At 40.6% G+C, this 72,089-nt stretch overlaps 1 protein-coding gene and 1 pseudogene across 1 annotated transcript; one reads left to right on the top strand and one right to left on the bottom strand.

The window, feature by feature from the left end:
• The first annotated feature begins 38,013 nt into the window (after window positions 1-38,013).
• LOC118653583 (sperm acrosome membrane-associated protein 4-like) lies at window positions 38,014-38,379 on the top strand. Its single transcript, XM_036304222.1, has one exon. It carries the CDS (start codon window positions 38,035-38,037, stop codon window positions 38,377-38,379), a length of 345 nt encoding a protein of 114 aa, XP_036160115.1. The 5' UTR covers window positions 38,014-38,034.
• Window positions 38,380-44,368: 5,989 nt separating this feature from the next.
• LOC118653286 lies at window positions 44,369-45,700 on the bottom strand (annotated as a pseudogene).
• Window positions 45,701-72,089: the final 26,389 nt, after the last annotated feature.

Here is a 72,089-nt window from a genome sequence, read left to right as displayed (position 1 = left end):
TATAGTAATTTATAGTATTTTTATGATCCTTTTTATTTCTGTGGGGTCAATTGATACTTCACCTTTTTCATTTCTGATTTTGTTTATTTGGGTCCTCTTTTGTTTCTTGATTAGTCTGGCTAGAGGTTCATCAATCTTGTTTATCATTTCAAAAACCTGCTCTTGATTATGTTGCTCTTTTGTACATTTTTTTAGTCTATATATCATTTATTTCCACTCTGGTATTTATTATTTCCTTCCTTCTATGAATGCTGGGCTTTTCTTGTTTTTCTCTTTCTAATTCTTTAAGTTGTAGTGTTATATAACTTCTTAAAAGTTTTTCTTGTTTTTTGACGTAGGCCTGAAGTGCAATGAACTTCCTTCGCAGGACTGCTTTCACTGTGTCCCATAGATTTTGGTATATTTTATGTTCATTTCATTTGCTTTCAGGATTTTATTTTTTAATTTCCACCTTGATCTCTTTGGTAATCCATTATTTTTTAATAATAATAACATGCTATTTAGCCTCCATGTGTTTGAATGTTTTTGAGTGTTTTTATCATAGTGGATTTCTAATATCATTGCATTGTTATCTGAGAAGATGCTTAATATTATTGAAATCTTCTTGGTCTTGTAGAGACTTAGTTTGTATCCTAACATGTGGTCTATTTTTGAAAATATTCAATTTGCACTTGAGAAGAATGTATGTTCAATAGCTTTGTGGTGAAATGTTCTGAAAATGTAAATTAATCCCTTATGATCTAGTGGATCATTTAGGATCATTGTTTCCTTGTTGATTTTTTTGCCTAGAAGATTTATCCAATGATGTCAGTGGGGTGTTAAAGTCCCCTACTATGATTATATTGCTGTCAATATCTCTCTCTTGATATCCTCCAGAAGGTGTGTATATATATATATATATATATTTGGATGCTCCTGTATTGGGTACATATATATTAGCAGAGTTATATCCTATTGTTGTATCAATCCCTTTAGTATTATGATGTGGCCTTCATTATCTCTTGTTCTGGCTTTCACTTTGAAGTCTCCTTTGTGATATGAGTATTGCTACACCAGATTTTATTTCATTTCTATGTGCCTGGAGAAATTTTTTTTCCCATCTCTTTGTGGGAAAGCATGAGACTTGGTTGGAAAGTTTGTAAAGAGGAAATTCCAAGGAAAGGGAAGTATGTGGAAGGCCATCCACCTGAATTCTGACTTAGGGGAGTGCTGAAGGTGGCACCCTAATTATTCCTTGGCCTTTCCTAACAAGTCTGTGCATATGCAGACCCACGGGTGTTTCTGGAATCATTATGCTTACTCTTAGGGTGTCCTTGCTGAAAGTACACTACAAACACATATATCCTCCCAATATTACTTACCCTACTGATTTTATCTAAAAGATAAACTTTATCTCATACTGCTGCTACAATAAAAGCCTAATGAGGCAGACAATTGAGGCTGTCTGGTTCCTTTAGCCAGGCAGTCACTTAGCCCTCTCTTTCCCAGCAAACTTTGTGTCAGAGTAATCCATTCATCTGTTGCTCAGGGTCTGCTGGTCAGCCCCAACATCCCTTCATTTTCATTCTGCATGAGTCCTTTTTTCTAATGTGGGTCTCTAGGAGACAGCATATATATGGATCATGTTTTCTTATCCTTTCAACTACCCTATGTCTTCTCATTGGAATATTTAATCCATTTGCATTTAAGGTTATTATTGATAGGTACTTATTTATTGCCATTCTCATTCTTTGTTGTTCTCTTTCTATTTCTTCTTCTTACAACTTCCCCTTTAGCATTTCTTGCAGTGCTCGTTTGGTGGTAATAAACTCTTAGCCTTTTTTTTTTTTTGTCTGTGAAGCTATTTCATCTTTGATTTTGAATAATAGTGTTGCTGGATAGGGTAGTCCTGGGTTCAGTTTCTTGGTTCTTGGTTTTCATTACCTTTTATACTTCATGCCATCCTTCCTGGCCTAAAGTTTTTATATTAAGGAGAACGCTGACAGTCTAATACAGTGATGGCGAACATTTTGAGGTCAGCATTTTGAAAAACCCTAACTTAACTCTGGTGCTGTGTCACATATAGAAATTTTTTTGATATTTGCAACCACAGTAAAACAAAGACTTATATTTTTTATATTTATTTTATACATTTAAATGCCATTTAACAAAGAAAGATCAACCAAAAAAATGAATTTGCGTGTCACTTCTGACACGCGTGTCATAGGTTCACTATCACTGTTCTAATAGGAGCTCCCTTGTAGATAACTTTCTGTGTTTCTCTTGCAGCCTTTAAGGGTCTTTCTTCATCTTTACTGTTTGCCATTTAAATTATTATGTGCTTAGGTGTGGGTATTTTGGGGTTCATCTTGAGTGGACTCTGTGTTTGCTGAACTTGAGTGACTTTTCTCTTCACGTGGGTAGCAAAAAGTTCTTTCATTATTTTTCCAAACAGGTCCTCTATTCCTTGTTTGGATTCTCATTTTCTGGTACACTTATGATACGAATGTTATTATGTTTCATGTTGTAAATCTCCCTTAAACTATCCTCCTCCTTTAAATTTTTTTCCCATTTGCTGTTCTGAATGGGTCTTTTTTTCCTACCTTAACACATTGCGTACTGCATAGAAATCTCTAAGACAGACGCCAGGGACCGCACATTTTTGGGAAAACTGCATGTTATTTAAATCATCATAATGCACTTTAGGTGTTGTTTTTCAATAATTATAACATTTTTATTTACAAAAACAATTACACAATTAAAGTTCCTAGTACTTTTTTAACGTATGGTACTGCGTAAAACATTTTCCTCTATGAAGAGGGACCAAACAAAATTTACATAAGTATCTAGATTCGCTTTCCATAGGCATGAAAAACGAGAACACTCGTGAGCGGTCCTTAACAGATGGCGCGCAAAACACGAGAAAACTCCTGAGCGGTACGAAATGTGTTAAGTTCTAATTCGGTGGTTTGGTCCTCAGCTTCTTCTAGTCTACTGTTGAATCCTTCAGGGTGTTCTTTATTTCAGCTATGCCATTCCTGATTTACAATTTATTCTTATTTATTTTGTCAACCTCCCTTTTCGTGTTGGTGTAGACCTCATTAAGTCCCTTAATAGTCTCATTAATCAATTTATGAATGTCATTAATTTTTTTGTAGTTCGCAGTTATTTTTTGAGCACGCTTACCATTATGCTGAATTATTTAACTGGCTAATTGCTTGCCTCTATTTCATTTAGTTCCTCTTCTGGTGATTCCCTCCTTTTCTTTCATTTGGGGTTGGTTCTTTGTTTCCCTATATTTGCTGCCCCTTTGTATTTGTTTCTGTGTATTATATCGAAATGCTATGCCTCCCAGATTTTGTGGGGTGGTCTTTCGTAGTAGTTGTTTTGTGGAACCCAGTGTGCAGGCTCTCAGAACTCCTGAGCCAGGTGCTCTAGGAAAGTCCCTTACCTGAGTTATTTGGGTTCTCCTGTTGTAGTTGGATCTTTAATGTTTCTTTTCCCATTTTTGTATAAAGTCTCCTCTCAGGCTGGCTGACTATATGGCTCACCCTGACCACATCATGCAAGCTATTGTGGAGTGCTGACCAAACAAAACAAAATACAACAAAACAAAACACAAAGCAGAAGAAACAAAACAAACATGTACACAAGACCACTACAGCACCAACAAAAGTGACCACCATAGACAAGATAACTAGGCAAGAGAAAAGAGAGCAGGATGACAGGAAAAAATTAAAAAAAAAACTAGGAGAAATAAAATTTAAAAAAAAACAATGTACAAACAAAACAAAAACAAGAAAGGGGGGGCAGAATATGTAGATGCAGATCTGAAATAAAGAAAATAAGAATAAAGAATTAGAGGAATAGGAAAGGAACAAGATTTAAAATAAAGGAGGAATAAAAGAAATAAAAAGACAAGAAAAAATATTTGAAAAGGAAAATAGAGAATGCACATAGACTAAAAATAAGAAAAAGAAAAAAGATAAGAAATCAAGAGAAAAAGTAAAGAGAGAAAAAACATTGATTAGTGAAAAAAAGAAAAATGAAAAAAATGAGTAGGGAAAGGAAGAGGAAAATTAGGTATATGAACGAAACATCAGAAACTAGAATAATAAAAAAATAAAGAAGATAAATAAGATACATTTAAAAATGGGGAAAAAAGGAAAGAGTAAAATTAAAGAAAAGGCAAAAGGGAGGAAAAAAGAGTGAACAAGAAAAAGGAGAAAAAAGAAAAAAAAAGTAAAGAAAAAAAGTGGTGTTTGTTTCAGCTGAGTTTAATGCCCCATGGCAGCTTGCTTTGGATACCACTCTTCTGTTCTGTCTGACAATTCCGGGCTTCCTGTTAGGTACTTAGGAACTAATCACTGTTGGCACTGTCTTTTGGCCTTCAGCAACCTGCTTGAAGCTCCAAGTGATCCAATGATCCAATGCTTATGTCTGTCTCCAAAGGCCTTGGTCTCAAGCAGGAGGAGCCAATTTGCCGTATAAATTAGGTTAGTAGCACTGGGCCCAGGGCTGAGTAAGTAAACTTCCAGGTTTTCCTACTCCACCTCTGCCTGCCTTTTCCTGCTAGCCAGCTGTCAATCTTAGTCACTCAAAAGTCTTTTTCTGAAAAGGCTTTAGGCTGGGGAGGTGCTATTTATATTTCAGGGAATATGGTGGGTGTGTTTCCTTGTCTCAGAGCTACTCTGCCCTTGGCTGGACATAGATCCTTTTATGGAGACCAATGGGGTCAGCTGGAAATCTGGAGTTTTTATCAGTTCTCACATGCAGGGAAAATATTAGTCTCATTGCCAGAATAGTGGTACTTAAGGCCCCTCACCCAATCCAGTCACTGAGGGCTCCTCGAGACTGTTCAAACCCATAAGTTTGGCCTCTGCATTTGTTTCCTCTGAAAAGCTCAAAATACAGGGTGTGGCAGGCAGGACCCCTGAGGATGGGGAGGACTGTATGACCTAGGGTAGGGTGTTTTTCTTTACCTGCCCTCTGGCTGTTGGGAGCAGCTAGCTCCTCTCAGTTAAAATGACTGTTTCTGTTTTGGGTCCTAAGACCAAATGCTCCTGGCTTCTATTTTCCCAAGTCTCCCCAGAATGCTTCCCACCCCAGCCTCTCCTTAGGTACCTGGAGTCCACATCTCCCTCCCTGCACCAAAACCTTCGTGAGTAGTTACAAATGAAAACTCCTGGGCTCTGGGTTTAGAGAAAACAACAACAACAACAACAACAACAACAACAACAACACACACACACACACACACACACACACACACACACACACACACACACAAATGAAACTATGAAACTGCAGCTTTCTCTCCAACCAGCTTGGTCTAGGGCAGGCAGTGGTCGGCAAACTCATTAGTCAACAGAGCCAAATATCAACAGTAGAATGATTGAAATTTCTTTTGAGAGACAAATTTTTTAAACTTAAACTACATAGGTAGGTACATTGTTAACTTAATTAGGGTACGCCTAAGCCAGCCTTTGCTAAAAAGGTCTTCAATCTGAGGGGTCGACCTCAGCGAACATACCCCCCACTTCTTCTAACGCCACTTCTTCAAAATAGACATGCCCAGGCCGAAAACCGACTTCTGTGCATGGGCCACGAAGTTTCAATGACACTGTACATGCATGCCTGCACGTGGTATTTTGTGGAAGAGCCACACTCAAGGGGCCAAAGAGCCACATGTGGCTCGCGAGCCACGGTTTGCCGACCACTGGTCTAGGGGCTCCAGGCTGTGCTGCAGCCAGCAGCCCTGCCTTTGTCACAGCTGGGTGTTACAGGGCTGCAGGTCTGGTTTTGATGTTTGGGCTGGGTAGCCCAGCCTGGGTTATGGGCCTCTATCTTCTGAGGGGACATACTCTCCCTTAGCCCGGAGTTCCCTTCACATACTTGGCCTGCTGGCCTGCCACACCTGAACTGAGTCAGATCCTCTCTCGACCTCGCCCTTCCTACCAGTCTCCAGGTGTTTTCTGTCCTTCCTTGATACAGGTCTCCTCCTCAGCTGGACCTCAGTTAGTAATTCCAGTGAATTTATTCCAATTTAGTTGTAATTCCAGTCTGGCCCTGGGACAAGATGCATGACTGGTATGCTTATTCTGCCTCCAATTTTCTAAATGAAATTCAAGTTACACTTGCAGGCCATGGTAAAGCACTACCCACACTCTATATATTTATGTATATACATGAAAAATGACTATAGATAAATGAGAACTAAGTTCTCCAAACTTTAAGCCTAGTTCACTAGAATTCTTTTCATTTAACAGAAAACATGATTTAGTGACTAAAGACTAGTCTAAAATTTATCAAATCACATTGAGAATTGAGGCTAAGTGTTTTATATGTTCACTGAAGATAGTATAAAATGGACTAATGTCATTAGACGCATGCATTTAAAACCTTGGAGAATCCAAAATAACCAAATGGTGACTTCCATAAAAACTTCGAGGCAAGAATGTCTGACCATGCAGAATGTTAAGAGCTGAGGACACATGACAAAGATCTTAAGCTGTAGGGTGGTTTTGCTCCAAAGTTATTTCACACAACATACAATAATTCTATAAGTTCTGGATGTACAATGTACAGCATGGTAAATATAGTTAGTAATTGTCCTATACAATAAAAGGCTAATATGCAAATCAAACAAACGGCAGAACAACCAGTCACTTTGATGTGCACTGACCACCAGGGGTAGATGCTGAATGCAGGTGCTGCCCCCTGGTGGTCAGTGCGCTCCCACAGGGGGAGCACCACTCAGCCAAAAGCTGGGCTCACAGCTGGGAGCACAGTGGCTATGGTGGGAGCCTCTCCTACCTCTGCAGCAGCGCTAAGGACCCCTCGGGGGATGTCTACCTTCTGGCTATCCCCCAAGGGGTCCCGGACTGCAAGAGGGCACAGGCCAGGCTGAGAGACCCCCCCCCCCCCCCAGTCCACAAATGTTCTGCACTGGACCTCTAGTATACCTATAATTTGCTAAGACAGTTGATCTTATATGTTCTCACCACAAAAAATTGTGACTATATGAGGTGATAGATATATTAATTAGCTTGTTTGTGATGATCATTTCACTATAAATAACAAAGTATCATGCTGAACAACTTTAATATACATAATTTTTATTTGTCAGTTAAACCTCAATAGAAATAGGAAAAATAAACCTTTCTACCTCCTAAAAAATTAAACAATGCTACTCATTGCAGTAGAACACAGTGGGATTCGATTACAACCCTAATGAATAGGGGACATATTCATTATGAACCCCACTGGATTTACACTGTGGATATTGGAAACCTCATGGAACAATAACCTCACAAGAACAGGAAACTTGACTTTGCATTAGGATTATTTGGCATAAGATGGTGTTCAAAAGGTAAGATAGACTATCTTGATCACTATAGTAATGCATATTCACAGAATACCCAGAAGACAGGGACACAGACTCAATGGCACAGAAGTTTCTTTCTACATATGCAAGTTAAATTTCAAAAAAGAACAAAAATTCAGACAAACTCAGTTGATATATGAATTCCACAGCTGATATTCCTTTTTGGTCTTACTGTCTATTACTACTTCCTTTCACTGATACTATTTGCCATTCTCTCACCTAGACGTTCACGAGACTCCTCTATTATCCACTTACAAATATGGTCTCAAGACAGGTTCTCAACATATTTGGGGTCCATAACAGGAGGGAAAGAGGTAGCACAGGTGTTATGTTTAACCTGTTTATGGTCAACAGAAAGTGACCATCAAAATGTGGGCTCCCCTATAGCATGCTCATTTCTGATACTGTTTCCTAGCAAAAGAAAATGTTGGAGCACCTCTAGGACTCAAATGGTTTAGAAACTTCAGTTTCTTATGGAAGTTATCATACTTCAAAATAATTTTGGATTGCCTCTCTGAAAGAACTTTGAAAATTCTCCATAATATATCCAATTCCATATAAATAGCCTGCTCTGGAATTTTATATTATTTCAGCTTATCAGAACATTTTATATGGGGGATAGGTTTATATCAATACTTATATTTCATTATATACTTAAACTTTATTAATCGCCATTTACTGAACACATTCAGACCACTGTCCTTCCTCTGTTTCTCCACTTGTGTTTAATAATTGCATTATAGTATATTTTTAAAATCACTGGTCAATATTTAAAGGAATTTAAAGAAAAGAAAAAAGATTAACTGATTAACTTCTAAGGATCACATGGAGGTGAGATTATAAAAACACATTAAAAAGGATTAAAATATCCATTTTAGAAATGAGGAAACTTAGATTCAAACACCTTACATGCCAATATGCTGTTAGGCTACTTGTCCATGATCATACAATTAGAAAGCATTAGCATCAATATTTTGAAAAATTTTAGTTTTTATTGAGGTAATATTGGTTAATAACATTATAAAATTTCAGGTATAAAACATTATAATTTGATATCTGACTATAATATAGTGTCCTCACCAATAAAAACCTAGTTTCTATCCTTTGCCATACATTTGACCCCTTTTACCCATTTTTTTCCTCCTTCTAGTCCCTTCCCCACTAGTAATCACCAATCTGTTGTCTGTAGCTATGAGTTTTATTCTGTTTGTTTGTTTGTTTTGTGTATGTTCCACATATGATTGAAATCAAATAGATATAGTTTTTTGTTTTTTTTCTGACTTATTTCATTTAGTATAATACCTTCAAGGTCCACCCCTGTTGTCACAAATTGCAATATTTTATTTTTTTATCACCTCACACCTGATAGAACGTCTATTATCAAAAAAATATAAGAAATAACAAGTGTTGGAGAGGATGTGGAGAAAAGGAAACCCTTGTACATTGTCAGTGGGAATGTAAATTGGTGCTGCCACTATGGAAAACAGTACAGAGGCTCTTCAAAATATTAAGAATAGAACTACCATATTATCCAGCAATTCTATTTCTGGGTATTTACCCAAAGAATATGAAAATACTAATTTGAAAAGATACATGCATCACTATGTTCATTGTAGTATTATCACTATAGCCAAGATAAGTATTACATGATCTCACTCACATGTGGAATCTCATGAACAAAATAAATTGATGAAGAAAATAGATCTAGAGACATAGAAGCATGGAGGAATCTCAGGAGGAAGTCTGGGATAGGTGGGTGGGTCAGGAGTGATTAACCAAGGGAACTTATAAGCATACTAGAGGCCCAGCGCGTAAATTCATGCAAAGGTGGGGTCCGGTGGCCTAGCCTGCAATTGGGGCCGATTGGGGACATCTCACCCAGTCCCGAATGGGGCCAGCCGGCCAGGGGAAGGGACCACAGGAGGTTGGCTGGCTGCAGGAGGTTGGATGTGGGAGCGCACTGACCACCCAGCCGGCCAAGGGGAGGGACTGCAGGAAGTTGTCCAGCTGTGGAGGTTGGCTATGGGGGCACACTGACCACCAGGGGGCAGCTCTTGTGTTGAGCGTCTGCCCTGTTGTGCTCAGTGCGCGTCATAGCAACTGGTTGACTGATTGTTCATTCGTCCAGTCGTAATGGTCACTTAAGCTTTTATTTATATAGACTAGAGGCCTGGTGCATGAAGTTCGTGCAGGGGGTGTCCCTCACCCCAGCCTGCACACTCTCCAATCTGGGACCCCTCAGGGGATGTGCGATTGTTGGTTTAGGCCCGATCCCACAGCAGTCGGACACCCCTCTCATAATCCGGAACCACTGGCTCCTAACCACTCACATGCCTCCCTGTCTGATCACCCCTAACCACTCTACCTGCCTGCCTGATCGCCCCTAACTGCCTCTGCTTGCCAGCCTGTTTGCTCCCTAACTGCCCCCCTGCTGGCCTGGTCGCCCCCTAACTGTTGGAAGGTAGTCCAACATCCGGAAGATATCCAGTCGACCTGGTCTAATTAGCATATTACCCTTTTATTAGTATAGACTAGAGTCCCAATGCACGAAATTCATGCAAGGGGCTCACCCTTGCAGCCCTTCCTCATCTGGAAGGTCATCTGGAAGGACATTCAGAAGGTCGTTTAGCTGTCTGGTCTAATTAGCATATTATGCTTTTATTATTATAGATATACCTAGCCTATGGACACAGACAATAGAGTGGTGAAGGTCTGGGAGGGATTGATGTGGGGTGGAGGGAGACAATGAGAAAAATTAAGGGACATCTGTAATACTTTTAACAATAAAGATAAATTAAAAAAAAACATCTGTATATTGCACTCTGTGTCTACCACCCAAAGTTAAATCTTCTCCTGTCACCCCTTTTAGGATCCCTTTTATCTCCTACCCCCTTCCCTCTGGAAACCACCACATTGCTGTTTACATCCAAGAGTTTCAGTTTTATAACCCACATATGAGTGAAATCGTATAATTTTTAGCTTTTTCTGACTGAAAAAGCTTATTAATCTTGTGGATGAATAGTAATCCATTGTGTATCTGTACCCGTTCTTTTGAAAGGAGTAGGACAGGAGGTATTCAGAAATAACTCAATCTCTTTATATTCTCAATACCATATAGGCATCTATTTTGACATTCTTTGGAATACTGGAGTCATTTAGCCAATGGTTATCTGAAAATCCTCTAAAATCTACATTCCTCATGGGGGCAGGGGAAAGCAGGGAGAGAGGACATATTATTTCACTCTTCTTTCCACTGTTATAAAAATAATATAATTTGATTTCTTCTCAAGTTAAAGTGTGAAGGCAGCCTGAGCCCCCCAACCTGCATATGCTTGCTAGCCCCAATATTTGCCTCAGTTCAGGGACTTGCCATGCATGGAAGTCAAACTCAGACTGACTGACGCGTGAATGTGAGTGTGAGAGTCTGCGTGAAGTGAAAGTTACCTTGTATCTGTCCTATGTCTCCATTAAACTGGGAGGGACTACACACACAAATATGGGAAGTATTTCCTCTAAACCCGCTGTCTTAGAATGTATGCTAAAGAATTTTAAGAAGGGCCCAGACCACTGCCTTCAATGCAGGTGTCTTTCCGTGAAATCAGAAGCCCCCAGCTAAGGATGGGAAACAGAAACTTCAGGCCTACCTAGCCTTGCAAAACCTGGTATCTTGCTTGGTAGCCCTGAAAATGGATGGTGCTGGAACATCAGGCCCATACCCTGCCATTGCTGGTGGTTGGTCAGAGTGAAAGGAGAGCAGCAAGGGTGCCTCTGCATCCCTGCAGAACCCTTCCATGCACTCTAGGCCATGACGACTCGGAGGGCTGCTGAGGTGGGCCTTGAAGCCTAGGGCGTGAGCCCAGGTGGAGCTGCTGCAGGTAAAGATCTTGGTGAGGAATTGACCTAACCCTGAGATATTTCAGGCAGGAGTGATGGCACCTGGATGGCTTGGCTTCTCTGCCCTACAGGGCACATTGAGACTCAATCATGAAATTCCAGCAAAGGCAGTCAGTTACCATTCTTGTTGTGTTTATGCACATGATCAGACCAAATTAAAACTAGACTTAATGTGATAGATGAATTGGTCTTAATTTGGCTCTTTAATAAAAATAAGGGTGATTTTAAGGAGAAAAATTATATTTTAATAAGAAATTATTAGAACTGAAATGTTTTCTTTTCCCTTCCACCAGACCATTTGTTGTAATTCTTGCTGTTGTAATTGCTCAATAATACTAAATTTTATAATACAGTTTGTCTCTGCCAGGTCACAAGCCCACCTCATTCTGTGCCCAAGCCTCATCATCCCTCTGACAGGGAGCAAGGAACTCTTGGCTCTGAAAGAAAACTTCATCCCTCCTCAGCATTGAAGCAGTTAGAGGAGTCCACCGACGCCCATTTTGCCTGAAAGAATTCAGACCCAAGATCCTTGAGGGGATGTGTTAGGCAGTCAGACAGACATGAGCAGAGCAAGGAGGATGGGCCAACTGGAGGAGAAATAGATGGGACCCTGAGATGTGCTTCTCACCACTCCAACTGCTCTGAAGCCAGAAATGAAGAAACCTGTATAGACTCCCTCTTCCTTCCTCTAAGAAAGCCAACAGGTTTTAGAACAGCTAATGGAGATAGAATGAATGAGTAAGCCCCGAAGCTCCAGATGTTACTCCAGACCAGATCTCTGGACTGCCATTATAATCCCTTGGGTGATGAAGATGAAAAAGACTCGAGCTGCTGAACATCCTACTCCCTATCTTTGAGTCTTCTATTGACTCTCCAAGGCTAAAAATCAGCTTGAGGATCTTGTGGGGGGAAGGTGAAGGCAGCCTGAGCCCCTCCAACCTGCATTCCGATGCATATGCTTGCTAGCCCCAACCTCTTTTCCACTTGTGCCTAGCTAGCCTTGTAGAACCTGTTTATCAGGGGCAATAAAAAGGCCCCACAGAAGATTAACTTCTTGCACCAGCTAGCCTGAGCAGTTGGTCGTAATCTCACTTCCCCATTCCAACCCATAGGGGCTGCAAAGCCCATGAAAAGTCCAGAAGCCTGGTCCATATCTGGGAGACAAAGAAACTAAGGAGATAAAAAGGGAAAGCCCCCCCACCCGACATTCAGTGCTCAGGCTTTGGAGCCTGACTCCCCTGAGTCACTGCATTAGTGCATCTGCAAATAAAGGGTTTTTTTCCTGAATCTTCCAAGTGCCTGTTGTGTGTTTTTGAGTTGCCTGGTAATTTCTGCAACAAAGATACTGAATAACAAATAACAGTCAAGTAAATCGAATATGACTAGTTTTTCATTATCCTGTACTATAACAGAAATGTCTTATTATTTGCAAAGTCTATAAAAATTGGTCAGTAAATTAGATGATAAATTCTCAGAAAAAAAATCATCTAACTGACTTTAGATGGCAAGTTAACTCAATGCTGAAGTGACTTCTTATGGGTATTATAGCATACTCTTCCTAAATTATGTCACCAGCAAACTATATTCTACTATGTTTCTCTCACATAGAAGATAGTTCTTCATAGTCATGTTGGTAGTCACTATTACAAAAAACATGTGGCAGTTTAAAATGACACAATATATTTAATTTAATATATTTTCTCTTTTTCTCTTTTCTTGATTACTTTTCTGCCCTGCTATATTATTTATATGCTAGGAAGTTTAAATATAACCTCTAAAATTTTAAGAGGACACATTTTAGCAACAAGTGTATCCATCTCTATTACAAGGCATATAATGAATCTGAAACCATTAGAAGTTTTGTTCTTGTGAAGAAGTTCAATGAAATATAGTGTTGATAATTGATCCCAAAGGCCCTTAGAATTTTCATTTCATATGCTTCCATGTTAAAATACAGATGAAAAATTATTTTAGCCGTAGCACAAATGCCTTGTTCATGAAGCCTTCTCTGTAAGAGACAACTCTTGTGATAAAATATTCCATTTGCTCAAATACATTTCCTAGCTAGCTCTAGTTACATTGGGGTCATGTGACTAGTTCTGTCCAAGAGTCTGTGATGATTTTGGGACTAAGTGTAATAAATTGTGTAGCTAGAAGATGGAGGAGAGCCACCTAAACTATAATCAGAAAAATGATACTTGATTATAGTAACTCAATGAGCTTCTAGGTTTTATCTGTTTTGGCAATTGGCATTATTTATCTCAAATAATACCATTCCCTATTATTTCTTTTTTAAATTTATCTTTATTGTTGAAAGTATTACAGATGTCCCATTTTTCCCTCATTGACCCCCTCGACCTTGCCCCTGCCCCACTCCAGGCATACCACACTGTTGTCTGTGTCCAGTGGTTATGCATATATGCATACAAGTTCTTTGGTAAATCTCTTCTCATCCCCCACCCCCTTAGCTCTGAAATTCATCAGTCTGTTCTATTCTCCCATGTCTGTTTCTGTTTTGTTGGCCAATTTATTTTGTTCATTAGATTCCACATATAAGTGAGATCATGTGACACTTGTCTTTCTCTGACTGGCTTATTTCACTTAGCATAATACTCTCCAGGTTCTTCCATGCTGTCTCAAAGGGTAACAGACCCTTCTTCTTTTTTTACTGCTGCATGGTATTCCATGTGTAAATGTACCACATCTTTTTTTATCCACTCATCTGCTGATGGCCACTTTGGCTGTTACCTCCTCACTTTTCAGGCCATCTATCCTTCCTTCTTGCTTGATTGTATATACCAGGGGTCCTCAAACTACAGCCCACGGGCCACATGCAAATACAAATATTGTATTTGTTCATGTTTTGTTTTTTTACTTCAAAATAAGATATGTACAGTGTGCATAGGAATTTGTTCATAGTTTTTTTTAAAACTACAGTCTGGCCCTCCAATGGTCTGAGGGACAGTGAACTGGCCCCCTGTTTAAAAAGTTTGAGGACCCCTGGTCTATACAGCACTTATCACCATCTAACATACTATAAATATCACTTAATTTATTTTAAACTAGAGGCCCGGTGCACAAAATCTGCACACTATGGGGGGTGGGTGTCCCTCAGCCCAGCCTGCACCCTCTCCAATCTGGGACACCTTGGGGGATGTCCAACTGCCAGTTTAGGCCCAATCCCTGTGGGACATCCCTCTCACAATCCAGGACTGCTGGCTCCCAACCACTTGCCTGCCTGCCTGATTGTCCCTAACCACTCCCCTGCCAGCCTGATCGATGCCTAACTGTTCCTCTTCAGGCCAAATTGCCCCCAACTGCCCACCCCTGCCAGCCTGGTCACCCCCAACTGCCCTCCCCTGCCGGCCATCTTATGGCAGCCATTTTGTAATGACATGGGGGTTGGCCATCTTGTGACCACATTGGGGTGGCCATCTTGTGACAACTTGTGGGAGGCCATCTTGTGACCATATGGGGGTGGCCATCTTGTGTGAGGGCATGGCAGTCAATTTGCATATTAGCTCTTTATTGTATAGGATAACTTTAAATTTGATTCAAAGCTCCACAGAACAGAATGTATTTTTATTTCAGTTTAGTTTACTAATATATCCCTAGTGACTTGAACTTTACTTGGAATATAGTAGACATTCCATACTTTTGGCGCTTGAAAACGTTACATAATTTCTCAACCCTCAATTATACTTCCTGTTCTGCAGTTATGAAGATAAAATGAGAACATATGCAAAATGCCTAGTCTCACAAATTGTTTAAATTCAATAAAGTTAAAAAATTACACTTCCTATGAAAATTACAATGGCATTTTTTCATAGAAACAGAAAAACAATCTTAAATTTCATATGAAATAAAAAAACACCTCAAATTTCCAAAGCAATCCTGAGACTGAGGAGCAAAGCCAGAGGAATCAGACTTTCTGATTTCAAATCATACTACAACACTAAAGTTATCAATGAAGCCTGGTACTAGCAGAAAAATAAACACATGGACTAGTGGAACAGAATTGAGAGCCCAGAAATAAACTCATGAATTTACGGTCAATAGTATTTGATATGTGAACCAAGAATAATCTATGTGGAAAGGATATTGTCTTTAATAAATGGTGTCAGGAAAACTGGATATTTATCTGGGAGAATGAAGCTATAGCCCTATCTCATACCCCTCACAAAAAAATAAACTCATAATCAATTAAAGACTTAAATGTAAGAGAAGTAACATTAGAATTCCTAGAAGAAAACATAGGGGGGAAAACTTCTTGGCAGTGATCTTGACTTTTAGACACCATAAGCACAACTACAAAAGCAAAAATCAACAAGTGGGAACACATCAGGCATAAAAGCTTTTGCACAGCAAAAACAGATCAACAGAATTAGAAGGCAGTCTACATAACAGGTGAAAATAGACACAAACCACATATGAGATAAGAAGCTAATATCCAAAACATATAAGGAAACCATACAACACTACAGCCAAAAAAACCCAAACAAACAAAAAAGTGATTTCATTAAAAATGGGCAAAGGACTGAAGAGACATTTCCCCAAAGAAAATATTGCAATGGCCAATGGTACATGTAAAGGTGCTCTGATAGCCCTAATCACCAGGAAACTGTAAATTAAAACTATAATGAGATATCACCTTGCACCTACTAGAATAACATTATCAAAAATACAAGAGAAAAGTATTGGTCAGATAATGTGGAGAAACAAAACCCTTGTTTGTGGAAATGGATATTGGTATAGCCACTATGTAAAACAGTATGGTGGTTCAACCAAATAATAAAAAGAAAACTACCATATGATCCAGTAATTCTCACTTCTGCATATATATCTGAAGGAAATGAAATCACTCTCTTGAAGAGATATCTGCACTCTCATGCTCATTGAAGAATTATAGCATTATTTCCCATAGCCAAGACATGGAAGCAATCTAAATGTCTGTAAACAGATGAATGGAAAAAGAAAAAGGTATATTTTTCCAGCCATAGAATAAAGGAAACCTTGCCATTTGTGACAACATGGATTAAACTTGGGGGCATTATGCTAAGTGAAATAAGTCAGACAGAGAAAGACAAGTACTGTATGATCTCACTTATATATAAAATCTAAAAACATCAAACACATAGAAACTAAGAATAGACCAGGGGTTGCTAGAGGTGAGTTTGGGGAGGAGGGTAAAGGGTGAAGGGTTTCCCAGTGTACAAATTTCCACTTATAGGATGAAGAACTTCTGGGGGGGGGGGGTAGTATACAGCATGTTGACTATAGTTAACAATACTGTATCATATATTTGAAAGTTGCTAAGAGAGTAAATATTAAGTTTCATCACACACACACAAATGTAACTGTGAGGTTATGGATATGTTAACTAACCTTATTGTGCTAATCATTTTGCAATATATATACATATTAAATAATCAAATATTGTACACCTTAAATATATACAATGTTATATGTCAACTATATCTCAATGAAGCTGGGCAAAAAATAAGGACCTCTTTTTAAAATTTTTATTTTATTATTTAAAGTATTACAAATAATAGTACATATGTCTCCTTTTTGTCCCCATTGAACTTCCCCCGGCCTCCTCTACCAACCCCCTCACCCCCTCACCCCCCGCACATTCCCTCACCTGCCCCTCAAGGAACTCTTTTTTTTTAAGGAAACCTTAGCACCTAGCTATGAAATAAGTTCTATCATGAATTTTCTCGATTATCTGAGAAGAAATTTTGATCAATATATTACAGCAACCTAAGTCTGTCCAATAAATAGCACTACCACTTTATATTTGTAGCACTATCTTTTACATTTATTAAGATAAATACACTCATGTCCACACACACATATGTATGCACATATAAACACAAACATACATACATGTATAAGTGATGTATATATTTACACTAATAAAAGAGAAAAATGGTAATTGGCGTACGGCGATACCGTTTTCATTGGCTAATCAGGGCTATATGCAAATTAACTGCCAACTAAGATTGGCAGTTAACTGCCAACAAGATGGCGGCTAATTTGCATACGTAGGCACAATGCAGGGAGGCGAAAGGGAAAGCAGGAAGAAGCCCCCTGCCACTGACAGTGATCGGAAACCCAGGGGGGAGCTAAGAGCTGGGGGGCAGGGCAAAGGCGGCCCTGGGGCCGCCATTGCCCTGCCCCCCCAGCCATGATCAGAGAATCAGGCGCCTTTGCCGCCCTGGCCAGTGATAGCAGGAAGTAGGGGTGGAGCCAGCGATGGGAGCTGGGCACGGTCGAAGCTGGCACTCCCGGGAGCTAGGGGTCCCTTGCCTGGGCCTAAAGCGGAGCCCACGATCGCGGCGCCCCCCGCTGCCGCTGCAGGTCCCCGCTGCCCGGGCCGGATGCCTAGGCCAGAGGCGTTAGGCCTGGGCAGGGGCGGAGCCTGCAACCGCGGGGAGCTGGGGGTCCCCTGCCCAGGCCTGACACCTCTGCCGGAGGCCTCAGGCCTGGTCAAGGGGCCGATCCGGTGATCTGCGATCGGAGGGTGATGAGGGTCAACTCCTCTGGCCGAGGCATCAGGCCTGGGTGGGGGGCGGAGCCAGGGATTGGGGGGATATGATGGTCCCCTTGCCCAGGCCTGAAGCCTGGGTCAGAGGCGTCAGGCTTGGGCGGGGGGTGGAGCAAGCGATCAGAGGAAGATGGGGGTCCCCTGCCCAGGCATGATTCCTGGGCCAAAGGCCTCAGGCCTGGGCGGGGGCCAGAGCCAGTGATCGGGGGGAGATGGGGGTCCCCTGTCCAAGCCTGACACCTCTGGCGGAGGCGTCAGGCCTGGGCAAGGGGCCGATCAGGTGATCGGAGGGTGATGGGGGTCAACACCTGAGGGCTCCCAGTATGTGAGAGGGGGCAGGCTGGGCTGAGGGACACTCTCCCCCCCCACACACACCCAGTGCACGAATTTCGTGCACCGGGCCCCTAGTATATATATAATATATACATACATAAGACATTAGAATGTAAATATATAGACAAATATAATATTTAAACTATATATATATATAATAAATATATATGAGAGAGAAAAAATATCTCATTTTTCTAGGCTTCATATAATAAGCCTGGGGTTTCAATTCCCAATGATATGGAAGAACAAAGAACTGTAAATGGATGGAGAATAATCATTTACCTCTTTTAGTTTTGGATCAAACTGTGGGGAATCAGGGAATAAATAAAGAAAATTTTGATATTTTGACAAGTACTTCTCTGAATGCAACTAATGTACTCTATCTAGAGTTATCTTTGTTCATTTGGTGTATCAAATGCAAGCAGCATTTTGCCACTTTTCTAGCAGATGTCACTGCCTATCAAAAGATTATTCTTGAAGAGTGACTCAACTTAAAAAGAATATCAAAGTAATTCAACATTATCTGCAGTGACATCTAAAACTCATTCCATTATGTTAAAATACTCCCTGAAAATGTTTTCCACCCCAGGAAGTTTCTTCCAGACTAAACACTAATATCAATAATACATTTTAACAAAATTAGTTCACAATAAAGGGGAAAACACAACAAAGTAAAATAAAATTGTTAAGCAGCATAGTGCTTTAAGAGGCTCTGAACTTACAGAACAGAAACAAACTTTCTAAATGTACTCAAAGAGCAAACAAATATACAGATATACAAATGCTTTATTTTGACTTTTTACAAATTTGAAGACAGAAAACTCACTGGAAAACAAAAATAAGCCAAACATTATGAGTCATGAATTTTAATTTGTGAACTGCCTTCAACTTCACATTGTTATTTACAGTTTATTTCAGGAGATAAAAAGTCAATGCATCTTCACTTTCATTTAACCATGGATGAAGGAGGTGGGAATACAAAACAGTAGGAATAAAGGAAAAGTGTACAAGTGAAGAGACTGGTGGACATTCAGTAAATATGTATAGGCAGAGAGGAAAACACCTTAACCAATAAACAATCACTTGCCTAAAAGATGAAAGTAGCTGAGGATGAGATCAGATACCTACATATGTAAGTAGTATCCACCCCTCTCTTTTATTGTTTAAGGTATTACAAATAGTAGTACATATGTCTCCCTTTTTTTTCCCCATTGACCTCACCCAGGCCTTCCGTACCCCCGGCACCTGCCCTCATCCCCCCTCCCCAGTATCTTGCATCCATTGGTTGTGCTTATATGCATGCATACAAGTTCTTCAGTTGATCTCTTATCCCCCGCAACCTTCCCCTTCCTTCCCGCTGTAGTTTGACAGTCTGTTTTATGCTTCTTTGCCTCTGTATCTATTTTTGTTCAATAGTTTATAATATTCTTTATATTCCACAAATCTTAGCTATGGTGAATTGTGCTGCTATGAACACAGGGGTGCATATATCCTTTCTGATTGGTGTTTCTGGTTTCTTGGGATATAGTCCTAGAAGTGGTATTACTGGGTCAAATGGTAGTTCCATTTTTAATTTTTTGAAGAAATACCATACTGCTCTCCACAGTGGCTGCAATAATCTGCATTACCACCAGCAGTGAAGGAGGGTTCCTTTTTATCTGCATCCTCTCCAGCACTTGCCTTTTGTTGATTTGTTGATGATAGCCATTTTGGCAGGTATGAGATGTCATTTTGATTTGCATTGTCATTTTGGTTTGCATCTCTAGGATGATTAGTGACTTGAGTATGTTTTCATATGTCTCCTGGCTATCTGTATGTCCTCTTTCAAAAAGTGTCTATTTAGGTCCTTTGCCCATTTTTTTATTGGATTTTTTATCTTCCTTTTGTTAAGTTGTATGAGTTCCCTGTAAATTTTGGAGATTAAACCCTTATCAGAGATAACATTGGCAAATATGTTCTCCCATGCAGTGGGCTTTCTTGTTGTTTTGTTGATGATTTCTTTTGCTGTGCAGAGCTTTTTATTTTGATGTAGTCCCATTTGTTTATTTTCTCCTTAGTTTCTATTGCCCTAGTAGCTGTATCGGTAAAGATATTGCTATGACAAATGTCTGCTATTTTGCTGCCTATGGCTTCTTCTAAGATTTTTATGGTTTCCCATCTTACATTTAAGTCCTTTATCCATTTTGATTTTATTTTTGTGTATGGTGTAAGTTGGAGGTCCAGTTTCATTTTTTTGCAAGTATCTGTCCAGTTTTCCCAACACCATTTATTGAAGAGATTATCTTAACTCCATTGTATGCTCTTGCCTCCTCTGTCAAATATTAATTGAGCATAATGGCTCGTGTCAATTTCTGGATTCTATGTTTTGTTCCACTGGTCTATAGGTCTGTTCTTGTGCCAGTACCAGGCAGTTTTGAGGACAGTGGCTTTGTAGTACAGCTTGATATATGGTATTGTGATTTCTCCAACATTGTTCTTCTTTTTCAAGATTACTGCAGCTATTCGGGGTCTTTTTTTAATTCCAGATGAATTTTTGGAGAATTTGTTCTAGGTCTTTGAAGTATGCCGTTGGTATTTTAATGCAGATTGTGTTGAGCTTATAGATTGCTTTGGGTAGTATGGACATTTTAATGATGTTGATTCTACCAATCCATGAACATAGTATATTCTTCCATTTGTTCATGTTTTCCTCTATATCTTTTTTTAGCGTCCTGAAATGTTCTGAGTACAGGTCCTTTGTCTCCTTGGTTAAGTTTATTCCTAGGTATATTAATTTTTTTGTTGCAATGGTAAATGTGATTGCTTTTTTTGTATCTATTTCTATGAGTTCATTATTGGTGTATAAGAAAGTCATAGATTTCTGGGTTTTAATTTTGTATCCTGCTACATTGCCAAATTCATTTACTAAGTCTAGTAATTTTTTGATGGAGTCTTTGGGGCTTCCTATGTACAATATCATGTCATCTGCGAATAAGGACAGTTTTACTTCTTCTTTTCCAATTTGGATGCCTTTTATTTCTTCTTTTTCCCTTTTTTTTATGTAAGGCATAGTTTTTAGTATCACATGCAAGGCAGAATATTACCGTAGTTTTTCATTTATATGACACTATTTTTCTAAAATCGTTAGACTGAAAATCGAGGGGCATCTTATAGAAGCAAGTCATCCAAGGAGGGAGCCTTGTGGGTGCAGGTTCTTAGCTGGCCATACCTTGTCAAACAGGCTTCCTCCAATCATGAGCCTTATTGTTACTGATGTCAGCTGATGCCAAAATTGGAGGTGGAGGTGGAGAGTGAGCAGATACAACAGGGATCGGAGAGTTCTGGGCCCAAAAAGATGTCAAAAAATAGAAAGATAAATACCAGTAAGTGATTGTCTTATGCTGCAAAATCCAAACTGAATTTAATCATCTATGCAAAAGAGCATGTAAATAGAGCTGCAGAGATACAATTTGAACCTCCTTCCACTGAGTGTATGATCAGGCAGTGGAGAAAACAGGAAGAACAACTCCTTAAGGTGCCAAAAAAGAAGAAGGCCTTAAGAGGAAAACCAGAAAAATGGGCAAACTTGGAGCAGAGGCTTAAGACTTGGATTATGGAGCAGCGCCAGAGTGGCTTATGTGTGTCAACCAAACTTATTCAATGTCAGGCAAGAATGTTTGCAAGCGAAATGAACATTGTTGATATTACAGGAAAGGCAAATTGGTGCTTCAATTTCATGAGGAGAGAAGGGTTGGCCATGAGAACATGAACAAAGTTAGCTCTGAAAATGCCACCAGTTTATGAGGATGATCTCACATATGTAGACAGTGACTCAGAAGACAACAGTGATATAATAGAAGTTGAAGAAATTGATATGTGTGGAACTAATAGTGATGAAGAAGAGAGCAGTGATGCAACAGAGGCTGAATAAAGTGATGTGCTGCATAATATCATAGTACTGGTATGTAAACATTACCTGAATTAATTACTAAATAAAAATGTGTTCTGTTTTATGTTTAAAATATTGATTTCTTAATTTGGGGTTGGAAAATTGGGGGGTGTCTTATACACGGAAAAATACGGTAATACTCTTATACAAGAAATATAAGCACAATAAAAGGGGATTAAGAGAAGAGGGAAATCACATCCTATTGGGAGAAAATATTAATTCTTTCCTTTTTCTCAGTTCCTCAATTTTTTCTTTAAAAAAATTTAAAATTTATTTTTTCAATTACAGTTTACAATCAATATTATTTTGTATTAGTTCCAGGTGTATAGCCTGGTGGTTAGACAATCATATACTATATACTTTGCTAAGTGTTTGCCCTGATATTTCCAGTACCCATTTGACACCATACAAAATTATTACAATCTTATTGACTACTAGAGGCCCAATGCATGAAATTCATGCAAGGGGCTTAGCCCTGGCAGCCGCGGCAGCTTGCCTCGACCCTCGCAGCCCTGGCCTTGTCTAGAAGGTTGTCTGGAAGGATGTCTGATCTAATTAGCATATTATGCTTTTATTATTATAGGTATTTTCTCTGCTGTACTTTATATCTGCATGCCTATTTTGTAACTACCAATATGTATTTCTCATTCCCTTCACCTTTTCCACTCAGTCCCCCAACCCTCCACTCTTCTGACAACCATGAATCTGTTCTCTATATCTATGAGTCTGTTTCTGTTTTGTTTGTTTACATTGTTCTTTAGACTCCACATATAAGTGAAATCATATGGTATTTGTCTTCATCTGACTGACTTATTTCACTCAGCATAATATGCTAAAACTCCATTCATGCTGTCACAAATGATAAGGTTTCCATTTTTTTATGGATATTCCATTATATATATATATATATATATGCACCACCACTTGTTTATCCACTCATCTATTAATAGGCACTTGAGTTGCTTTCATAGTTTGGTAACTGTAAATGATGCTGCAAAGAACACAGGGGGTGCATATGTTCTTTCAAATCAGTGTTTTGTATTTCTTTTAGATATCTACCTAGAAGTGGAATTACTGGGTCATAAGGCAGCTCCATTTTTTTATTTTTTGAGGAAACTCTATACTCTTTTTTACAGTGGCTACAACAATTGCATTCTCATCAACAGTGCACCAGTGGTCCCATTTCTCCACATCCTCACCAACACTTGTTGTTTGCTGATTTATTGATGTAGCCATTCTGGCAGGTTTGAAGTGATACCTCATTATAGTTTTAATTTGCATCTCTCAGATGATTAGTGACATTGAGCATCATTTCATATGTCTATTGGCCATCCATACGTCCTCTTTGGAGAAGTATCTATGCAGGATTTTTTGGGTTTGAGTTGTATGAGTTCTTTATTAATTTTGGATATTAACTCTTATCAGATGTATCATTGTCAAATATGTTCTCCCATTCAGTGGGTTGTCTTTTCATTTTGTTGACGGTTTCTTTTGCTGTGGGTAACCCTCACTACTGCCCACAAAAAAAGGTCAAAGAGATAGATATTTTGCTATTATTTTAATTATGGAATTCCAAATAACAACCTTTTCCAAACCATTTCATTACTATGAAGATGAAGGAAATTAAGAACAAAAATGCCTCATATGATGATATTTTAATTGAGATGTAATTGACATATAGCATATTAGTTTCACGTATACGACATAATGATTCAATATTTGTATAATATATGGCTGATTTTGATAAGGTCATTGCCTTTTGTTTTGCCTGACAAAGGCAATGTAACACCAGAAATTAAGCCAGCCTAAAGCATTCACGTGCCATAGATTTTCTGTGGAATTGTGGTGTCTGATTCCTGGTTTAGACATAATTCCCTTTCTTTTCATAAATGCTAAAATTCCGAACACAAAATACCAAAATTCACAGAAAAATCTCAGTCCTCATCAGAAAAAATAGAGATGGGGAACAAATATTGGCATTAAACTTATTTAAACACTTATTTTTTTAATGTGCTTTTAAAAATAAAACACATAAAGTAGGTCTGCTGAATAAAGAAAATAAAAATGACATCTGTTGTGCCCTTTTCAACACTTATTTCAATGACGATTTTCTTCTTGGGATTTAACAGGTATTTACCCAGGAAGACCAAAGTAGGCCATGCCATGTAAAAAACAAAACAAACAACTCTGTTAATGATTATTGTGTCCACTTCAAAGAGTCTATGTGAATTTGTTTTTTCTATATTATCACTTCAACAAACCTGGCCAAAGAGCATCAAAGGAATGACCATGAATGTTATGTTGTACCTTCATCAAATAGTACATGTATTAACATGATCATAAAGTTAATATCCATTTTTCTGGAAGTTACTGTGTGTTCCATTGAAACAAAAGATGTTTGATGTGAGATACAGTAGTGATTCCCTCATTATGCCCAGCTTTCCTCTCCCTAGAACCATAGCAGATATAACCTTCCCTCTCAATTAAAGTTAGGTAAGATTGCATAATATGCTTTCACCAGCAAAATGTAAGCAGCATTTATGTATTACATTCTGATCTTGCTCGTCCTCTGCATTGTTACTCATAGAAGCACATGTCAACTCAGAGATGTAGTCAAAAGCCTTCGCTTATAACAGCTGCATTCTAGTGTTACCAATAGCCACACAGAGTTGCTGTGAGGGAGAAACAATGTCTTGAGGAACTAACATTTATTTGTAATTTTCACATAGCTAACTGATACACTTGACATCACAAGATACCACATCAGTACTAAGAAATGTGGTGTCTTGTTATGTTTCTTATAGGAAATATATTTTTTTAAAAAAAATATATTTATTAAGTTGAGAGAGAGAGGAAGGGAGGGAGGGTAGGAGAGAGGTGGAGAAAGGGAAGAAGAGCAGGAGGGAGGGAGGAGAGGGAAAAGAGAGAGAGAAAAAAACATCAATTTGTTGTTCCACTTATTTTTACCTTCATTGGTTGATTCTTATATGTGCCCTGATTAGGGATCAAAAACAAAACCTTGGTGTTTCAGAACAATGCTCTAACCAACTGAGCTACTCAGCCAGGGTAGAAATGAAAATTCTCAAGAAAATATTTAGGAATGATGAAAACTGGGATGTATAATCATAAGTTTCCATATAGACATTTACTGAATACAGTTTTTTCACAAGTTGTACTCCAAATCATGGTAAAAATATTGGGAATATTTTAAATATTGTAACTATGTGAATCATATGTTTTCCTAGTTCCTCCCACATCCTTAAAATATTATTTTTTCAATTTGTTACAGCAAATTCTCTAAGGTGTGTTATAAAGATTTAAAATCAAGAGAGACATGACTCTGATAAATATAAATACACACATTATATATATATATATATATATATATATATAATTTAGCAAGGAAAAACACTGATAATTATTTTCATAATAGTTTACTACAGTGAAAAATAACACTAACAAATTAAACAGGTATTTGGCCAAGATAAATTGTTAACCTCTACCTACTTCTGCATAAACTTCCTCACCTTAAATGACAAAAAGTAAATCAAAACAGGCTATAGTAAAACAAAGCACAGTTTATTTTGGATTCTGAATACTCACAATCTTGAATATTGAAGTCATTCTTTGGTAGCAAATAACTTACTGATGCTTTCATTTATAAGGATCATAATATATGGACTCTGAAAACTTTTAGGGTCCACACTCAAACAACAAATAGATTCACATCCTAAGTCATCCCCATATGGAGGGGAGAATAATAATTTCATGTTGAAATACAGCTAGTACTTGCTAGGTAAGCCTAAAATGGCTTCTTGATGATTATTTTCCTCACACTAATGATGTTATGACCTTTCCTAATACATTCTACAAAAAATCATTTGCTATAAAAAAGGAATCATTGACTTGATTCAACTGCCTCCTCATAAGAATTAACTACTTTATAATGGCCCTATCATGCACACCGAAGGATGCAACCCATTTTTTGCCACCTGGTTGATTTCAGTGCTTGATAAAACTTCAATCAAATAATTATCTCAGCCTTCAGAAATCCTTCATGACTGCATTACCAAATTAAAGTATTTCATTTCAAATGTCAAAATACATTTTAACATGCAACATTTAGTTAGTAAAATTTCTTTTTTTCTACATTAAAATCTTGCCACTAATTTGGAAGTTTAAGTTAATTAATGACAAATGGAAGGGATGGAGGAGAGACAGAAAAATAGAGATCAAATGGGAAATATTTTACATGAAATTATTGGGAAATATTTGTTTTCATGCTCCATAAAAATAAAGTTTGTAAGACTTCTCTTACATTTCAGACTAAAAAAAAGAAAGCATGAGATCTCTTAAAATAATTAAAATAAAGCTTACAAAAAGAAATGTTAGGAGTCTCAGGTAAAACACCTGAGAGCATGACAGAGCTCACAGGGTGCTTTCCTTTTAAGGACAAATTCTCAATTATTAAATTATATTTTAAAACCCCTGGCTTCTTCATTTTTCTAACAATAGTAAAAAAACATTAACAAACAAAGCAGTCTAAAAATCATTGACTAAAGCTAAGAGACTTTACCATATCTTTCTTAAATGATATATGAGATTGAGTTGATGTTTTTATTTGATGGCAAAGAATAATGATTTTTGTTCAACTCTTATGATCACTCCTTTTTTGAACACTGTTTATTTGGCAAATAGATGAAAGGATGAATACCGTAAAGTATTATGAAACCCTAAGACAAGCTCAGTTTTTCTACATGAGTGATTCTTTAATAAGTTGACCCAGGAATAGCTACTAAGAATTACTGTGAGACTGAAGAATCATTTCCCTATTTTCCCCTTCCTACTCCTAGCAAATAGGCTTTTAACATGGCAAGAATCCCTTGGGCCACTAACCTTCTCTCACCTCCAATTTGGTTTATTTTCTAAATGAGAAGCACTTAGTTACCAAGGCAACAGGCTTTATATAAAATAGGTCTGTAGGGCACCTAGTTTAGTCTAGCATTTGCTACTAATCATTGAATGACTAACAAAAGCAATATTCAGGCAGTCATATTTAAAAGAGGAAAACAGAGTCTATAAAGCCACACAAATGCAGGATATTATTTAAGAGCAAATCAACACGAAGCATTCACTTGAACATTAATTCTAAGTAAATCAGAGCCTTGTTATCTTTACATCTTTGGAGGACACATCAAGGATCAACATAAAATCATGGATGTTAATATCTGTTTATATTATTAAATCAATGAAGACATTAAAAGAAAATAAAGCAGTACTTTATAATAAAACACAGATCTACCTCTAAACTAAGGAATACTTTGTTTTTAATTGCAAAATCAAAGACAATAGTTTTCAAAATATCTTTGAAAACAAATAACCCAGAGATACTTTAATTTAGCCTATATTTTGTTGTATCAAATTTTCAGAGTATTGCTTATGTGATGATTGCAATGAACCACCAAGATCCTTCTTCAAGGAAGGACAAAATTTTGCCCCAGCTTTCATTTATCATCCACTTCAGGGAACGCCTCTACTCTGAAGAGACACATTTTTCAAGGTTATGCCCTTACCAGGTAATCCCCAATCCAATGACTGATGGAAGCAGTTGTGTAAAGTACTGGCCTTTTAGGCCCAGTGTGCATTGATCCTGGCTCTCCAGAACTTCCCCATGGTGACAGCAAAGGCCCAATATCAAAAACAACTAGGCTTCTACTTTGATCTCTTCCTAAACAGGGCCTGATACCAGCCCATCCCTTAATAACTATTCTGAAAATTAAAATCCACATTAGAGTTATCTTCTGGAAGAACTAAGAAAGTTAGGAGAAGTATAATAAGGCAGATGCAGACATAGTTCCATTATTGGCAATAACTATTTAAAAGGCCATATACAGTATTTGAATCCTTTAATGGCTCACTTTGCCAAATATTAAGATACTAGAGGTCCTGCACCCTCTTGCAATCCGGGACCCCTCGGGGGATGTCGGACTGCTGGTTTTGGCCTGGTCCTCGCAGGCCAGGCCAAGGGACCCTACCGGTGCACACCTCTAGTATGCATATAAGATATTTGGTTAATCTCTTCCTACCCTCCCCCATCCCTTCTTCCTTCTGAGATTCATCAGTCTGTTCCACGTTTCCATGCTTGTGCATTGAGTGTTTGCCCCCTGGTGGTCAGGGTGTGGCATAGCTACCGGTTGAACAGTCACTTAGGTTTTTACTAGTAGATAGATGGTCATAACGGAAGACCTGACCTATTCAGTCACATTGAAGTAGGAGGCTTTTCTAAGTGTGAAAGCTTAAAAATAACAAAAACAGCAGGGAGCTGATATGATCATAGTCATGGGATAGGCAAAGCTGTCTGTGCCACCCGGGTCTATTTCTTCGTCTGCAGGGCCCATGCTACTGAGGCCAAAGAGGCAGGCTGCATAGCGATTGTGCTGGCATGTTTCCTTCCTTGCTAAGTTCTAACCCTGGACAACTGGTCTTTTTGCCTATTCTCTAACTTCCAAATGTAGGCAGATATATCAAAGATGTTGGCAGATGGTAGAGGTGCAAGCAAAACCTATCTGGGCCTCCTGCCCCAACACTCATGTCACTGGCATCCCTGGATGATATTTGGAGGAGGCAACTGCTCCTGCTGCTGCTTGCAATACTGGTGCACAGTACATCTGCAGTGTTTATGGTGAAATCTGGATACTGATCAGCTTGCACAATGGATGACTTCTCAAACTGCCCTCTTGAGGAACTACCACACAAAAGTGGTGATAAAAATGTGATCTTAAATTCACCATCTAATTCAGAAGAACTGAATAGCATTTGTTGTAGTAAAGATAATGCTTCTGATGTCAGTACAGTGATTGCTTTTGAGGAGGGATATATATTGGCCCCCATTGCATCAGTAGTGTAACATGTTAGTGTCCAGATGTTAAGTTTTATTCATAACTTGTCAGACACAGCTATTCTCCCATCACAAGTGCAAAAGGAATCAATATGTTAGAATCCATACCTGATATCAAGGCAGACAGAGATGAAAAATACAGATGTGTCAGAGGCAACCAGATGAATACAAGCATAATGTAACTATTTAACTCGGTGAAATTACTATCCAGAAATACCTTTCAAATAACTTCAACAAGGAAAAAACACTCTGTGAACAAGAACCAACTTTCCCAACAAAACCTCCAAGGCCAAAGCCTACAAGTTCCCCAGAAAGTACAACTTCTTAAAAATACAATACAGGTGGGGCAAAAGTAGGTTTGCAGTTGTGAGTATGTGAAACACAGAATTTATTCTTGTATTATTAGTTATTAATTATTGGGTTATTCTCCATACAAACAACTGCAAGCCTACCTTTGCCCCACACTGTACATGTGTTACAAATGGAACTGGTCTCCTTGTAGCATGGAGTACCGACTAATCATCACCTATGGGAAAGCTATAAGGCAACTGTGACAAGAGCATCAATGTCAACCCTAAAAAGACCACTGAGCTCTAATTCTCATTTAGCCACACTGGAACTCTGCAGCAAAAAATGTCACTCTTCTTTGGAATGGATGCAAGTTCTAGCCTGTTTTTCCTATAAGAAATTCATGTAAATACAATTAATTCTATCTGACACCAGAGATCCCACTTTTTATTTTTATTTAATTTAATTTATTTTTTTAAATTTTATTTTATTGTTTAAAGCAGTGGTGGGCAAACTTTTTGACTCTAGGGCCACAATGGGTTCTTAAACTGGACCGGAGGGCTGGAAACAAAAGCATGGATGGAGTGTTTGTGTGAACTAATATAAATTCAAAGTAAACATCATTACATAAAAGGGTACAGTCTTTTTTTTTTTTAGTTTTATTCATTTCAAATGGGCCGGATCCGGCCCGTGGGCCGTAGTTTGCCCACGGCTGGTTTAAAGTATTACAAATAGTAGTACATATGTCTCTTCTTTCCCCATTGACCTTCCCCCAGAATTCCCAACCCCCTGGAACATGCCCTCACCACCCCCCCCCCCGAGTGTCTTGCATCCATTGGTTATGCTAATATGCATGCATACAAGTCCTTCGGTTAATCTCTTACCTCCCGCGCCCCAAACCCTCCCAGCTGTAATTTGACAGTCTGTTTGATGCTTAACTGCTTCTGTATCTATTTTTGTTCATCCTATCTAATAAAAGAGAAACATGGTAATTGGCGTACAACCACTACCCTTCCCATTGGCTAATCAGCGAGATATGCAAATTAACTGCCAGCCAAGATGGCGGCTGGCAGCCAGGCAGCTTGAAACTAACATGAGGCTTGCTTGCTTCAGTGACAGAGGCCTCCAACGTTCCCTGCCTGCCGCTGCAGGCCTCTGAGCTGGCGGATTGAAACATAGTTACAAAAATAGAAGCTAAACAAAACCCCAGAAACCAGCTTTCAGCTAGCCAGGATCTCAGACCTGGAGTTGATACAGAGTTTCGATTGTAGAACCTAAACAAACCAGATACCTGCTTTCAGGAGCGGAGGCCTCAGAGCTGGAGCCTCAGAGCTAAAGCTGGCTCAGAATAAAAAAAAAAAAAGAAAAGAAAAAAGGAGCAGTTGAGAGCTTCAGTCCCAGCCTGAAAACAGCCCTCAACCCCTCACCCAGTCTGGCCAGGCACCCCAGTGGGGACCCCCACCCTGAAGGGTGTGTGACCAGCTGCAAACAGCCATCATCCCCTCATCCAGGCTGGCCAGGCATCCCAGTGGGGACCCCCACCCTGATCCGGGACACCCTTCAGGGCAAACCAGCCAGCCCCCACCCATGCACCAGGCCTCTATTCTATATAGTAAAAGGGTAATATGCCTCCCAGCACTGGGATCAGTGGAGCCGCGAGGTCTCCCGGCACCAGGATCAGCATGACAGGGGGCAGCGCCCAAACTCCCTGATTGCCCTGTGGCTCTGTGTGTGACAGGGGGCGGGGCCACAACCTCCCTATTGGCCCTGCTCTGTTCCTGACAGGGGAAGGTGCCCCAACCCCCTGATAGGCCCTGCTCTGTGCCTGATAGGGGGGAGCTCCCCAACCTCTTGATTGCCCTGCAGCTCTGTGTGTGACAGGGTGCGGCGCCCCAACCCCCCCACCCCACGGGCCCTGCTCTGTGTGTGACGGGGTAGAGCCATAACCTCCCCATCGGCCCTGCCCTGAGTATGACAGTGGCGGTGCCCCAACCCCCTGATCGGCCCTGCTCTGTGGGTGATAGAGGGCAGCGCCCCAACCCCCCCACCCCATGGGCCCTGCTCTGTGTGTGATGGGGTAGAGCCATAACCTCCCCATCGGCCCTGCCCTGAGAGTGACAGTGGCGGCACGCCAAACCCCTGATCCACCCTGCTCTGTGTGTGACAGGGGGCAGCGCCCCAACCCCCTGATTGACCCTGCTCTGTGCATGACAGGGGGCAGCGCCCCAACCCCCTGATTGGCCCTGCTCTGTGTGTGACAGGGGGTGGCGCCGCAACCTCCCCATCAACCCTGCCTTGAGTGTGACGGGGGCGGTGCCCCAACCCCCCAATAGGCCCTACCCTGAGCGTGACTGAGGGTGGCATCACAACCTCCCAATCCACCCTGCTCTGTGCATGACAGGGGGCGGCGCCCCAACTCCCCAATCGGCCCTGCTCTGAGCCCAACCAGGGGCTGCACCTAGGGATTGGGCCTGCCCTCTGCCACCCGGGAGCAGGCCTAAGCCAGCAGGTCGTTATCTCCAGAGGGGTCCCAGACTGCGAGAGGGCACAGGCCGGGCTGAGGGACACCCCTCCCCCCCGAGTGCACAAATTTTTGTGCACCAGGCCTCTAGTCAGTTTATAATGTTCTTTATTATCCATACATGAATGATATCATGTGGTATTATTCTTTCACTGACTGGCTTATGAGATCCCACTTTTAAAGCTTCCACTGAGAGCCTTTCAAGCCACCAATGGAAATTCCCATAAGTATTATCTTAAGAAAAAAATTCACGTCACAAATGCCTCTCCAGTCAACATATTCAAAATTTGATGGGTCCAGGTTTTCAAGTTTGAAGTTTGCATCTGTGGAAGGATTACAATTGGATCACAATAACATACTGAGTAGTGTTGCCATTGGGGGTGCCCTTTCATGATTATCCTTGTTGTCTTAATTGCTTATCTTATTGGCAGGAACAGAAGTCATGCTGGGCACCAGATAATTTAGCATTTGAAATTACTCTCTATCACTGTATATCAACAGCAATTGCAAGAGGTTATGTTCATTTTCTCTAAATTTAAATTAGTATTGAAATGGAAGCATGATTTTTTATAAACCTTTCTTCAAGCCTGCTTTATCAAATGTGAAGTTCATCTTGCAATATTTACTATACACAAAAGGGTAACTATTAAAATAGTGGCGTTACTGTTACTAAGAGTTTAAATATTAATATCTACCAAAGTAGAACTCTAAAGTAAGGTAATAGTGTTTTACTAATCTGGCACTAACTCCTCTATCATTTAAATATTTTTTAAGATGCTGGTGGGCATTGATGCATGGAACAGACTAACAGTTGTCAGAGGGGAGGATGGAGAGGTGACTGGATGAAAGAAGGTAAAGAGATTAGCCAACACACACACACACACACACACACACACACACACACACATCACATCACATCACATAGACATGGAAAACAGCGTGGTGATAACCAGAGAAGAAGGATTTGGGTAGGTGGAGGTCAGCAAAGGGAGGAAATGGGGATAGAAAGAGACTTTTCTTTGGATGATGAGCACACAATGGAGTGTACAGATGGCGTTTTATTGAATTGTACACTTGAAAACTGTATAGTTTTGCAAACTAATGCCACCACAATAAATTCAATTTTTAAACAAGATGTTGATGTTTGGTTTCTTTATTCTTTATTCAGATTAAGTCTTAGAAAGGGAAAGTCTTGGGTTCTGATACTCCTAATTGATGGAAACCAACTGCTATAGTGACATGTTTAAGTGCTTCAAAATAATATAGAAAAAAATCAAAAATTGATATAAGGGAGCAAATGATGATGGAAAAAGACTTGACTTGGGGTGCTGAACACTTGATACAGTGTACAGATAATGTAGATAATGTGCTGTAGAATTGTGCACCTGAAACTTGTATAATTTTGTTATCCAGTGTCACCCCAATAAATTCAATAAAAAGTAAAAAAAAATTCCAAAAGCTGAAAATTTGAAATGCTTAAATTAAGCTTCAAAAACCAGGGCAGGAATAGTCCATATAAGGATGAACAGAGCAAAAGTTAAACATTACATAGTCAATTGGACTTAACCTTTGGCATTTTTATGTTCTGCCACTTTAAAAAAATATCAGAATGGATGCCGTTTTTAGTTACTATTTTAGGTTAATTTTCAGTCTGCTGTTTGAAGTTCAGGGTGATCCTGTTTCTATACTTGTATACAATATAAACCTCATTGTATTGATTTATCCACTTCAAACTTGGTTGTGGCTGTTTACTTAAATGATCAGTTCATGTGCAATGCACTGTTTGTAACAATGCTGACAAAATCCTCTTATTTGTCTTGGAACCACAAAAACAATGAATGTCAATTATCTTTAGTTTATGGGGCAGGCATTATACAGTAAAATTTACATCTCCTATCTTGGGTTATTACTATGTGCACTAAATATGCTTCTTGCCATTTTCTAGATAAAGAAAAAGAAATATATGCATAGTTATATGGCCAGGGAATAGGATGAGCAGAGTTTGAATCCCTATCTTATTGACCTTTATGTTCAATATCTAGGTTTTTGTCACTTTGCACACAGCTTCTTTTGTCATAAGGAAATTATTTAAAATAAATATATTTCTATTATTTCAAAACAGATACCTAGCTGTTCCTATGTTAATATATTTCCTATTTGTTGGCTCGCCACAGAACTGTTTTTTTCAGAGCATGCAAAGCCCCTGCTAAGACAAAGACTATGATAGCCACCTACAGTTTTTTTTCTTTTTTAAAAAAAGTATTTTATTTTGTTTTATTGATTAAAGTATTACATATGTATCCTTATTTCCCCATTGCTCCCCTATTTCTCTTTCATCATCCACTGATCGTTTCAACTTACCCACAGAATCTTTCCTCTTTGCCATATGCCTTAAGACCAATGTTGATTGTGCTCCAGTTCAGTAGCACTTTCCCAGGCATTCTGAGCTTTGTGTGCCATGATGTCCTGCTGCCTGAACTCTGGCTTGCTGCCTATTTCACCTCCTTATCCTCCCCCAAATATGCTGTTTCTAATGGAAGCAGAGGTGATATGAGAGCAAAGCAAAGAGGCCCTGTCCATATGCATGCTCCCCAAAACTACAGTATCTTCTGTGTGACACTCTGCAAGTAATGCAAAGAAATAATTATTTTGGCTCAAAAAGAGGTGTTTTAAAAATAAAATTTCAATTTTATTTTATTTTTTTAAAATATATTTTATTGATTTTTTTACAGAGAATAAGGGAGAAGGATAGAGAGTTAGAAACATCAATGAGAGAGAAACATCGATCAGCTGCCTCCTACACACCCCCTACAGGGGATGTGCCACCAACCAAGGTCCATTCCCTTGACCGGAATTGAACCTGGGACCCTTCAGTCTGCAGGCCGATGCTCTATCCACTGAGCCAAACTGGTTGGGGCATCAATTTTATTTTTATTTACCTTTTTTTTTTCTTACCGAGGTCCATTCTTTAGACTCTGTAGGCTGAAGAGCTATGTGGTTTAGGATTCTTTTTTTTATCCCCTTCAAATTTTTTTAGGATTTCTTTTATTATTTTTTTTTAGAGAGAGGAAGGGAGATGGAGAGAAAAACATTGATGTGAGAAAGAAATATTGATTGGTTGCCTCCCGCACACACCCCAACTGTAGATTGAACCCACATCCTGAGTATGTGCTCTGGCGAGGAATCAAACTGGAGACCTTTTGATGCATGGGACAATACTCAACCAACTGAGCCATACTGACAAGGGCCTGGTTTAGATCCTTAACTAATGTATTGTGAAGGTATTGCTAATCAATAATGAAAGTGCCCCTTTCAGTCTGCCTGCCTGCAAACTTCAACCTATATATCATTTCTTCCTCTCATTTCTTCTATTAATAGTTCAGTGTTGGGGTAATGTTGACAACTTTGAGAGATCAGAGTAGCATTTGTGACAATAATTAATATTGACTTATTTCATTTCTAAAATTTACTACTATGCAATCAGAGTTCTTTCTAAAGTTGATTCAAAAGTTTTGAAAAAGAACAAAAAAAATCATTGCATGAGGTGATGAATTTTTCATCTACAGTGCTTTAAAAAATGGAACTTGGAAACATACATGAAGATAAGCATAAGCCTTTTCAACAAATTGTGTTGGTAAAACAATATTCACATGCAAAAGAATGAAGCTGGATCCTTGCCATTCATCATATACAAAACATAACTCAGGCTCTAGCTGGTTTTGCTCAGTGGATAGAGCATCGGCCTGCAGACTGAAGAGTCCCAGGTTCAATTCCAGTCAAGGGCATGTACCTTGGTTTCAGGCACATCGCCAGTAGGGGGTGTGCAGGAAATAGCTGATTGATGTTTCTCTCTCATGGATGTTTCTGACTCTCTATCCCTCTCCCTTCCTCTCTGTAAAAAATCAAAAACAAACAAAACATAACTCAGAATGGTTCAAAAAACATAAATGTGAGAGCTAAAACTCCAGAAACTCTTAGAAAACATATGAGAAAGCTTCATGACATTGGATTTCCCATTGATTTTTGGAAATGACACCAAAAGCATAAGCAACAACAACAAAAATAGATAAATTGGACTATATCAAAATTAAAAATTTTATACATCAAAGGAAACTATCAAAAGAGTGAAAGGTAACCCACAAAATGGTAGGAAATATTTTCAAAGTCATATGCTGAATATGGGGTTAATTTTAGAATATATAAAGAATTCCAATGACTCAAAAACAACAAAAAACAACCAACCAAAAAAATTATTTAAAAATGTACAAAAGGCTTGAAAAGATAGTTCTCTAGTATACTATGGCAATAAGCACATGAAAATATATTCAACATCCCTAATTATTAGGAAAGTGAAAAACAATGAGATGCTATTTCACACCCTTTAGGATAGCTATAAGGCTATTATGTAAATCTCACTTATTATTTAATCTAATGAACAAAATAAACTGGTAAACAAAATAGGTCCAGAGGCATGTAGGCATGGAACAGGCTGATATATCTCACAGGGGAGGGGGTAGATGGGAAGAGGTTAACCAAAAACTTATATACATATATGCATAACCAATGGACACAGACAATAGTGTGGTGAAGACCTGGGGTGGGGCAGGGGCTGGGAAGAAAGGGGGAGAAGGGGTGAAAATTGGGGGACATCTGTAATACTGTCAACAATAATTTTAAAAAATTAAACAAAAAAGAAAATCCTGCCATCCTCTAGACCAGGGGTGGGCAAACTTTTTGACTCGAGGGCCACAATGGGTTCTTAAACTGGACCGGAGGGCCGGAACAAAAGCATGGATGGAGTGTTTGTGTGAACTAATATAAATTCAAAGTAAACATCATTACATAAAAGGGTACGGTCTTTTTTTTTTTTTTTTTTAGTTTTATTCATTTCAAACGGGCCGGATCCGGCCCGCGGGCCGTAGTTTGCCCACGGCTGGTCTAGACTCAGCATCACCCCCCTATAGAATGGGGCACACAAAGGTACCTACGCCATGAAGACAAGACATTAAGATACTTAAATTTTCATCTGGGCCCTAATCAGTTTGGCTCAGTGGATAGAGCGTCGGCCTGTGGACCAAAGGGTCCCAGGTTTGATTTTGGTCAAGGGCATGTACCTTGGTTGCGGGCACATCCCCAGTAGGGAGTGTACAGGAGGCAGCTGATTGATGTTTCTCTCTCATGAATGTTTCTAACTCTCTATCCCTCTCCCTTCCTCTCTGTAAAAAAATCAATAAAATATATTATTTTTTTTTCACCTGCATTTAGACTTAAGTTTAAACCTGGGCTCTGCCTGTTCCCATTGAGAGATGTCTCAGCTTTTCCCTCTGGCAAGAGATTTAGTTCATTTTCTGACACCCATGGGGACTGTTCTGAGACTCAGCTGCTTCCTATAATGACCCCTATTTTTAAGCACTTGCTGTGTGCCAGGCTCTGGCTGTGCCTGCTCTGTGTGCCTGTTTGCTCATTTGAGAGACAGATCTAATAGGTAGAAAGATTCCAACCAGAAAACATAGGTGGAGCTCCCTGCATGGTGCCCAACTCCAGAAGCCTGGGAGCTGTGGTGAGCCCAGCCCTTCCTAGTCCTGTCATCACAGTGATTGCTATTTAACGCATCCACCACGGGTCTTGCACACAGCAGGGGCTTAATAAATGCGCTCTTTGGAATTAAATAAATCTGGGATCTAATCCTGGCTCTAAGGCTTTGGACACCTCCCTTTTCCTTCTGAGCCTTGGTTTGCCCATCTGAGAAACAGGCTCACCATGGGCACTGGGCAGGGGCAGCACCTGACACCCAGTAGAGCCTAAGACTGAGTGGCCAGGATGGCAAGTATTAGTTGGAGCATTCTTACCTCGGTGGGGTAGCAATGACCTCGCTCCCTAGCAGGCAGTGGGCCAACCTGCCCTTCAGATTGTGACACCTCTCCCCCACCCATGACATCACCCCCACAGTGGCCAGTGGAACCCTGAGGGGTCTGTGAGGTCACCACATTCCGCTTCACAAAGATTCTCCTGGGGCAGCAGCCACTGGCTGTCTCTCTCCCGGGGAAGCTTCAGAGACCCCGGGACTCGGGAGCCGTGGTCAGGAAGAAGCCCCTGAGAGGGACACGGAGCGCTGGGAACCAAGGACGGTCGCTGACCCCGGGAGGCCAGAACCAGGGGCAGAAGTCTCCTGGGCGTGCGGAGTGTCATTCAGCAGTTCCGGGAGGCCCACCGCCACCAGGCCACCACGGTCCTTGGCTGCCTACTGCTGCTGGTGATGGCTCTGCCCCTGGTCAGGCCAGGTGCCATGGACTGCATCTTCTGTGAGCTGACCGACTCCTCCAACTACCCTGGCATCCCCATGACCTGTGGCGATGACAAGGAGTGCCTCATTGGCAAAGAGATGGCCCCTGGCCTCGGCCCCATCATCAACAAAGGCACCATGGACATCAGTTCCTACCGTCGCCTTGAAGAGCCTGTCACCTATCAGAGCATCACCTACAGCCTCACCTTTACCTGCCGTTATGGCGAACTGTGTAACAGGGCCCCCACCCCCGCAGGCAGCCTGAAGGTGGGGGTCCCTTGCCTGGCGCTGGGCGTGCTGCTGCTGCTGCTTCAGTGACTGTGACCAGCGTGGAGGGCAGGGCCTGGGACTGGTCTCAGGGCTCCACTGCTCCTTGTGGCTCCTGCCCCTCCCCCTCCCTTCCCCCATTAAATGGCCAGAGGCCCGAGACAAAAAATAAAATGATAATGATAAAGCTGTATAGTACTTTTTCATGGGATTGATAGTGTAACAGACTTTAGAAATAAGTAATAGTTCTCAAGCTTTTAGAGCTAAGAGGAGTGATGAGTTGAGAAAATTATTCAGATAATCTAGGACCAGAGGCCAGATTTCTTTAAATTGTGGAAGGTGTTTGCTTGAAAGAAAATACAGGGCATTGTTGGCTGAACTGCATGTTGATCTTTTAAGAATGGATGTATCACATTACTTAGCAGTTCTCAAATTTCCCTGAATATTAGAAACACCTGCCATCCCCAGATATTAAAACAGAATCTCTGGGTTTGGGCCCAAGGCATTGGCCGTCTTGTTTTTTTGTTTTTGTTTTTTTTTTTCACCAAATATTTTATTTTATTCCCAGGACTAAAAATACACATATGTTAGGTTGTATATTATTGACCCAAAGATCACTGAGGTGCTCATTTTTAATTATTTTATTGATTAAGGTATTACATATGTGTCCTTATACTCCCATTGCCCCCCACCCCCTGTCATGCCCTCACCCCCTTGTTGTCTGTGTCCATTGGTTAGGCTTATATACATGCATACACGTCCTTTGATCTCTCCCCCTTACCCTCCCCCTCCTTCCTTCCCTCTGAGGTTTGATGGTCTGATCGATGCTTCTCTGTCTCTGGATCTGGCCAGCTTTTAAAGTTCCATGGGAGTAGGTTGGAGGGGTCAGTGTAGGGAAAAGGGGGATACCTATAATACTTTCAACAATAAGAATAAATTTAAAAAACATTAATACAATAAAATAAAGTTCCATGAGGACCACTGGCAAACCAGAATGACACATTCTGTCACAAGATTTTCTTGGGTGATTGTCCAAACTGGAAGGAAGAAGTGAAACTGTCATTATTCACAGATGACATGATATTGAATATAGAAAATCCCAAAGATTCCACCAAAATATTACTAGATTTAATAAATGAGTTTGATAATGTAGTAGGATACAAAATCAACAACCATAAATTAAAGGCATTTTTATACACCAATAAATTAACTCTTAGAAAGAGAAACAACAAAAACAATCCCATTTACCATTGCAACAATAAAAAAAAAGATACCTTGGAATAAATTTAACCAAGGAGGTAAAAGACTTGTATTCAGAAAACTACAGGACATTGAAAAAAGAAATAGAGGAAGATACAAACAAGTGAAACATATACCGTGTTCATGAATTGGAATAATTAACATCTTTAAAATGTCCATAGTACCCAAAGTAATCTAGAGATTCAACGCAATCCCTACTGAAATACCAATGACATATTTCACAGATCTAGAACAAATATTCCCGAAATTTATATGAAATAAAAAAGACCCTGGCTAGCCTCAGCAATCTTGAGCAATAAGAAGAAAGTTGGAGGGATCACAATACCAGATATCAAACTATACTACAAAGCCAGTGTAATAGAAACAGCCTGGTACTAGCACAAGAACAGGCATATAGATCAATAGGATGGAACAGGGACCCCAGAAATCGACCCACATCATTAGGGTCAATTAATATATGACAAAGGAGGCAAGAACATACAATGGAGGAAAGACAGTCTCTTCAATAAATGGTGCTTGGAAAATTGAACAGGTATATGCAAAAAAATGAAACTACATCAACAACTTACACAACACACGAGAATAAACTTAAAAGATGCTAATGTAAGTCACGAAACTATAAAAACCCTAGAAGAAAACATAGGCAGCAAAAACCCAGACATCTCACATAGCAGAATTTTCACCAATATAGCTTCTGGGGCAAGAGAAACAAAGAAGATAATAAACAAAGGGGACTACATCAAACTAAAAAGCTTCTGCACACCAAAAGCAAGTATCCGCAAAATGAAAAGGAAACCCACTCTATGGTAGAACATATTTGCCAATGACACATTTGATAAGGGGTTAATTTCCAAAAATATGTAAAAATTCATACAGCTCAACAAAAGGAAGACAGATAACCAATTAAAAAATGAGCACAAGACCTGAATAGGCACTTCTCCAAAGAGGACGTACAGATGACCAATAGACATATGAAAAAATGTTCAATGTTACTAATCATCACAGAGATGCAAATTAAAAGTACAATGAGATATCACCTCACACCTGTCAGAATGGCTCCATCAACAAATCAACAAACAACAAGTCCCAGCAAGGATGTGGACAAAAGGGAATCCTAATACACTGCTAGTGGGAATTCAGATTGGTGCAGGCACTATGGAAAACAGTATGTAATTTACTAAAGAAAAGTAAAATGGAATTACTGTTTGGCCCAGTGATCCCACTTCTATGAATATATTTTAAGAATCCCAAAACACCAATCAGAAAAAATATATGCACCCCTATATTCATAACAGCATTATTTATAATAGCTAAGATCAAAAAACAGCCCAAGTGCCCATCAGTAGTTGAGTGGCTAAAAAAGCTATGGTAAGAGTCAAATGGTAGGGGATGGGGGGAGATTAGAGAGCAACCAAAGGACTTGTATGCATGCATATTAGCATAACAAATGGACACAGACACTGGGGCGGTGGGGGCTTGCCCAGGGTTGGGATGACTGGGGGGCGTGTCAATTGGAGAAAAAGGAGACATATGTAAAACTGTAGACAATAAAAAAATAAAAATAATGATAATATTATGGGAAAAAACCTATGGTACATTTACACAATGGAATACTACCCGGCCCTAAAAAAGAAAGATCTCTTACCCTTTGCCACAGAATAGATGGATTGGAGAATATTATGCTGAGTGAAATAAACCAGTCAGAAAAAGACAAATATCACAGGATCTTACTTATAAGTGGAATCTAATGAACATAGTAAACTGACAAACGAAACAGGTCCAGAGGCATGAAACAAACTGATATATCTCAGGTGGGAGCAAGGGAGATGGGAAGAGATTAATCAAATAACTTTTATGCATAACCAATGGACACAGACAATAGTGTGGTGAAGGATCAGAGGAGGGGGGTAAAGAGGGGAAAATTGGGGGCCATCTGTAATAATGTCAACAATATTTTTAATTAAATTAAAATAAACATGCAAATTGTTGACCTGCTGCAAACATGCAAACATTATATATATAAAAGGTTATATATATATATATATATATATATATATATATATATATATATATATATATATATAAAACCTTTGTGAACCCGGTGAGGGTGAACAACCCCACAGAAAGACATAAAGCAACAACTGTTGACAAGAACATGGAGAAATTGGAACCTTTGTACACTGATAGTGGAAATGTAAAATTGTGCAGCCACTATAAAAAACAGGATGATAGTTCCTGAAAAAATTAAACATAGAATTAGCATATGATTCAGTAATGTCACTTTTAGATATATACCCTACAGAATTAAAGCAAAAACTTAAACACATATTTGTACACCCTTGTTCATAGCAGCATTATCTACTGCCAAAAGGTGGAAGCAAACTAAGTGTATATCAATGAATGGATAAATAATATGTGATATATACACAATTGATTATTATTGAACCTTAAAAGAATGAAAATTCTGACATATGCTATAACATGGATGAATTGCAAAGCATTATCTTTAATGAAATAACAGTCACAAAAATACAAATAGTGTGTGATTACACTTATACGAAGCACATAGAGTACTCAAATTCACAGAAACAGAAAGTGGAATGATGGTTGCCAGGGTATAAGAGGAGGAGGCATTGGAAAATTATTGCTTAATGCATATCAAGTTTCAGTTTGGGAAGATGAAAAAGTTCTGGAGATGGAAGATGATGATGATTGCACAATAATGTAAAATATTTAATGTTACGGACTCTACAATTAGAATTTATTAAAATGGTAAAGTTTATATTATGCACATTTTAGCACACTAAAAATAAGTGTAAGATTGACATTTAAATATTAAAAATTATGTTTTAAAATACTTGACCCATAAGTGAAGAAGTGAAACATCGGGATATATAACACTTTGGTTGACTTCAAAGCCAAGATTAGCATAAATTAACTGACATTAAAAATAAGTTATAATTTGAAGGAATTAAGCAAAAAAACATATATATGTATTTATACATATATCACATAGACACAGACAGCAGTGTGGTGATAGAGGAAAAAGGGGGTGGGGTTTAGGTGGCGGTGGGCAAAGGGAGGAGGAATGGGGAAAAAAGACTTTGCTTGGGGTGATGGGCACACAATGCAGTATGCAGATGATGTTTTATTGAGTTGTACATTTGAAACTCATATGGTTTTACAAACTAATGTCACCCCAATACATTCTATAAAATATAATTAATTAATTAAAAATGGTATCTCCAAAAAGAAAGTATTTTATAAATTAACCACTTTCATACTTGTATCAAGATATAATTTTTTATATATCACTAATAGCTAATAGCAAACATAATCTTTAATAAATGAGTCAAAGTTGTTCTTTTGAGTGGTAATGAAATTTGTGATAAGGACCACTCTCACCTTCCTGCTCAGACACACAAATATAAAATTAAAGTACTTAATTTCTGCAATCAGAATAATCGGTGTATGACAGTAGAAGTTGGAAATAAGCACAAAATGTAAGAGTAAAAGGGGAAGAGATTGGAAATAAGATAGGGAAAAATAAAAGAGAGAGAGAAGAGGGGAGAAAAGACATAGAGAGAGGGATAGAGGGAGAGAGGATGGGAGAGAGAGAGGAGGTACAATGTTATTATACATATATTTTTGTATCACAACTTCAGTCCTTTGATTCTTAACTGAAGAGAAAAGCTATTTTATGTCTTGCTGTAGCTTCATCAGTTTAAAATTGCAATGGTGCTTACAAATCAATTCTGATGATACCAATGTTTCATGACACTTTAATTTAATCAGATCACCATAATTAAATTTTCCAAGTGATTAAATCACCTTTTATAAAGTATATTACTTTTATTTCAATTATTAATTAAAATTAATGATCATAGCAAACTCTCTTTCTTGTATCTTTCCCTAAGCTATTATATGTGTTTCCTTACACCCCACCAGTTCTTTTTAATTTCCAAAGAGCAATAGATTGAGGACATAAATGCAGTAAACAAAAAAGTGGAATTCAGTATATCTTGAAACTTGTCCATGAAGAATGATCATACCAATGGAATAAATCTTAGAGAAAATATTTAAGACTAGTATTTGTGTGGATATATAATGAGAAAATATAGAATATAAGTATTTCTGGTGTCATACATTTTGAGTGATAATGAAACTAATAATTTAATATTTTAAATTTCAAATGTCAAAGGAGGAAGAATAAGACAGGGAAGAAGAGGTAGAAACAGCAGGAACTGCTGCCATCACTCCTATAATATTTCTTAGAAGAAATGATAGAAGTTTTTCAAAAGATAATCAAAGAATGAAAAAGATATTTTTAAAGGTGACATTAAATCCAGAAACTATCAAAAATGATAAATTCAGATATAGCAATAAACTATCATTTTGCAAGTTACAATCCACAATAAGCAAAAGCAAAAGGATGAACTAGAAAAATTATACATTTTGGAAAACTGATAATTGTCCATAATAGCAAGTATGCCTTTATTCTTTTTTTTCCTTCATATTGCAGTCAACTTCTTTAAAGTTTTCTACGAGTTTCAATAGGAATTTTATGTGCAAAACCAACAGCTGTGTGGGGTCTGTCCTATAGGATATCCTGATGCAGCTGTGTGCAGGTGGCTTAGGGTAGCCTCTGCCCCACACCAGGGTCTCTTTCACAATAGCGGGCCATATTTTCTGGGGGTGGGGGGTGTGTCACGAGGGTCAGGGGCCTGGTCCAGCTCCAGCTCCACATTGTGAGGGCAGACCCATGGGGTCTTTGGCAGTGTCAGGTCAAGTCCTGGTCCATCCTAGAGACCAGCACCTTGATGTCATTGCTGATGTCTGCGATCATGTGGTCCCATTAGTTCACATTGAAGGTCACAGATTGGCTGTTGGAGCTGCCTGCTTCCCTGTTCCCATTGGAGGTGGAAGTAAAGGTGGAGCTCGTGGCCTGCCTATATTGGCTGAAGCTGTCCGTGATGATGTTGTGGCTGTCCTTCACCCTGATGGTCTTGAGGGAGTTCTCCAAGTGCTGGCCGTCCTTCTCAGGGATGAAGGGCTGCAGACTGAGCAGCAGGAACTTACAGCTGTCCCCACAGCACTGCAGCAGGCTCACACGGAACTTGAGCAGTGAGCACTGTTGAGGTACTCATGAAGCAGAGCTGACAAGTGCTGAATCTCCTGAGAGGACAGCTTGGTGTGCAGCATGGCATGTAGTCCTATAGTAGCGCCATGGCCATGGTGTTCAGCTCGCTCTGGTGAAGTGTCTTGGCATGAGGCACTGTGGGCATGCAGGACAAGGTGTCACCTGCGGGCAGCACTCAGGAAAGGAGAAAGTGTTGGTGTCTGTCTTGTGTGAGTCCTTCATCTCCACCTTGGTGGAAGAGTAATCACTACTGTGGGAGGACAGGTCGTAGGTTGATGTCGAGGACCCATCAAATATGGCTTTGTCCAGAAAGTTGATGGTGGGCTCCGTGTATATGACCTGGAAGACCTGCCTTGACTCCTCTGCTGCCACCTTGCTCTCCATGGCCAATATCACCAGGCAACAGACCTCCACAGGCTCCGCTCCACTCTCCAACATGGAGCCTGTGGTGAGGCCTCTGGAACTTTTTACCCACAGACTCTGACTGAGGGAGACACTGGGGTCTTTTGGTGTCTTCAGGACCACCAAGTGCAAGGCATCATGCCACATATAGGACATGGCCTAATGACATGAATGGGGACCCTGAAGATGCTTTCTTCTCTGTCCCTCCAGGCCAGCTTGACATTTCAGGCAGACAGGCTGATGAGCTCATCTTGCTCCTGGATCAACTATCCGAGGAGCTGGTGGGCTCTCTTTTTGTTGTCTATGAGGTGCAGGATCTCTGTCCTACTGGATCGTTTTAGGTTTATGAACATTAACTTACCTAAACACTTCATCTCCTTCTCAATGTAGTTGCTCAACAGTCTGTCAGGCTCCACTCACTCAGGCAGGGACAGCACCACAATGTGCATAGGGCACTGCTGTCACATTCTCGTAGGCTTTTGTATCTCCGATCTTTTCACCTTTGAGGATGACTTGCTTAATAGCCAATATAATTCCAGGTTTCTTGACCTTCTTGCCCTCCTCCTCCATGTCACTGTGAGTGGTCCCCACAGCCCTGACCCCTATGGGAGCCCCATGACCAATACATGCTTGCCCCAGCCCTGTGATTGCTGCAGCCGTATTCCTTCACTGCCCGCCATTTGCCCTGCTGCCACCTCTGCCCACAGCTGTCAGTGCTTATTCCTATAGTATTAGTTTCACCACCACAGGGCTGCCAACCTAAAGGCTATATTTACCAGTCCCATGAGCATCTAGATATAGCCTTAATCAAAGTTCTGGCCAACAGGGTTTGAGTGAGTATGAGGCATAAAATCTTTGACTCTTGCCCTTAAAAAAAACTGCTGGCAGACTTATCTGGATCTCTCCATTCTTCTTGATCTCTGGGGGTTAGAAAGAATCAGAGGTGTCACCTTGGGCCTATAATTAGAAGCTATTTGTTGATACATGGACTTTGTATCTAGTAGAATAGTGAAAGAAAAAAAATATTTCTACATTTAACCATTTGGGGATATTTTTGATACAATAATATATGATATTCCCTAATAATACATTATTTCACAAAGTGATAATATCCTTATTTTATAAAGATCTCCTACAATAGAAAAACTGTAAGATTAACTATATAATAAAAAAAAAGTAGCAAAAAAACCCAGTTCCAAGGAGAGGGAATAAAAATAGATCTTAAGCATATGAAGAGTTGCTAAATTAACTCAAAAAAGAAAAGATGAAAATTGAGATTCTACTGAAAAGGCATTTTCCACTATTAAATTGACAAAGACCTGAAAAGGTTGGTGAAATGCTATGTTCATGAACATAAGAGTAAAAATGCACTTTTATGTATTAATGACTGGAGTACAAAAGTATAACATTTATATGCATACATACTCTTTGACCTAGCAAATTCAATTCTAGGCATTCATTGTATAAACATACATGCACCAATGTGAAATGGCATAAATAAAAGGTCATTTATTTCAGCATTGTTTGTATTAAGAAAAAGTCAGAAGTGACCTATATATCCATTGGTAATAAATTGGCTAAATAAATTGTGGTATGTCTAGAAAATGAAACACTATACTATCCTAAGAAATACTGAAGAAATTCCTAATGAAAGATCAAGATATATTTTGTTTTTATATGAAATTATTGGAGTGACAATGGTTAATAAAATTAGATTATTTTTAAGTGTAAGAATTCTAGAATACATCATTTGTATATTGTATTGTGTGTTCACCACCCAAAGTAAAGTGTACTTCCGACAACATTTATCCCCGTTTTACCCTTTTCTACCTCCCCCCACCACACTTTCCTTCTGATAATCACCATAGCATTATCTGTGTTGACTTTTTTTTTTAATCCCTAAACCTTTTTCACCCAACTCCCACCCTCTCACCTCTGACAGCTGTCAGTCTGTTCTATGTATCTGTGGGTCTGTTTCTATTTTGTTTGTCAGTTTATTTTGTTAATTAGATTTCATATATAAGTGAAATCATATGGTATTTGTCTTTCTCTTACTGGTTTATTTCGCTTAGTATAATATTCCCCAGATCCACCCATGCTGTTCCCAAAAGGTAAGATTTCTTTTTTTATGGCTGACGTATTTACCACAGCTTTTTTATCCACTCATCTACTCAGAGGCACTTGGGCAGCTTCCAAATCCTGGCTGTAAGAAGTAATCAAATGGCCAAAACAAAGCACAGTGAAATCCATTTGAAGTTTCAAAGACTAAAATGGAGAACAAAACAATAAAGACAATACCATTCTACAGCAGGAATTGAACAGTAATCTTGGAAAGTGCATGTATTTTCAATTTATTTCTCAGAATGTGCTTAACCTCATTTGGGGAGAGAGTGTGATATACAGAAAGAATGAACACTGCAGAATCTTGCTATTTGCTAGCTGTGAGGTCTTAGACAATTCAAATAATCTTTATATCTGCTGTTTCTGTAGCCACAAAATAGGAATATCATCAGCTAAGTTATCAGTTTGCTGTAAGGATTAGAGGGTTTGTGTATTGCCACACATGGAGATATGTATTTGTGTGGGATATACAGAATTGCAAATGTATAATTTTTAACATAATAATAGCTAATAATATGGTCATAATCACCATTCTTTCTTGTCTTCACTCTCCACAGTGCTCCTGAACCCCTTCAAAAGACACTGTTTTTTTTTGAGAAGCTAAAAGCTGCCCACATAACCCTAAGTCTTGATCAGTAGCCATGCATAGCATATTTAAGTAATCCTGTCTGATTCTAATACTCTCCAACCTGTCTTTCTTCCTTGACTTCTGGGGTTAGCTAAAAATTGTGTTGTGCCTAAAGTTTATGCAATGTTTGTGGACTTGTTTAAAAAGGAGCATACAGGGAGGGTTGGGGGGCAGGAGGGAGGGGGGTAAGAGATCAACCGCAGTACTTGTATGCATGCATATAAGCATAACCAATGGACATAAGACACTGGGGGGTAGGGGAGGCCAGGGGATTGTCAAGGGCGGGGGGAAAAAAGGACACATATATAATACCCTTTGTAATACTTTAAGCAATAAAACAATTTTTAAAAAAAGGAGCAGACAGAACTTTGAGTACAGCTAGTAAAGAAAACGGTATGGAGATTCTTCAAAAATTCAAAAAAAAAATTCAAAATACATCTGCTATATGGCCCAGAAATACCACTTCTGGATACTGATCTGAAGAAAACAAAAACACTAATTCAAAAATTATTTTAAAAATATGTCCTATGTTCATTGCAGAATTATTTACAATAGCCAAGATATGGAAGAAATCTAGATGTTCATTGATAGATAAACACAAAAATAAGATGTGGTATACATATACAATGAAATATGCTTAGCAATAAAAAATTAAATATTTTCGGAACAACATGGATGGAACCAAAGAGCGTTATGCTAAGTGAGACAAGTCAGAGAGAAAGAGATAAATACTGCATGATTTCACTTACATGTTGAATCTAAAACAAAACAAATAAATGCACAAAATGAAACAGAAACAGATCCATAGATACAAAGAACAAGCTGATTATTGCCAAAGGGGTGGTGGGTGGGAGATGGGTGAACATTAAAAAAATAAATAAAGAAGTTCTCTCTTTGTATAGAGTGTGAAGCAAAATTACAGAAGTAGTTGATTAATTACTGAACAACTGGAAACCCCACATAAACAATGAGAACAATAAAAATAAGTTATCTCAGCTTCTACCAGCAGAAGACATTTTATCTATACAATGTAAGGCAGTAATGAACAAAAATAAAACAAGAAATACACTATGTAAAACAAATGAAGGGGAGAAATAAATCACATTTAACAAAAAGAAAGCTGACAATTTTATATGGTAGTATACATCCTTGGCTCCAGAAGACTTTAAGAATATTGAAAGAAAATAAAATTATATGCTTACTTCACCCATAAACATAGAAATCACATCTGAGTTAAGTAAATTCAATGATTATATTTTATAAACATATTTTCAGATAGATTTTTTCCCTCAGGAATGTATCATAACATGCATAGTTTCAACATTAGGGAATTTATACTCCATATTAAACTTTAAAGGAGAAATATGGCCCTAACCGGTTTGGCTCAGTGGATGGAGTGTCGGCCTGTGGACTGAAGGGTCCCGGGTTCGGTTCCAGTCAAGGGCATGTACCATGGTTGCGGGCACATCCCCAGTAGGGAATGTGCAGGGGGCAGCTGATCGATGTTTCTCTCTCATTGATGTTTCTGACTCTCTGTCCCTCTCCCCCCCCTTTGTGGAAAATCAATAAAGTATATATTTTTAAAAAAGGAGAAATATGAAACTATCTCAATAGTAGAATTTTCATAATAATTTGAATCAAAGAGAACTTACTGAATTTGATAAGTAGTTATATTCAAAAGTTTACAGCAAAAATCGTGCTTAATGGAAAACTTGAGATACATTCCCCTTAAAATCAGGAACTAGTCAAAGATGATACTTATTATTTTTTAACACAAACACAAATTATTCTTTAACTTGTGTTTCTGACCATTGATATAAGACAACAAGATGGTAAGAAACTGTGAGTACATGCTATGTTAATCTTAGGTGGTCAGACTCCAGAGACTTTACTGTTAAAAAAAAAAAAAAGAAGAAACGGTCACTGCCCTTGAGGAACTCAATCCAGTAAGAGACATTGAATCTATCTGTAGGCAAAGGGTGGAGACTGGTGGAACAAGTACTCAGAGGATGATGGGTTCATTTCCAATCTTGGCCACATATTAGCATCACTTGGGCCCCTGGGGGAACTTCTAAACATCCCAATACCCAGTCCACACTCTCAAAGTGGAATCCAGGCAAAAGTGATTGCTTAAACTCTCCAGGTGATGCCCACATGCAGCCAAGATTAAAAGAGCAGTATCTTGCAGGACTCAGAAGAAAACACCTGGAACACCTCTTCCTTAGAAACATTTGCCAGTAATGTGGAGAACAGTGTGGAGAAGGACGAGAGGTGGAAATAAAGAAGTTTGGTTAAAGGAGAAAAGAGGAGTTATAGTATGCTGAGATAAAAACAAAATTAATTTATAAGATACATCTGAAGAGTAGCTGAAATCAGGAGATAGGTGGGGCAATAGCTGGAGTGGGGAATAAGAAAATGTTTGTTGTTTTTTTTTTTGTTCTAGAGCAGTGGTTCTCAACCTTGGCTGCACATTAGAATCACCTGGGAATCTTTTTAAAATCCTGATTTCTGGGCCTTATCCTCCGGAAATTCTGTTTCTTTGTTACTAATGTTGTGGCCCCACCCCATCACAAAGAAACAGAATTTCCGGAGGATGAGGCCCAGAAATCAGGATTTTAAAAAGATTCCCAGGAGATTCTAATGTGCAGTCAAGGTTGAGAACCACTGTCCTAGAGTTTCTTTGTATGGCAAGGGAAATTATTTGGGATTGGAAGTTGGCATGATAGAAAAAGGAGAGAGAGAGAGAGAGAGAGAGAGAGAGAGAGAGAGAGAGAGAGAGATTTGTATATATTCCCCCATGTTATGAAATGCCCATGATAAATACAGAGGTCATGTGTAATTTAGTTTTATGGTTGACAGCTACAGCTGTGTTTTCAGCTGTCAGCCATGTGAGTTGACCATCTTGGACATCGAGTGTAGTCTAGCCTTCATAAGTCTGTAAGGCTAGTAACTGTTTTTGTTTGTTTAGCTTCTCTTGTATTATTTTGAAACTGCTAAATGGATTGCCACTGCTTTCATCAAGTATGGAAACAAATTATACATGGAAGGAGGGTGGTGAAGTCTAATGGTAAAATACAGGTTTCAGATTCTAATCCAGTTTTACAAGTCACTTACAAAACTGAAGGCTGGTCTAATTGAGGAAAGGCCAATTTTATCAATTGCTAAATGGTTCAATTAGAGTGTATTCAGCCATCCTTCCTGATGACTGTCTAACTCTTCTTGGCACCTAAAAGCTCAGGTCTTTCCTGAAAACAATATAGACATTTCATTACTTTCTGGAGTCAGCACACAGTTCTGCTGAACAAGGTTTCTAGAATTACTGAGTCATTAAAGAAAAGCAACTGGGCCAAAAGCAGTCAATTGGAACAGTTCAATACTAGCAGCCAGGGAATGAGAGCCATACAGAATCCAGTATTCAAAATAAAAGATCCAGTTATACCATCTTATGTAGTGTTTCCTCTTCTGGTATTACATTTAAAAAACATATTTAATGAGATCTAATTCACAAACCATGAAACACAATTTAAACTTTAAAATGCAATGGTTTTTAGTATAGTCACAGAGTTGTACAACAATCACCACAATCTAATTTTAGACTATTTTCATCACCCTGAAAAGAAACCTCATACCAAACAGCTGTTATTCTACATTCCTCCCTCCACTCTCAACTTTAGGAAATCACAAATCTACTTTATGTCTTTTTATATTTAGCTATTGTGGACATTCCATATAAAAGGAATCAAATATGTGGTATTTATTAATTAGCTTGTTTCACATAATGTTTACGGTGTGTTCACCCATGTTGTAGCATATATAAATGTTTCATTACTTCTTATGACTGAATGATATTTCATTGTATTGACATACCACATTTTGTTCATCCATTTATCAGATAATGGACATTCCAGTTGTTTCATACCTTCTGGCTATTGTGAATATGCTTCTATGAACATATGTGTACAAGTTTTAGGTTGAACACCTGTTGTTTATTTTTTGATATATCCCTAGGTGTAGAATAATAAATATATGTTTAATATTTTGAGGAATTGGCAAAATGTTTTCCAAAGCAGCTGGACTATTTTACATTTCCACAAGCAATGTCTCCTCATCTTCACTAATGCTTATTATTGTCTGTCTTTTTTTATTATAGATTAGAGGCCTGGTGCACAAAAATTTGTGCACTCAGTGGGGGGGGTCCCTCAGCCTGGCCTGTGCCCTCTCACAGTCTGGGATCCCTCGGGGGATGACCATCTGCTGGCTTAGGCCCACTCCCTAGGCTATCGGGCCTAAGCTTGCAGACAGACATCCCTCTGGCATCCCAGGAGCCCTCAGGTGATGTCCACTTGCCAGCGGGAACCAAGCCTAAGCTGCAGTTGGACATCCTTAGCGCTGCTGAGGAGGCAGGAGAGGCTCCTGCCATCAACGCTGTACTGGCAGCCATCAGCCTGGCTTGTGTCTGAGCAGAGCTCCCCCTGTGGGAGCACAATGACCACCAGGGGGCAGCTCTTACATTGAGCATCTGCCCCCTGGTGGTCAGTGTGTGTCATAGTGACCAGTCATTCCCAGTCGTTCTGCTGTTAGGGTCAATTTGCATATTGCCATTTTATTATATAGGATAGAGGCCTGGTGCATGGGTGGGGGCCAGCTGGTTTGCCCTGAAGGGTGTCCCAGATCAGGGTGGGGTCCCGCTGCAGTGCCTGGCCAGCCTGGCTCAGGGGCTGAGGGCCGTTTTCAGACTGGCCACACCCCCTTCAGGGTGGGGGTCCCCACTAGAGTGCCTGGCCAGCTTGGGTGAGGAGCTGATGGCTATTTGCAGGATGGCCAAGCCCCCCAGCAGGGACCCTCACCCCATGAGGGTGAGGCCAGCCTGGGTGAGGGGCTGATGGTTGTTTCCAGGCTGGCTACAGCCCCTAAAGGGTGAGGATCCCCCCTGGGATGCTTGGCCAGCCTGGGTAAGGGGCTGAGGGCCAATTTCAGGCTGGCCACACCCTCTTCAGGGTGGGGGTTCCTGCTGGGGTGCCTGGCCAGTCTGGTTGAGGGGCTGATGGCTGTTTGCAGGCTGGCCACAGCCCCCAGCCACCGAAGCTCCCAGTGGAGGCTGGCTGAAAGCAGATATCTGGGATTTATTTATCTTCTATAATTGAAACTTTGTTGCCTTGAGCAGAGGCCCCAGCCAGCCAGGGCAGCCGGGAAGCTTGGCTTCCTCCATCGCTGGGACAACCAAGCCTCCTGCTTGTTCCAGCTCCGGGGCTGCCGGCCGCCATCTTGGTTGGATTAATTTGCATATGGCCTCTCTGATTGGCTGGTGGGTGTGGCTTGGGCATAGCAGAGGTGCTGTCAATTTGCATGTTTCTCTTTTATTAGATTAGAAAAATCTATAAAGTGTTAAATAACATGTCAATTCCTGATGAAAATGAGGCTTTCATTTTAATAAAACTTGCCATTGTAATCAAAACATTCTGGTACTACTGGCACAAGAATAAGCATACAGATCAATTGAACAGATCAGAGAGCCCAGAAATGAACCCACACCATTATGGTCAATTAATATTTAACTAAGTAGCAAGAGCATACAATGGATAAAAGACAGTCTCTTCAACAAATGGTGTTGGGAGATTTTAAGTCATTATTTTAATACATTTTTCTACAATTTTAGTCTCTCTTCTTTCTGGTAGTCACATTAATAGTACATTGGTGTGCTTTGCAGTGTCCAAGTTTATCTGAGCTCTCTGAATTTCTTTCCTATTTTTCCTGTCTGTTGTACAGATTTCATAGTATCTATCAGCCTCTCTTCAATTTCACTGACTCCTTCTGTCAACTCAAATCTGTTGATCCCCAATAAAAATTTTTAATTTCAATTATTGTACTTTTCTTTTTCTATATGTTATGTATTTTTATTTAGTAATTCATTATCTTTTGGATTAAGACATAGAAACCTTACAGTTTTGGGTCTTGGGGTGTGTTTTTGTTTGTTTGTTTGTTTTTTGTGTTCCCCCCAGGTGAGATATATATATATATATATATATATATATATATATATATATATATATATATATATATATATATATATATATTTGTAGAGAGAACCTGGGAAGGCACATGGGCATTTCTTTAATTATTGTCAGCTGAATCCAGTGGCATTGGCAAAACCAAGTCCTGGAAAAACACTTTGCCAAAAGGCAGGAGTGTTGTCAGCTTGACCTTTAGCCCAGGTTTCAGGGGGTGGGTTTTGATATTTAAATCCAGCCAAGCAACAGGAATGAATATGACTCAGGCCCACCCAAGAATGCACATAATCTCCTTTGTCTTGACTTTTAGTAAAACTTCCTGTTTTTTGCTGTATAAAATAAACACGCTGTATTGGCTCTGGGTCCCTGTCCCTGTCTCTCCATCAGAGGACACTGGTCCCACCTAGCCCCAGCTTTTTCCTTCCATCTGTGTCTGTCTTTTTCTTTCATTTTCTCAATCCCCAGCCGCCCTTACTCAGGAACTGGACTGCTCTCTAGCCACGCTGGACATGGAGAAGAGAGAAATATTTATATATATATATATATATATATATATATATATATATATATATATATATATCACATCAAGGTACATTTTTATTTTATTTTTTTATTCTTTACTAGAGGCCCAGTGCAAAAAAATTCGTGCACTCGGGGGCGAGGGGGGGTCCCTAAGCCCGGCCTGTGCCCTCTTGCAGTCTGGGACCCCTCGGGAGATAATGACCTGCTGGCTTAGGCCTGCTCCTAGGTGGCAGAGGGCAGGCCCAATCCCTAGGTGCAGCCCCTGGTCAGGCTCAGAGCAGGGCCAAATGGGGAGTTGGGGCGCCTTCCCCTGTCATGCACAGAGCAGGGCAGATTGGGAGATTGCGATGCCACCCTCAGTCACGCTCAGGGTAGGGCCAATTGGGGGGCTGGGGCACCGCCCCCAGTCACACTAAAGGCAGGGTCTATGGGGAGGTTGGGGCGCCACCCCCTGTCACGCACAGAGCAGAGCCCATCAGGGGGGTTGGGGCTCCATACACTGTCACGCACAGAGCAGGGTCAATCAGGGGGTTTGGGAGCTCCCCCCGTCATGCACAGAGCAGGGCCGATCAGGGGGTTGAGGAGCCCCCCCCTGTCACTCACAGAGTAGGGCCCATAGGGGAGTTGGGGCATTGCCCCCTGTCACACTCAGGGCAGGGCGGATCAGGGGGTTGGGGCGCTGCCCTCTATCACCCACAGAGCAGGGCCAATCAGGGGGTTGGGGCGCCGCTACTGTCACACTCAGGGCAGGGCCGATGGGGAGGTTATGGCTCTACCCCATCACACAAAGAGCAGGGCCCGCGGGGGGGAGGGGTTGGGGCGCCGCCCTCTATCACCCACAGAGCAGGGCAGATCAGGTGGTTGGGGCGCAGCCACTCTCACACTCAGGGCAGGGCCGATTGGGAGGTTATGGCTCTACTCCATCACACACAGAGCAGGGCCCGTGGGGGGGTGGGGTTTGGACGCCGCACCCTGTCACACACAGAGCAGGGCCGATCAGGGGGTTGAGGCGCCGCACCCTGTCACACACAGAGCCGCAGGGCGATCAGGGGACTGGGGAGCTCCCCCGTATCAGGCACAGAGCAGGGCTGATCAGGGGGTTGGAGCGCCTTCCCCTGTCAGGAACAGAGCAGGGCGGATAGGGAGGTTGTGGCCCCGCCCCCTGTCACACACAGAGTTGCAGGGCGATCAGGGGGTTTGGGCGCTGCCCCCTGTCACGCTGATCCTGGTGCCAGGAGGCCTCTAGGCTCTGCTGATCCCGGTGCTGGGAGGCATATTACCCTTTTACTATATAGGATAGAAGCCTGGTGCATGGGTGGGGCTGGCTGGTTTGCCCTGAAGGGTATCCTGGATCAGGGTGGGGTTCCCCACTGGGGTACCTGGCCAGCCTGGGTGAGGGAATGATGGCTGTTTGCAGCTGGTCACACACCCTTCAGGGTGGGGGTCCCCACTGGGGTGCCTGGCCAGTCTGGGTGAGGGACTAAGGGCTGTTTTCAGGCCGACTGAAGCTCCCAATTGCTCCTTTTTTTCTTTTTCTTTTTTTTTTATTCTGGGCCAGTTTAGCTCTGAGGCTCCAGCTCTTAGGGCTCCGCTGCTGAAATCAGGTATCTGGTTTGTTTCGGTTCTACAATCGAAACAATGTATAACTCCAGCTCTGAGTTCCCGGGCTCGCTGAAAGCAGGTTTCTGGGGTTTTGTTTAGCTTCTATATTTGTTACAATGTTTCATAAACTGCAAGCTCAGAGGCCGGCAAGGCAGGCAGGTAACGTTGGAGTCCTCCGTCACTGAAGCAAGCAAGCCTCATGTTAGTTTCAAGCTGCCTGGCTGCCGGCCGCCATCTTGGCTGGCAGTTAATTTGCATATCTCGCTGATTAGCCAATGGGAGGGGGAGCCGTCGTACACCAATTACCATGTTTCTCTTTTATTAGATAGGATTGATTACACTATTACATATGTCTCCTTTTGCCTCCATTTACCTCTCCCTGACCACTCCTACCCCCTAGCACATGCCGCCACCCCCCTAGTATCTGTGTCCATTGGTTATGCTTATATGCATGCATACAAGTCCTTTAGTTTATCTCTTACCCTGACCCTCCCTCCTCTGCCTTCCTTCTAAAGTTCTATGCTTCTCTGTCTCCGGATCTATTTTTTTTTCATCAGTTTTTGTTGTTCATTATATTCCACAAATGAGTGAGATCATGTGATATTTATCTTTCTCCAACGGGCTTATTTCGCTTAGCATAATGCTCTCCATGTCCATCCATGCTGATGCAAATGATAAGAGTTCTTTCTTTTTTTTATAGCAATGTAGTATTCCATTGTGGAGATGTACCACCCTTTTTTAATCCACTCATTTTCTGATGGGTACTTAGGCTGTTTCCAAATCTTAGCTATTGTAATTTGTGCTGCTATGAACATAGGGGTGCATATGACCTTTTTGATTGGTGTTTCTGTTTTTTGGGGATATATTCCTAGAAGTGGGATTACTGGGTTAAATGGGAGTTCCATTTTTAAATTTTTGAGGAAATTCCATGCTGTTTTCCACAGTGGCTTCACCAGTCTGCATTGCCACCAGCATTGCATGAGGGTTCTTTTTTAATTAAAGAATTTCCTTTTGAGTTTTACAATTTCTCTTTATTGACATTCTTTATCTTATGAAACATTGCCATCCTACCTTCCTTTAATTTTTAATATGATTTTTTGTTATTTGAACATATTTGTAATTTTTTATGTCATTATCTGGTAAGTCCAACATCTGGGGACCTTCAAAGGTAACTTCTATTGCCCTTGTTTCATTCTCTGTATGGGTTACATTTTCATGTTTCTGTGTATATCTCATAATTATTATTGAGTGGACATTTTAGATAATACCATGTAGCAACTATCAATATTGGTCCTCACAAGCTTCTTATAGTTGATACCTGCATTTATATTTCTGTAATGACTTGTCTGAACTTCTTTATCAAAATCTATTTCTCCTATAGTGTGCAACCTTGGTATTTTTCCTAAGGATGGACATTGCCTTGCTTTCAATGAATTTGTTTTTTGTTGTTTTAATCCTCACTGGGGTTATTTTTCCATTGATTTTTTTTTAAATTTTTTTAAAAATATATTTTATTGATTTTTTACAGAGAAGAAGGGAGAGGGATAGAGAGTTAGAAACATCGATGAGAGAGATCGATCAGCTGCCTCCTGCACGCCCCCTACTGGGGATGTGCCCGCAACCAAGGTACATGCCCTTGACCGGAATCGAACCTGGGACCCCTCAGTCCGCAGGCCGACGCTCTATCCACTGAGCCAAACCGGTTCGGCTCCATTGATTTTTTAAAGAGAGTGGAAGGGAGGGGGAGAGGCAGAGATAAAATAGATGTGAAAAAGACACATTGATTGGTCACCTCCCACATGTGTACCGACTGGGGATCGGGGATCCAGCCTGCAACCAAGGTACATGCCATTAGCCAGAATCAAACCTGGAACCCTTCAGTCTATTGGCCAACACTCTATCCACTGAGTAAAACCGGCTAGGGCTATTTATAATTTTTAATGTACTCTTTTATTATTTATTTATTTTTAATTAAAATGTTTATTGTTGATAGTATTACAGATGTCCTCATTCCACCTTTTACCCTCCTCCATCCAGACCTCATCCCACCCCAAGCCTTCACCACATTATTGTGTATGTCCATAGGCTATTCATATATTTTTTTTATATATATTTCCAGTGCTCTCCACCCCTATCCTCTCTGAGATTGGTCCATCTGATCCATGTATCCATGACTCTGATCTTATTTTTCTCATCAGTTTATTTTGTTCATTAGATTCCATATGTGAGATCAAGTGATATTTGTCTTTCTCTAACTGGCTTATTTCACTTAGCAGAATAGTCTCCTGGTCCATCCATGTTGTTACAAAAGATGAATTCCTCCGTTCTATAGCCCTATAGCATTCCATTGTGTAATTGTACCACAGCTTTTTTATCCACTCATCTACTGATGAAGTCTTGGGCTGTTTCCAGATTTTAGCTACTGTAAATAGTGCTTCTATGAACATAGGCGTGCATATATTCTTTCTGATTGGTGTTTCAGATTTCTTAGGATATATTCCCAGAAGTGGGATAAATGGGTCAAATGGCAGTTCCATGTTTTATTTTTTGAGGAAACCCCATACTCTTTTCTATAGTGGTTGCGCCAGTCTACATTACCACCAGCAGTGTGTTAGGTTTCCTTTTTCTCCACATCCTGGCCAACACTTTTCGTTTGTTGATGGCAGCCATTATGACAGGTGTGAGGTGTTAAGTCACTGTCATTTTGATTTACATCTCTGGGATGATTAGTGACTTTGAGCATGTTTTCATATGTCTCTTGGTCAACTGTATGTGCACTTCGGAGAAGTGTCTTTTTAGGTCCTTTGCCCATTTTTAATTGGATTGTCTTCCTTTTGTCAAGTTGTCTGAGTTCCTTATATGTTTTGGAAATTAATCCTTTATCAGATGTATCATTGGCAAATATGTTCTCCCATGCAGTGGGCTCTCTTTTCATTTTATTGATGGTTTCTTTTCCTGTGCAGAAGTTTTAAATTTGATGTAGTCCCATTTATTTATTTTCTCCTTAGTTTCCTTTTCACTATAGATGTATCAGTAAACATATTGCTACATGAGAATTCTGAGATTTTACTGTCTATGTTTCCTTCTAGGATTTTTTTATGGTTTCATGTGTTATATTTAAGTATTTTATCCCTTTTGAGCTTATTCTTGTGTATGTTGTAAGAAGGTGGTTTAGTTTCATTTTATTGCATGTATCTAATTTTCCCCAACACCATTTTTTGAATAGACTATCTTTTCTCCATTGTCAAATATTGAGTTTAATGGCTTGGGTCAATTTCTGGGGTCTTTTTTCTATTCCATTGATCTATATGCCTGTTCATGTGCCAGTACCAGGCTATTTTGATTATAGTGGATTTGTAGTATAGTTTGACATCTGGTATTGTGATTCCGACAACTTTGTTCCTCTTTCTGAAGATTGCTGAGGCTATTTGGGGTCTTTTTTGGTTCCATATATATCATTGGAATATTTGTTCTAGATCTGTGAAATATGCCATTGGCATTTTAGTAGGAATTGCATTGAATGTATAGATTGCTTTGGGTAGTATGGTCATTTTAATCATGTTAATTCTGCCTACCCTTGAACATGGTATATGCTTCCACTTGTTTGTATCTTCCTCTGTTTCTTTTTTCAATGTCCTACAGTTTTCTGAGTACAGGTGTTTTACCTCCTTGGTTAAGTTTAGTTGTTGTTGCAATGTAAATGAGTTTGTTTTCTTCATTTCTCTTTCTGAGAGTTCACTATAAATGTATAAAAATGCCATCAATTTCTGAATATTAACTTTGTGTCCTGCTAATTTGCTGTATTTATTATGTCTAGTAGCTTTTTGGTGGAGTCTATGGGGTGTCTATGTACAATATTATGTCATCTGCTAATAATGAAAGTTTTACTCTCTTTTCCAATTTGGATGTCTTTCATTTTTTCTTCGTGTCTGATTGCTGTGCTAGGATCTCCAGTACTATGTTGATAAGAGTGGTGAAAGTGGGCATCCCTGTCTTGTTCATAATCTCAAGGGACAAGATCTCAATTTTAATTTTTGCCCATTGAGTATGATGTTGGCTGTAGGTTTTTCATATGTGGCCTTTATTATGTTGATATATGATCCCTCTAGTCCCACTTTGCTTAGAGATTTATCATAAATGTGTACTGGATTTTGTCAAATGCTCTTTCTTTGTCTATATCATGTGGCTGGCAGTGGCTGTGTGGGTTTTTATCTTTCATTTTGTTTATGTGATGTATCACATTTATTGATTTGTGAATACTGTAACAACCTTGCATCCCTGGAATAATTCCCACTTGGTCATGATGTATACTCCTTGTAATGTATTGCTGGATCTGATTTCCTAATATTTTGTTGAGTATTTTAGCATATGTGTTCATCATGGGTATTGGCCTATAATTCTCTTGTGGTGTCCTTATCTGGTTTTGGAATTAGGACAACATTGGGCTCATGAAAACTTGGAAGCATTCTTACCTGTTGAATTTTTTAGAATAATTTGAGGAGGATAGGTGTTAGTGCTTATTTGAATGTTTGGTAGAATTTGCCTGTGAAGCCATTCGGTCCAGGACTTTTTCATTAGTTGTTATTGGTCTCTCTGCTCTCTTTGAGTCTCTGTTTTCTTGACCTGAATATTATGCTCCTTGCTGGTTATCCCACTAAGATATTAGCCCCCACTAACCTCTAGCTCATTGCTCTATTGTTTTAAAGAATATTCTCAGACAAATTTTTTCACATTGAATCCCTGCCTGCCAGGTATTGCCTGTCTTTGAGGCTTGTTCCAACCATCACCTGTGTGTAGCTCTGTGCTATGGAGCAGGGGCTGGATGAGAGACAACCTGATTTTCACTAGCTTCCCCACCAGGATTCATAGGATTCATTCATTCTCCTCTCTCTCTCTCTCTCTCTCTCTCTCTCTCTCTCTCTCTCTCTCTCTCCTCTCCCTCTCCCCCTCTCTCTGTATCTGTCTCTCTTATCACTGTTGGTACACCTGCATGCACATGGAAAGGGGGAACTGGTGTTGGTCTTTGATTGCTTCTACCACCCACTATTAATATTCTACAGCCCAGGGTTGCAAAAAATGAGAATTTTCCATTTTTGACCTGCTGGAAGTTTCTAGGAAGCTGGAGATGATGGAACTACCACTTGCCTGCCAAGCCCTCTGGAGCAGATCTCCTGAACTTATAAAACAGTGTGAGAAATGTTTTTTTCTTCTTTTATTTCATCTACTTCCTGCCCCAGATCCATTCCACCTAGCAAGAGTTTCAGGTGGGGAACTGGATCCAACACAACCACTGCCAGCCACATGATATAACTTTCCATAGCTCAGAGAAATGAAAATGACATCTGCTAATGTTCGCTGGCTACCAAAATCACTCTAAATAGCTCTTACACCCCAGGAGTCTAAGAGAAATTAGAGGCTGCTACTTGGCCACTGAAGTTACTGGAAGAGTAATTCTGCAAGGCAGAGATATAGGGATATAATTGCAGTCACTAACTCAAATGCCAGGGACTCACATTGTTTTTACCCCATCTCCATGGATTTTATTTAATAATTTTTCTCAATTTGCTATCAGCTCTTTAATGAATATCCAGAAAGTTTGAGTGACTGACTTTGTTACTTTTTATGAACTCAATAGATGTCTGTCCAGAGAAGGGTGCTTGATGAACTCCTCTCACCACCATTACTGAAGATCTACCCAGCCATTATTGAGTGCAACTAAATAAGCTACCACAATTAGAAACAACTAGGTGAGCCTAGTTAACCCAGATAATTGTTAGAGATATAATATATTGCTGTTTTAAGCAACTAATTTTTGGGTGGTTTCTCATGCAGTGATAAATAACCAGAATACATTGTTGAATTTGTTTCTATTTTTCTATTGTCTACTGTCACTATCAAATAAAAATAATTATTATTAGCATACATACATATATTTTAAAAAGCTATGTTCATATGTTTTTGGAAATTACATATAATGACTAGAATTTTTTTTATGTTTTCTAGGATAAAAAAAATCAAGCCAAAATATTTTTATAATCTTTTTTTAAATAGCACACTCCAGGTGGACAATGGGATCAACCACATGAAGTACCAGGATTCTTCAGAATAGTTATCAATCCTTATTCTCTATCCATTTTATCTCATCCACTACAAAAAGGACACAGTACCAGTCCTTCTATCTCAAAGTAAAGGAAGTCCCTTTTGACATGAGTCTCATATATTTCCTTTTCCCTTATTACATTCTACTAGAGGCCCGGTGCATGAATTTGTGCACGGGTGGGGTCCGGCTGGCCCTGCTCCAATTGGGGCAGATCTCATCTGGGCCTGTCGGGAAGAGGAGGTGGTGGGAGGTTGGCTGGCCAGCCTGCCCCAATCAGGGCGGAATCAGGGCCAGGCCTGCTGGGGGAGGGGCCATGGATGATTGGCCAGCAGGCCCCACCGCCAATTGGGTTTGAGGGGCCAATTGGAGGCCAGTAGCCTGGGGGAGGGGCCATGGGTGGTTGACGGGATGGCTCTGCCCCTGATCAGGGTGGGGGGCAGGTCAGGGGTGGGGCTGGGCAGGGGGAGGGGCTGCAGGAGGTTTGCCAGCCAGCCCTGCACCCTATTGGGTTGGGGGGCAGTCACAGGGTGGCTGGCCAGGGGGAGGAGCTGCAGGCTGATCTGGGTGGTGGGGGCCCAACGGGAGTGGGGCCAGCCAGGGGGAGGGGCTGCAGGAGGTTAGCCAGCCAGTGCCACACCATATTGGCTGCGGGACTATAGTGATGGGATGGGCCAATTGGGGGGAGGGGGGGAGGATGGCCAGGGAGAAGGGTGGGGGGGCGTTTGGGTGGCTGCCCAACCCTTGATTGGGGTGGGAGAGTCTGATCAGGGGCGGGCTGGTGGAGGAGAGGGGCCATGGGAGGTTGGCTGACCAGCCCCACTCCTTAATTGGGCTGGTTCACTGGCCACTGTGGGCATCATAGAAACCGGTCATTCTGGTTGTTACAGTGTTATAGTCACTGGCTTTATATATATACTAGAGGCCCCGTGCACAAAAATTTGTGCACTCAGGGGGGAGGGGGAGTACATCAGCCCGGCCTGTGCCCTCTCGCATTCTGGGAGCCCTGGGGAGATAACGACCTGCTGGCTTAGGCCAGCTCCCGGGTGGCAGAGGGCAGGCCCAATCCCTAGGTGCAGCCCCATGTTGGGCTCAGAGCAGGGCCAATTGGGGAGTTGGGGCACCGCCCCCTGTCATGCACAGAGCAGGGAGGATTGGGAGGTTGCGATGCCACCCCCTGTCACGCACAGAGCAGGGACAATCAGGGGTTGGGGTGCTGCCCCCTGTCACGCACAGAGCAGGGCCGATCAGGGGGTTGGGGAGCTCCCCCCTGTCGTGCACAGAGCAGGGTAAATCAGGGGGTTGGGGAGCTCACCCCTGTCACGCACAGAGCAGGGCCCATCAGGGGGTTGAGGAGCTCCACCCTATCACTCACAGAGTAGGGCCAATAGGGGAGTTGGTGCACCGCCCCCTGTCACACACAGAGCAGGGCGGATCAGGGGGTTGGGGTGCCGCCACTGTCACACTCAGGGCAGGGCCGATGGGGAGGTTATGGCTCTACCCCATCACACACAGAGCAGGGCCCATGGGGGGGGAGGTACCGCCCTCTATCACCCACAGAGCAGGGCCAATCAGGGGTTTGGGGTGCCACCACTCTCACACTCAGGGCAGGGCCGATGGGGAGGTTATGGCTCTACCCCGTCACACACAGAGCAGGGCCCGTGGGGTGCGGGGGTTGGGGCGCCACACCCTGTCACACACAGAGCCGCAGGGTGATCAGGAGTTTGGGGAGCTCCCCCCTATCAGGCACAAAGCAGGGCCGATCAGGGGGTTGGGGCGCCTTCCCCTGTCACAAACAGAGCAGGGCCAATAAGGAGGTTGTATCCCCGCCCCCTGTCACACACAGAGCCGCAGGGCGATCAGGGGGTTTGGGCGCTGCCCCCTGTCACGCTGATCCCGGTGCTGGGAGGCATATTACCCTTTTACTATATGGAATAGAGGCCTGGTGCATGGATGGGGTCAGCTGGTTTGCCCTGAAGGGTGTCCTGGATCAGGGTGGGGGTCCCCACTCGGGTGCCTGGCCAGCCTGGATGAGGGGATGGTGGCTGTTTGCAGCTGGTCACACACCCGTCAGGGTGGGGGTCCCCACTGGGGTGCCTGGCCAGTCTGGGTGAGGGGCTGAGGGCTGTTTTCAGGCTGGGACTGAAGCTCCCAACTGCTCCTTTTTTTCTTTTCTTTTTTTTTATTCTGGGCCAGCTTTAGCTCTGGCTCCAGCTCTGAGGCCTCTGCTGCTGAAAGAAGGTATCTGGTTTGTTTTGGTTCTATAATAAAAACTCTGTATCAACTCCAGCTCTGAGATTCCAGCCAGCTGAAAGCTGGTTTCTGGGGTTTTGTTTAGCTTCTATACTTGCTACAATGTTTCTTAAACTGCAAGCTCAGAGGCTGGCCAGGCAGGCGGGGAACCTTGGAGTTCTCCGTCACTGAAGCAAGCAAGCCTCATGTTCAGTTTAAGCCGCCTGGCTGCCGGCCGCCATCTTGGCTGGCAGTTAATTTGCATATCGCCGTGATTAGCCAATGGGAAGGGTAGCTGTCGTATGCCAATTACCATGTTTCTCTTTTATTAGATAGGATAGTTTTCAGGGTCTGCAAGCAAAAGTTTCTGTATCTACATGCCCACCAATTTTAAGGCGTACTCATAGGTTTCAACTGCCTGTTAAATGTGAATGAACTTCATCCTGAATGAAAATAACTAATGTATTGAACTTTAATAACATACTTTACTAACACTTTCAAATACCAGCAGATCTCAATTTAAATAATGTAATATATAATCAAAGTACTACTCTTAGTTAATTTTGAAAAAAAATAATATTTGTTGAAATTATTTAAGCCATCTCCCCTAAGAACAGGAACAAGACAGGGATGCCCACTCTCACCACGCTGTTCAACATAGTACTGGATGTGTTAGCCATAGCAATCAGACAAGGAGAAGAAATACAAGGCATCCAAATTGGAAAAGAAGAAGTAAAACTGTCATTATTCACAGATGACATGATATTGTACATAGAAAACCCTAAAGACTCCATCAAAAATTTACTAGATTTAATAAGTTAATTTGGAAATGTAGCAGGATACAAAATTAACACCTAGAAGTCTATGGCTTTTTTATACACCAATAATGAACTCACACAAAGAGAAACAAAAATAAAACAAAAAAATCTTATTTACCACTTCACCAAAAAAATTAAGATACCGATACCTATGAATACACTTAACTAAGGAGGTAAAAGACCTGTACTTGGAAAACTAGAGAACATTGAAAAAAGAGATAGAGGAAGACATAAACAAATGGAAGAATATACCGTGTTCATGGATTGGTAGAATCAACATCATTAAAATGTCCATACTACCCAAAGCAATCTATAGATTTAATGCAATCCCAATTAAGATAAATGGCATATTTCACAGCCCTAGAACAAACTCTCCAAAAATTCATATGGAATAAAAAAGACACCAAATTGCTGCAGCAATCGTGAAAAAGAAGAACAAAATTAGAGGGATCACAGTACCAGATATCAAGCTATATTACAAAGCCACTATTCCAAAATTGCCTGGTACTGGCACAAGAACACAAATATAGAGCAATAGAACAGAACAGAGGTCCATAAATCAACCCAAGTCACTATGCTTAATTTATATTTGACAAAGGAGGCAAGAGCATACAATGGAGTCAAGAAAATCTCTTCAATAAATGGTGTGCGGAAAATTGAATAGATACATATGGGAAACCTTAAAAATCTTAGAAGGATATATAAGCAGCAAAATATCAGACATATGTCATAACAATATCTTTATCCATACAGCTCCTAGGGCAATGGAGACTAAGGAGAAAATAAACAAATGGGACTACATCAAAATAAAAAGCTTCTGCACAGCAAAAGAAACCATCGATAAAACAACAAGTAAACCCACTGCATGGAAGAATATATTTGCCAATGTTATCCTATCTAATAAAAGAGAAACATGGTAATTAGCGTACGTCCGCTACCCTTCCCATTGGCTAATCAGCGAGATATGCAAACCAAGCCAACTGCGAGCCAAGATGGTGGCCGGCAGCCAGGCAGCTTGAAACTAACATGAGGCGTGCTTGCTTCAGTAATGGAGGAAACCAACGTTCTCCGCCTGCCTTGCTGGCCTCTGAGCCTGCAGTTTGAAACATTGTAACAAATATAGAAGCTAAACAAAACCTCAGAAACCAGCTTTCAGCTGGCAGGGATCTCAGAGCTGGAGTTGATACAGAGTTTTTATTACAGAACCCAAACAAACCAGATACTTGCTTTCAGCAGCAGAGGCCTCAGTGCTGGAGCCAGAGCTAAAGCTGGCCCAGAATAAAAAAAAAAAGAAAAAAAGGAGCAGTTTGGAGCTTCAGTCACCCGCCAGCCTGAAAAGAGCCCTCAGCCCCTCACTCGGGCTGGCCAGGCACCCCAGTGGGGATCCCCACCCTGAAGGGTGTGTGACCAGCTGCAAACAGCCAGCCATCATCCCCTCACCCAGGGTGTCCAGGCACCCCAGTGGGGACCCCCACCCTGATCCAGAACACCCTTCAGGGCAAACCAGCCGCCCCCCGCCCCCCCCATGCACCAGAACTCTATCCTATATAGTAAAAGGGTAATATGCCTCCCAGCACTGGGATCAGTGTGACAGGGAGCACCGCCCAAACCCCCTGATTGCCCTGCGGCTCTGTGTGTGACAGGGGGCGGGCCCACAACCTCCCTCTCGGCCCTGCTCTGTTCGTGACAGGGGAAGGTGCCCCAACCCCCTGATCAGCCCTGCTCTGTTCCTGATACAGGGGAGCTCCCCAACCTCTGATCGCCCTGCGGCTCTGTGTGTGACAGGGTGCAGGGCCCCAACCCCCCCCCCACGGGCCCTGCTCTGTGTGTGACAGGGTAGAGCCATAACCTCCCCATCGGCCCTGCCCGGAGTGTGAGCGTGGTGGTGCCCCAACCCCCTGATGGGCCCTGATCTGTGGGTGATAGAGGGTGGCGCCCCAACCCCCTGATCCATCCTGCTCTGTGTGTGACAGGGGGCGGTGCCCCAACTCCCCTATCGGCCCTACTCTCTGAGTGACAGGGGGGAGCTCCTCAACCCCCTGATGGGCCCTGCTCTGTGCATGACAGGGGGCAGCACCCCAACCCCCGGATTGGCCCTGCTCTGTGCATGATAGGGGGTGGCGCCGCAACCTCCCCATCGACCCTGCCTTGAGTGTGACAGGGGGTGGTGCCCCAACCCCCCAATCGGCCCTACCCTGAGCGTGACTGGGGGTGGCATCACAACCTCCCGATCTGCCCTGCTCTGTGCATGACGGGACAGCACCCCAACTCCCCAATCGGCCCTGCTCTGAGCCTGACCAGGGGCTGCACCTAGGGATTGGGCCTGCTCTCTGCCAACCGGGAGCAGGCCTAAGCCAGCAGGGCGTTATCTCCCGAGGGATTCCAGACTGCGAGAGGGCACAGTCCAGGCTTAGGGGCCCCCCCTTCCCCCCGAGGGCACAAATTTTTGTGCACCAGGCCTCTAGTAAGTAATAAGCAATTACAGCAAGGTTGCAGGATACAATGTTAATATACAAAAGTTGATTGTTTTCCTATGCACCAGAAATGAATAATTGGAATTAGAAATTAAAAACAATTTCATTTATGGTAGCACCAGAAAAAGCAATAATTAGATATAAATCTAACACAAAATATAAACAGGTATAACTATAGCAGAAAATTATAAAACTCTGATGAAAAAATCAAAGAAGATCTAGATAAGTGGAGAGACATTCTGTATTCATGGATTGGAAGGCATATGGTAATATTAGGATGTTAATTCTAGTCAACCTCACCTATAGATTCAGTGCAACCCCAGGCAAAATCACATTTGATATTTTTGGATATTGACAAACTGATTCTAAAGTTTACACAAACAGGCAAAAGACCCAGAGTAGTCAACACAATATTGAAGAATATCGAAGTTGGAGACTTCAAGACTTACTGCAAAGCTACAGTTATTTAGAGATAGCATTGGTGAACGAAGAGACACAAGGATAAATGGAGGAGAAAAGAGAACCCAGAAATAAACCCATACAAATATATTCAACTGATCTTTGACAAAGAAGCAAAGGCAACTCAATGCAGAAAGAATAGTCTTATCAATATATGGTGCTAGAACAATTGGGAGTCCATCTGAAAGAAAATTAATCTAGACAGAAACCATACACTTTTCATAAAATTTAAATCAAAATGGTCACAGACCTAAGTATAAATATTAAAACATTTCTAGGAAAAAAAGCATAGGAGAAATCTATGTGATTTAGGGTCTGGAAATGAGTTTTTACCTACAACATCAAAAAGACAATCCATGATAGTAAAGTTGGTAAGGTGGACTTCATTAACATTTTTAAAAAATATATATTTCTTTATTGATTTCAGAGAGGAAGGAAGAGGGAGAGAGAGATAGAAACATCAATGATATGAGAGAATCATTGATTGGCTGCCTTTTGCATGTCCCCTACTGGGGATCAAGCCCACAACCCGGGCATGAGCCCATGGCTGGAATTGGACCTGGAACCCCTCAGTCCACAGGCTGATGCTCTATCTACTGAGCCAAACTGGCTAGGGCTTCATTAACATTTCTACCCTGCAAAAGATATTGTTAGGAGAATAAGAAAACTAGCCACAGACTGGGAGAAAATATTTACAAAACACATATCTGATAAAAAGACTTGTATGCAAAATACACAAACACTCTAAAAACTGAACAGTGAGAAAACACCTGAATGACAAAATGGGCAAGAACTTTGAACAAACATGTCACCAGAGAAGATGTATAGATGGCAAATAAGCATTACTAAAAATGAGTGGAGTCTGACCAAAGACAAAAGGAACAGCACATAAGCCAGGGGTCCTCAAACTTTTTAAACAGGGGTCCAGTTCACTGTCCCTCAGACCATTGGAGGGCCGGACTATAGTTTTTTAAAAAAAAAAACTATGAACAAATTCCTATGCACACTGCACATATCTTATTTTGAAGTAAAAAAACGAAATGGGAACAAATACAATATTTGTATTTGCATGTGGCCCGCGGGCCGTAGTTTGAGGACCCCTGAAAGCACTGTACTCTAGTACCTTAATAAAGAAAAAAAAAAGACAATGATGGCTTGCACCAAGGCCCTGGAGACCAATAGAAGAGGATTTTTTTTTAAATCTGTCTTAGGTATAAACTCAGTAAGATGATTAGATGGATTACTTTGATGTTGGAAGAAAGGGAAGAAGAATATTTTTAGGTTTCTGGCTTTATCAAATTAGTAAGTGACTTATTTATTAAGCTGGGGTAAACTGGAGAAAGAAAAATGCTATGTAGGGAGGAAAAACAGTGCTCAATTTTGGATGTGATCAGTTCAAGGTGTCCATGAGACATCTGAAGGGACTTATTACGTAGATAATTGGGAAGAAGCATCTGGCATTCAGAGAACTGATGAATTTATGGAAGTTGTACAGATTGTATTTAAAGTGTGGGAATGAATGAGCTTGTGTGTTGCTGGGGAGGAGGTAGAGTGTCTGGGAAAGTGAGAAAGGTGGAGAGCCAGAGTAAGAGGGAAAAGAGAGAAATAGATAGTCAGGGGAATGGGGCTCATTAGCTAGGGGTAGAGCCTCAGCCACTCCCATATTGGAGGCAGGATAGAGCAGAAGCCTGAAAGGAGACTATCAAATAGCCCAGAGGTGGGAGAGCCTGGAGAGTCCTCTGCCCCAGAAACCACACTGAGTTTTCATGGTGGGAGTGGCCCCCAGGGAGGCAAGCAAAAAAATGGAATCCTGAGAAAAAAAGTGCATTTTTCACCACTAAGTTTTTAGTATTTTGTCATGAAACAATACATAACATAAATTTAGTACAGTTGATACAATTTGGAAAAATCTACTAGATTTTGGTAGGACAAACTGAAAGCATTCCTCTACTTTTACATTGAGTTCTAGTGGCTTATGTTGTATATCTGAGATAATAAATCTACAATTTAAGTTGAAAAAATTAAAGCAAAACATCAGGATATGTGAGATGCAACTAAGGAAATGACTAGAGGACATTTTTTTTTTTTACATATAATGCCTCTAGCAATGAAGCAAGATAACAACACTCTCACTTTTTACCTTAAGAAACAAACAAAACGACCAAATTAGATCAGAACTCTGCAGAAGAAGTGAAATAATAATAAAACAGAGTGGAAGTCAATGAAATATATCACAGAAACAAACAAACAAACACATGTTAAAGATTTTGGTCTTTGAAAACGCATACAGATGGCAAATATGCACAAGAAAGATGGTCTACAATACAAATTGAAATCACACCAGGCCTGGTCCCCCCAACTGCCCTCCCCTGAAGGCCTGGTCACCTCCAACTGCTCTCCCCTGCAGGCCTGTGTCCCCCCCAGCTGCCCTCCTCTTTTGGTCTGTTATCCCCCAAGTGCCCTCCCTTGCTGGCCTGATTGCCCACAACTGCCCTCCCCTGCTGGCAATCTTGTGACGGCCATCTTGTGTCCACATGGGGGTGGCCATCTTTGACCACATGGGGGTGGCCATTTGTGTGTTGGAGTGATGGTCAATTTGCATATTACCTCTTTATTAGATAGGACTATTGCTTATTTACTTTTTGTCAAACATGGTTCTAAGTACTCTACAGATATTTACTCATTCAATCTCTCCATCAACATAATGAAGTAGATGCATTAATTATTTCTATTTTACAGATGGTACAAATGGGATACATAGAGTTTTAGTAACATTTACAACATATGGCTAGTAAATAATACAGTCAGGATTCAAAACCATATATAACAATATAGCTCAACTTATTAGCCACTAAAATGCAATAATTTTCAAATTTTATGGCATAGTACCAGAATCATTGCTGTGTCCATATGTTTGTTATCTGGTCTATTAACAGGGAATATGTTTTATTTTCCTTTTACTCACTGGAGTGATAACTTATTAACTACCCAATAGATATGGGTTGAATGAATGAATGCATAAGTGAATGGATGAGGTGATGAAATATTGAACATTTTCAATATTGTTTCTATAATTTTCACTCTTAGAAGGTTGTGTTATATACCTTCACTGTAAAATTTTAAACAATACATTGTAAAGTATAAATTATATAACATCTCTCCATGTTTTTATTCTCTCTAGCTCCATCTGTTCCTAACCATAAATTCCAGGATTGAACATTGTTAACAGTGCCAGGATTTTCTTTAGGAAATTTCATAAGAATTTGTATAATTTCAAAAAGGGACTATGTAACCAATATAAGTAGAAATTAGGCTCTGTGTTAATAAAATACTCAAATAAATGTACAACTCTCAGAAGAGCCTAGAATAAAATGTCCATCATTGTTAAAATCAATTTTCTCCAAAACCAATACGAAGTCAATTGTAGCTTATCAGAAATATTATATACTAGAGGCCTGTTGCATGAAGAAATTCGTGCACTAGGCCTTCCTTTCCCCTGGCTGCTGGAACCAGTTTTTCTCCAGCACCCGGCACCCAGGCCTTTGCTCTGGCTGGGCTCCAGTCGGAGCCAGCCCCGGGGCTGTCGCTGCTCCGGCCCCCGGGCCATCAGGCTTCCCTCCACCTCTTGGAGCCTATGTGTGCAAATTAACTGCCATATTTGTTAGGTTGATTTGCATAGTTTCCTGATTGGCTGGTTAGTGTAGCGAAGGTATGGTCAATTTACATGTTTGTCTATTATTAGGTAAGATAGGCAAATTAAATTATTATATTTATTTAATATTAGCAATGCTATAAAATTTAAACTGAATTTGAACTGATTACAAGTTAAATGAGTCTAAACACTGGTCTAAACCACTCAGAAAATCATACCTCAGGGGGTGTTGCAATATTGAAGGAAAAGTAGAAGGATCTAGCCTCAGAGCAGTAGCTATTTAGCAAATTCCAACTGCAAGTTAGAAAAAAAGATCAATGGACTTTAATATACTAGTACAAACACT

This window comes from Myotis myotis, unplaced genomic scaffold, assembly GCF_014108235.1.
Source record: "Myotis myotis isolate mMyoMyo1 unplaced genomic scaffold, mMyoMyo1.p scaffold_m19_p_4, whole genome shotgun sequence".
Lineage (NCBI taxonomy): Eukaryota > Metazoa > Chordata > Mammalia > Chiroptera > Vespertilionidae > Myotis > Myotis myotis.
This window is presented reverse-complemented; position numbering and strand designations above follow the sequence as displayed.

What these genes read in the sequence shown, in the direction of transcription:
- LOC118653583 (XM_036304222.1), top strand. Translation starts at nt 38,035, where the DNA reads ATGGCTCTGCCCCTGGTCAGGCCAGGTGCCATGGACTGCATCTTCTGT.